A 72089-nucleotide genomic window follows, 5' to 3' on the forward strand; every position below is an offset into this window, starting at 1 on the left:
TCACACCTGTGGATGGGACCCGAGTGTTTCACCTTCTTTCAGACTGAGCACCACGTGGCTTAACTGCTGGTTTTCATAGCACTGCCTACATCATGTATCCCAGGCTTAACAGCCTGGATATACCACACAGAACCAAGGTTCCTTTTCTATCAGGATTGCCTTATTAAATAACACATTTCTATGTGCTCATGCTTAGTCTCTCAGTTGTGTCCAAGTCTTTGTGACCCCATGGACTATAACCCACCAGGCTCCTCCCTCCACAGAATGTCCCACACAAGAATACTGGAGCAGGTTGCCATTTCCTTCTCCATGGTATCTTCTCAACCCAGGGCTCAAACCCATGTCTCCTGCTTTGGCAGGTGGATTCTTTACTGCTGAGCCCCTGGAAAAGCCCCAACACTCAAACTCAAGAACAAAGCATGAGTTTAATGTTGTTTGACATCTGAATTCCAAGGTTGTTGATTTTTACTGGTCTTCAATGGGATCTGGACCTTGTTCGAGACTGAGAACAAACCAAAACTTCCAAGTCGTTTCAAGTCATTACTAAAAAATAACGCGAATAGGAGTCATTTACTACTACTTATTAGATGAGCTCTCCTACTGCTTCCTGGACAAAGCTGACAGTAACATAATGATGACATGCCCTGCGTTTGGGAATTAGCTGTGCATAGGTAGAGTGAGTTAAACCCAATTGCAATGCTTAGAGTTACTTATCAATTGCCATGAATGCCTTGACTTACTGGAACCTGCTGGCAAACCCCATGGTATTCTGCTAGAATGAGATATTTTCACCATAGTCAAGCAGAATAGTGCTGCAAGGGATGAGAACTGAATGTATCAGAAGTCTTATTTCTCATGATTGAGGCTAAGGGAACGCAGAGGACCAAATCAATTTTCTGACCTGGTAAATGACTTAATATCACTTCAGAAATTGAAGACATTATAAATGTAATCCATTTTAAACTTTTTTACACTAGGAATAAAGTAAGAAATATAATTCCTTTATTGGGAGTTCTTACAAAAGAATCATTATATTTTCAATTATCATGTTAAAAATTAGCATATTTTAAATGAAAATACTAGTTTTAACAAATAAAGGTGACTGGTTGTAATAATCCACTCTCCTATTCATAAAATCAAATTTGTTTTAATACTTAAATTTATGATGATTTTGATGAGAAATAGTGTCAAACTGTGGTGAGGAAAAGAGATCAAGATTAGTGTTTAGAATAAACACTGTTGTAAGAATTTTAGCATCTATTTAGAGAAAGACAGGTCCTAGCACTTTTACAAAAATTTAGGGTCAGAATTCAGAAGTCTGGGTTCTGACCTCTGGCTTTGAGATAATCATACAAATGTTTCTGAAAAATAGTGATGGTAACATTATCAGTAAGATTTTTTTTCATAACTTTTTGGAAGGATATTGGTGAAAATGAAAGTCGCTCAGCTGTGTCCGATTCTTTGCAACCCCATGGACTATACAGTCCATGGAATTCTCCAGGCCAGAATACTAGAGTGGGTAGCCTTTCCCTTCTCCAGAGGATCTTCCCAACCCAGGGATTGAACCCAGGTCTCCTGCATTGCAAGCAAATTCTTTACCAGCTGAGCCACAAGGGAAGCCCAAGGATATTGGTATTCTTACTTTAATTACTACTAAATTCAGGGTCATAACATTGCCTGAATACATGACAAAAAAATGTGGATGAAACTTAAATGTACATTCTATGCGTATTACTAAGTGAAAGAAGCCAATCCAAAAAGTCTACACACTTTATGAGTCCAACTTTGTGGCATTCTGGAAAAGGTAAGACTTTGGAGACAATAAAAAAAATGAATGATTGTGAGGGTCAGGGGATCGAGGAAGAGAAATGAACGGGTGGAGAGTAAAGGATTTTTAGTGCAAAGAAACTTCTCTGTATGACATTCTAATGGTGGATCTATGCCATTGGCCAATTGTCCAAACCCATAGAATCTGCAGCACCAACAGTGAACCCAGATGTCAACTGGAAATGTGGGTGATGATGGTGAGTCAGTGCAGGGTCATCAGTGACAACAAACATCCCATCTGGAGAGGATGGTGATGGGGGAGGCTGTGCACATTTGGGGAGGGGCTAAGACATGAGAACATGTCTTACTATCCATTCAATTTTGCTGTGAAACGAAAACCACTATAAAGTAAAATATGTTAAAAAATAAATACTATCAATTTATTGATTGGTCCCCTAAGAATCCGAAGTCATTAAAATACTTGCTTTTTTATTGTAAATTTTATAATGCAGAGAAGATGGTTCCAGGTAAAGCAGACTGGTTGGAGGTTCTTCTTAGGATTTCATTTTCCTATCTTATTCTCTCTGATCATAGACATTAAGTCTCCAGATAAATATGTTTCTTTTAACTTCTATCTTAGTTAAAGCATTAATTTGAGGCCCAAATGACATTTTCTGAAGTTGATTGTTTATTTTTCTTATGAAAATAGATAAAGCACATACACTTCCCTAAAGAGATCTCTTGCCTACAACAGTTACCCTTACATTAAGGATTTTTGAACCACAGTGGCAATAATTGTAGCCAAGTGTTCCATGAATAACTTTCCAAAAGCTGAACCAAAAACTTGAGAGTCATGACTTTCAAGGCAATTTGTGTCCCTGGTTTTTCAATTTAAAAGAGCTTGTCAGATTTCTTGATGTTCAGAGAAGACTCATACTGTTTCTCCTGTGAGTAAATTTTTGTTATTCTTAATTGGTGTTAAGTATGAGCACCTTCGGAGAAGGCAATGGCACCACACTCCAGTACTCTTGCCTGGAAAATCCCATGGACGGAGGAGCCTGATAGGCTGCAGTCCACGGGTTCACGAAGAGTCGGACACGACTGAGTGACTTCACTTTCACTTTTCACTTTCCTTCATTGGAGAAGGAAATGGCAACCCACTCCAGTGTTCTTGCCTGGAGAATCCCAGGGATGGCAGAGCCAAGTGGGCTGCTGTCTATGGGGCTGCACAGACTTGGACACGACTGAAGTGACTTAGCAGCAGCAGCAGCAGCAGCAGCATGAGCACCTTGCCGGGGTCCACCTGTTACTCTGAAGCTCCCGTTTAAGATTTGTTAGGTTCCTGATTATACTCTCTATAAGGAAATAGGCTAGAAAGATTAAGGTGGTGGGCTAGAAGCATTCAAAAATATTTGCATTGTGTCAAATCACCAGTCTTTACAAGCTAGCAATTTATTTTCTCCTCATAACAGTGAATGCTACAAATTTTGTGACTTACACTGCAATTTTGTTTAAAAGGCATTATAGCCTGCAATCTTTGTTCATTTGGTGCCAGTCTGGTAAACGGCCATCTTTCATATCAAACATTTCAATCTAAGTACTGACTGGCGGGCTAATATTACAGAAAGTGCACCCTAGGGGTACATAAAGAGATGGTTGGTTTTTAGGACCTGGTAAAATAGTTCTCTACTCCAAAATGGGAATAGTTTAATCACCAAAATGACTTGCAGTAAATATGCCCCTTCTTGATGTTTCTGTTTATTTCAGTGATACTTCTCCCAAATCCTACAACTTTTTCATCATGTATTTGACTTGCTTCAGATGTTAACTTTAAAAGCTATATTAATTTTCTTGGAACATAATTTGACATATACCACCCTGCCCCACAAATGAATAAAATAAAGCAAACCTAAATATTTTTGCAGCTATTTAGAAACTGTATCATCGGTTCCCTGGAGTTCACCATGAAGAAGGATATGGCTGATTTATGGTAGATTATGGTGGTCTTCATACTGTTCATGGGGTTCTCAAGGCAAGAATACTGAAGTGGTCTGCCATTCCCTTCTCCAGTGGACCACATTCTGTCAGACCTCTCCACCATGACCCACCCATCTTGGGTGGCCCCACACGGCATGGCTTAGTTTCATTGAGTTATGGGCAGGAATCCCTTAGGAGAAATGGAGTAGCCATTATGGTCAACAAAAGAGTCTGAAATGCAGTACTTGGATGCAATCTCAAAAACAACAGAATGATCTCTGTTCATTTCCAAGGCAAACCATTCAATATCACAGTAATCCAAGCCTATGCCCCAACCAGTAATGCTGAAGAATCTGAAGTTGAATGGTTCTATGAAGACATACAAGACCTTTTAGAACTAACACCCAAAAAGGATATCCTCTTCATTATAGGACACTGGAATGCAAAAGTAGGAAGTCAAGAAACACATGGAGTATCAGGCAAATTTGGCCTTGGAGTAGAGAATGAAGCAGGGCAAAGGCTAATAGAGTTTTGCCGAGAGAATGCACTGGTCATAGCAAACACCCTCTTCCAACAACACAAGAGAAGACTCTACACATGGACATCACCAGATGGTCAACACCGAAATCAGATTGATTATATTCTTTGCAGCCAAAGATGGAGAAGCTCTATACAGTCAGCAAAAACAAGACCGGGAGCTGACTGCGGCTCAGATCATGAACTCCTTATTGCCAAATTCAGACTTAAATTGAAGAAATTAAGGAAAACCACTAGACCATTCATGTATGACCTAAATCAAATCCCTTGTGATGATACAGTGGAAATGAGAAATAGATTTAAGGGACTAGATCTGAGAGACAGAGTACCTGATGAACTATGGACGGAGGTTTGTGCCATTGTACAGGAGACAGGGATTAAGACCATCCCCAAGAAAAAGAAATGCAAAAAGGAAAATGGCTGTCTGAGGAGGCCTTACAAATAGCTATGAAAAGAAGAGAAGCGAAAAGCAAAGGAGAAAAGGAAAGATATTCCCATTTAAATGCAGAGTTCCAAAGAATAGCAAGGAGAAATAAGAAAGACTTCCTCAATGATCAGTGCAAAGCAATAGAGGAAAACAATAGAATGGGAAAGACTAGAGATCTCTTCAAGAAAATCAGAGATACCAAGGGAATATTTCATGCAAAGATGGGCTCAATAAAGGACAGAAATAGTATGGACCTAATAGAAGCAGAAGATACTAAGAAGAGGTAGCAAGAATGCACAGAAGAACTGTACAAAAAAGATCTTCATGACCCAGATAATCATGATGGTGTCATCACTCATCTAGAGCCAGACATCCTGGAATGTGAAGTCGGGTGGGCCTTAGGAAGCATCATATCGAACAAAGCTAGTGGAAGTGATGGAATTCCAGTTGAGCTATTTCAAATCCTGAAAGATGATGCTCTGAAAGTGCTGCACTCAATACGTCAGCAAATTTGGAAAACTCAGCAGTGGCCACAGGACTGGAAAAGGTCAGTTTTCATCCCAATCCCAAAGAAAGGCAATCCCAAAGAATGGTCAAATCACTGCACAATTGCACTCATCTCACACGCTAGTAAAGTATTGCTCAAAATTTTCCAAGCCAGATACAGAGTGAAGTAAGCCAGAAAGATAAAGAACATTACAGTATACTAACACATATATATGGAATTTAGAAAGATGGTAATGATAACCCTATATGCAAAACAGAAAAAGAGACACAGATGTACAGAACAGACTTTTGGACTCTGTGGGAGAAGGTGAGGGTGGGATGTTTCGAGAGAACAGCATCGAAACATGTATATTATCTATGGTGAAACAGATCACCAGCCCAGGTTGGATGCATGAGACAAGTGCTCGGGCCTGGTGCAATGGGAAGATCCAGAGGGATCGGGTAGAGAGGGAGGTGGGAGGGGGGATCGGGATGGGGAATACATGTAAATCCATGGCTGATTCATGTCAATGCATGACAAAAACCACTACAATATTATAAAGTAATTAGCCTCCAACTAATAAAAATAAGTGAAAAAAAAAAAAAGTTTTCCAAGCCAGGCTTCAGCAATACGTGAACCAAGAACTTCCAGATGTTCAAGCTGGTTTTAGATAAGGCAGAGGAGTCAGAGATCAATTTGCCAACATCCACTGGATCATCGAAAAAGCAAAAGAGTTCCAGAAAAACATCTATTTTTTTTTTTTTAATTAGTTGGAGGCTAATTACTTCACAACATTTCAGTTGGTTTTGTCATACATTGATATGAATCAGCCATGGGTTTACATGTATTCCCCATCCCGATCCCTGCTCCCACCTCCCTCTCCACCCGATTCCTCTGGGTCTTCCCAGTGCACCAGGCCCGAGCACTTGTCTCATGCATCCCACCTGGGCTGGTGATCTGTTTCACCATAGATAGTATACATGCTGTTCTTTTGAAATATCCCACCCTCACCTTCTCCCACAGGGTTCAAAAGTCTGTTCTGTATTTCTGTGTCTCTTTTTCTGTTCTGCATATAGGGTTATCGTTACCATCTTTCTAAATTCCATATATATGTGTTAGTATACTGTAATGTTCTTTATCTTTCTGGCTTACTTCACTCTGTATAAGGGGCTCCAGCTTCATCCATCTCATTAGGACTGGTTCAAATGAATTCTTTTTAATGGCTGAGTAATATTCCATGGTGTATATGTACCACAGCTTCCTTATCCATTCATCTGCTGATGGGCATCTAGGTTGCTTCCATGTCCTGGCTATTATAAACAGTGCTGCGATGAACATTGGGGTGCACGTGTCTCTTTCAGATCTGGTTTCCTCAGTGTGTATGCCCAGAAGTGGTATTGCTGGGTCATATGGCAGTTCTATTTCCAGTTTTTTAAGAAATCTCCACACTGTTTTCCATAGCGGCTGTACTAGTTTGCATTCCCACCAACAGTGTAATAGGGTTCCCTTTTCTCCACACCCTCTCCAGCATTTATTGCTTGTAGTCTTTTGGATAGCAGCCATCCTGACTGGCGTGTAATGGTACCTCATTGTGGTTTTGATTTGCATTTCTCTAATAATAAGTGATGTTGAGCATCTTTTCATGTGTTTGTTACCCATCTGTATGTCTTCTTTGGAGAAATGTCTGTTTAGTTCTTTGGCCCATTTTTTGATTGGGTCATTTATTTTTCTGGAATTGAGCTGCAGGAGTTGCTTGTATATTTTTGAGATTAATCCTTTGTCTGTTTCTTCATTTGCTATTATTTTCTCCCAATCTGAGGGCTGTCTTTTCACCTTACTTATAGTTTCCTTTGTAGTGCAAAAGCTTTTAAGTTTCATTAGGTCCCATTTGTTTAGTTTTGCTTTTATTTCCAATATTCTGGGAGGTGGGTCATAGAGGATCTTGCTGTGATTTATGTCGGAGAGTGTTTTGCCTATGTTCTCCTCTAGGAGTTTTATAGTTTCTGGTCTTACATTTAGATCTTTAATCCATTTTGAGTGTATTTTTGTGTATGGTGTTAGAAAGTGTTCTAGTTTCATTCTTTTACAAGTGGTTGACCAGTTTTCCCAGCACCACTTGTTAAAGAGGTTGTCTTTTTTCCATTGTATATCCTTGCCTCCTTTGTCAAAGATAAGGTGTCCATAGGTTCTTGGATTTATCTCTGGGCTTTCTATTCTGTTCCATTGATCTATATTTCTGTCTTTGTGCCAGTACCATACTGTCTTGATGACTGTGGCTTTGTAGTAGAGTCTGAAGTCAGGCAGGTTGATTCCTCCAGTTCCATTCTTCTTTCTCAAGATTACTTTGGCTATTCGAGGTTTTTTGTATTTCCATACAAATTGTGAAATTCTTTGGTCTAGTTCTGTGAAAAATACCGTTGGTAGCTTGATAGGGATTGCATTGAATCTATAGATTGCTTTGGGTAGAATAGCAATTTTGACAATATTGATTCTTCCAATCCATGAACACGGTATGTTTCTCCATCTGTTTGTGTCCTCTTTGATTTCTTTCATCAGTGTTTTATAGTTTTCTATGTATAGGTCTTTTGTTTCTTTAGGTAGATATACTCCTAAGTATTTTATTCTTTTTGTTGCAATGGTGAATGGTATTGTTTCCTTAATTTCTCTTTCTGTTTTTTCATTGTTAGTATATAGGAATGCAAGGGATTTCTGTGTGTTAATTTTATATCATGCAACTTTACTATATTCATTGATTAACTCTAGTAATTTTCTGGTAGAGTCTTTAGGGTTTTCTATGTAGAGGATCATGTCATCTGCAAACAGTGAGAGTTTCACTTCTTCTTTTCCTATCTGGATTCCTTTTACTTCTTTTTCTGCTCTGATTGCTGTGGCCAAAACTTCCAACACTATGTTGAATAGTAGTGGTGAGAGTGGGCACCCTTGTCTTGTTCCTGATTTCAGGGGAAATGCCTTCAATTTTTCACCATTGAGGGTGATGCTTGCTGTGGGTTTGTCATATATAGCTTTTATTATGTTGAGGTATGTTCCTTCTATTCCTGCTTTTTGGAGAGTTTTAATCATAAATGAGTGTTGAATTTTGTCAAAGGCTTTCTCTGCATCTATTGAGATAATCATATGGTTTTTATCTTTCAATTTGTTAATGTGGTGTATTACATTGATTGATTTGTGGATATTAAAGAATCCTTGCATTCCTGGGATAAAGCCCACTTGGTCATGGTGTATGATTTTTTTAATATGTTGTTGGATTCTGTTTGCTAGAATTTTGTTAAGGATTTTTGCATCTATGTTCATCAGTGATATTGGCCTGTAGTTTTCTTTTTTGGTGGCATCTTTGTCTGGTTTTGGAATTAGGGTGATGGTGGCCTCATAGAATGAGTTTGGAAGCTTACCTTCATCTGCAATTTTCTGGAAGAGTTTGAGTAAGATAGGTGTTAGCTCTTCTCTAAATTTTTGGTAGAATTCAGCTGTGAAGCCATCTGGTCCTGGGCTTTTGTTTGCTGGAAGATTTTTGATGACAGTTTCGATTTCCTTGCTTGTGATGGGTCTGTTAAGATCTTCTATTTCTTCCTGGTTCAGTTTTGGAAAGTTATACCTTTCTAAGAATTTGTCCATTTCATCCAAGTTGTCCATTTTATTGCATAGAGCTGCTGGTAGTAGTCTCTTATGATCCTTTGTATTTCAGTGTTGTCTGTTGTGATCTCTCCATTTTCATTTCTAATTTTGTTAATTTGGTTCTTCTCTGTTTCTTAATGAGTCTTGCTAATGGTTTGTCAATTTTGTTTATTTTTTCAAAAAACCAGCTTTTAGCTTTGTTGATTTTTGCTATGGTCTCTTTAGTTTCTTTTGCATTTATTTCTGCCCTGATCTTTAAGATTTCTTTCGTTCTGCTAACCCTGGGGTTCTTCATTTCTTCCTTCTCTAATTGCTTTAGGTGTAGAGTTAGGTTATTTATTTGGCTTTTTTCTTGTTTCTTGATGTAAGCCTGTAATGCTATGAACCTTCCCCTTAGCACTGCTTTTACAGTGTCCCATAGGTTTTAGGTTGTTATGTTTTCATTTTCATTCATTTCTATACATATTTTGATTTCTTTTTTGATTTCTTCTATGATTTGTTGGTTATTCAGAAGCGTGTTATTTAGCCTCCATATGTTTGAAGTTTTAACAATTTTTTTCCTGTAATTGAGATCTAATCTTACTGCACTGTGGTCAGAAAAGATGACTGGAATAGCCACCCAAGTCCAAGAAACCCAGAGAGTCCCAAACAGGATAAACCCAAGGCAAAACACCCCAAGACACATATTAATCAAATTAACAAAGATCAAACACAAAGAACAAATATTAAAAGCAGCAAGGGAAAAACAACAAATAACACACAAAGGGATTCCCATAAGGATAACAGCTGATCTATCAATAGAAACCCTCCAGGCCAGAAGGGAATGGCAGGAAGTACTGAAAGTAATGAAAGAGAATAACCTACAACCTAGATTACTGTATCCAGCAAGGATCTCATTCAGATATGAAGGAGAATTCAAAAGCTTTACAGATAAGCAAAAGCTGAGAGAATTCAGCACCACCAAACCAGCTTTTCAACAAATGCTAAAGGATCTTCTCTAGACAGGAAATGCAGAAAGGTTGTATAAACGTGAACCCAAAACAACAAAGTAAATGGCAACGGGACCACACCTATCAATAATTACCCTAAATGTAAATGGGTTGAATGCCCCAACCAAAAGACAAAGATTGGCTGAATGGATACAAAAACAAGACCCCTATATATGCTGTCTACAAGAGACCCACCTCAAAGCAAGAGACACATACATACTAAAAGTGAAGGGCTGGAAAAAAATATTTCACGCAAACGGAGACCAAAAGAAAGCAGGAGTCGCAATACTCATATCAGATAAAATAGACTTTAAAATAAAGGATGTGAAAAGAGACAAAGAAGGACACTACATAATGATCAAAGGATCAATCGAAGAAGAAGATATAACAATTATAAATATATATGCACCCAACATAGGAGCACCGCAATATGTACGGCAAACACTAACGAGTATGAAAGAGGAAATTAATAGTAACACAATAATAGTGGGAGACTTTAATACCCCACTCACAACTATGGATAGATCAACTAAACAGAAAATTAAGAAGGAAACACAAACCTTAAATGACACAATGGACCAGCTAGACCTAATTGATATCTATAGGACATTTCACCCCAAAACAATCAACTTCACCTTTTTCTCAAGTGCACACGGAACCTTCTCCAGAATAGATTACATCCTGGGCCATAAATCTGGTCTTGGAAAATTCAAAAAAATTGAAATCATTCCAGTCATCTATTTCTGTTTTATTGACTATGCCAAAGCCTTTGACTGTGTGGATCACAATAAACTGTGGAAAATTCTGAAAGAGATGGGAATACCAGACCACCTGACCTGCCTCTTGAGAAACCTGTTTGCAGGTCAGGAAGCAACAGTTAGAACTGGACATGGAACAACAGACTGGTTCCAAATAGGAAAAGGAGTACGTCAAGGCTGTATATTGTCACCCTGCTTATTAAACTTATATGCAGAGTACATCATGAGAAATGCTGGGCTGGAGGAAGCACAAGCTGGAATCAAGATTTCTGGGAGAAATATCAATAACCTCAGATATGCAGACAACACCACCCTTATGGCAGAAAGTGAAGAGGAACTAAAAAGCCTCTTGATGAAAGTGAAAGAGGAGAGTGAAAAAGTTGGCTTAAAGCTCAATATTCAGAAAACTAAGATCATGGCATCTGGTCCATCACTTCATGGCAAATAGATAGGAAAACAGTGGAACCAGTGTCAGACTTTAATTTTTTGGGCTCCAAAATCAATGCAGATGGTGATTGCAGCCATGAAATTAGAAGATGCTTACTCCTTGGAAGGAAAGTTATTACCAACCTAGATAGCATATTAAAAAGCAGAGACATTACTTTGCCAACAAAGGTCGGTCTAGTCAAGACTATGGTTTTTCCAGTGGCCATGTATGGATGTGAGAGTTGGACTATAAAGAAAGCTGAGCACCAAAGAATTGATGCTTTTGAACTGTGGTGTTGGAGAAGACTCTTGAGAGTCCCTTGGACTGCAAGGGGATCCAACCAATCCATCCTAAAGGAGATCAGTCCTGGGTGTTCATTGAAGGACTGAGGCTGAAGCTGAAAGTCCAATACTTTGGTCACCTCATGCGAAGAGTTGATTCATTGGAAAGACCCTGATGCTGGGAGGGATTGGGGGTGGGAGGAGTAGGGCATGACAGAGGATGAGATGGCTGGATGGCAGCACCGACTCGATGGACATGAGTTTGGGTAAACTCCAGGATGGTGATGGACAGGGAGTCCTGGTGTGCTGGAATTCATGGGGTTGCAAAGAGTTGGACACGACTGAGTGATTGAACTGAACTGAACTGAACTGATGGTGGTCTTCTGTGCACTAACTCTTTCCTCCTGTGTGGGTTGGGGCAGCTCCTATAATGTCATTTTGGTAAGGCAGAAAACTTTTGTATTAGACGCCTCTGTGTTATTTCTCTTGTACACTGCCTTTCCTCACATGGCCATCTTTCTAAGGACCCAAGGGAGACAGTGCTGAAGCCAGGGAATGTGTTTGTGGCAGCTCCATGCCCTGTGCTGTAGATCGGCTGAGTGGTCACCCTCACAATAGCTCGGGGAGGCATTATTATCCTCAATGTTCAGTCAGATGAACTCGGGCTCAAAAGACTAAGCCATTTGCTGAGGGCTCTTAGGAGAGGCAGTGAGGCCAGCTCCACCTGGATTCGCGTTCCATTGGACCGCCCTCCTTAGCCTGCCTTCCAAGCCCTACAGGGATGCTTCTAAAGCTAGGATGTGAGGCGGGTGTCGTAGACAGAGCAGTGCAAAACAGCACAGTAAAAAAAAGTGTTCTTTGCAACAAGATCTCTGAGTGTAATGGGTGAACCATCCATTGCAGAGTTAATGAAACATTACTTTTGGCAGCTCTTTTGAAATATTCCATTTGTAATATTTTATCTATTTAATTAACATTGAAGGTCTTCCAGGTCAATACATCCAATAACACATAGATTTGGGATTGTTCTTAACAATAAGAATAATACAAAGTAAGATGAAAATGAAAATTGAAATCTTTCATCTGAGGTTAGAAATGAGTCTCAGAGAAGCTGAGCAACTCTCCCAAGATCACACAGTTCTTTGCAAATCAAAGAGCAGAAGAAGCCTGAAAGTTCTGCTCTAATATGAGTGGTTCTATCCACTTCTCTAGACTGCCAGGCTCACTCTTGCAGTTTCTGACACACTTCTTACAAATGCACTTTGGGACTGAAAAATGAGATGCATTTAGGGACTTTCTGATCCATGCTAGAATGAAAATACAGAAAAAAGCATCATGTTCTATGTGAGACTCTGATGTTTTGTTGAACAACACTTTCCCTCAACTGCAAATATAATTTAAGAGAGAAGAGCAGAAAATTTCAGAGAATTCATTAGGCTGAGGGCCTTTTTGATTAAGACTTTGTCAAATCTGTTTGAAAAATAGTTTTCTAAGTTGTGTGAGCCCTAGTAAAACCAGGGCATCTATGTGACCAAATGAGACACATTTTGTGAAAGAATGCTCAGGATACGGTCATAACTTGTACTATTCTCTTACAAATTTCTGCAAAAGTTCCTACCATCATTAACTCTTCCAGTGAGGCTGATCCATGCCATTGGAAATACTGTTCTAGTCTGTCTTAAGTCACTCAGTGCAAAATGTGCCCAGTCATGGAGGCCAGATGGGAAAGGCACCTCAGTTAGTGTTTTAAAGCCGTCCAGCAGTTATTTCAGGTTATTTCCCTATATTAACCCTGGAGACAGGAAAACACATCCTCGATTATCCATGTGTAAATTAACTCTCCAGAAGAGATCAAACGAAAGGGATGGGTAAAAGGCTGGTTGAATCAGTGGTCCTGTTCTTCCAGAAATATTCTCCTCCTGTGGCCGCTCTTTGCCCTCACATGCTGTTTTCGGTGTCTGTGGACTGGGCGGAGGGTAGTGGGTAATTCCATGTCCCAGGCATCAGTCTGCCCCCAGGTTCACCTCCGTCTGCCTGAATACTCGATTGCTTTCCTTTATTCCATGGGCTGGGCCTGGCCAGAACATTTCCCTTTCTTGCTCATTTGCAGCCAAGAGCCCCTCAGGAGGAAAGCCTTTCCCTGGAATAAAATATTGGCAGGCTGGAGGAGCGTGTGCACATTATTACCAAATTAAGTGTCTGTCTCTGCGATGCGGGGACAAGCCTCGTGCCATGCTGCATATTAAATCCCAGGGAAGCTCGAGAAGAAAGAAAAGTTCATGGAACAAATTGATTTCCCGTCACCAGGCCAAGACGCTCTCAACAGTGCTGGTCATCTTCTTATTCTCCTCTCCTCCACATCCTCTCTTGCAGCAACCTCTAGGCATGTTTAAACATGTTCATATAAACACACGATACCCCATGCATGCACAGACACACATATGTGCCTCCAGAGAAGTACAGGTTAGTATTTCAACTGCATGTTTGGTCTAATCAATCAACCTTTGATGCCAGGGTCTCTATCTTAGGAAATACTCTGTCTTAGTCAATTCCAGCTGCCATCACAGAATACCATGGGCGGGGCTGCTTATAAAGGACAGCCAGTCATTTCTCCCAGCCCTGGAGGCTGGACATCCTAGGTCAAGGTGCTGGTACCATGGCAGTGAGGCATGACTGTACCGCAGTATACGGTAAGGCTGGGATTCAGGCACAAGTTTCCTTTTCTGAATGTGAGGGAGCTGAAGCAAGCTAGAGAAACAGTGCTGTGACCTGTAGCAGGAACCACATGAACCACCATCCCACCAGGAACTCCACGTTGTGAGACAGATTGGCAGCAGCAATATGCAAAAGTCACCTTTAGAATAGAGCTGCCCTTGGCAAAACCCAACTGATCATCATCTGATTAAGAGGATTAGCGTATGAAAAGAAAGAAGGATGCATCAATAAGAATTAATGGATGTTAGCTGTGTGCATTCAAGTCGCCTGGGCTCCGCCTTTCAAGGAAACCGTGGAATCTCATCTCACCTCCAGGTGGAGGACTGGCAGCCCAGCAGAGCCTCAGGCAGTCACACTTCCCGCCGCACAGTTAACCCCTCGCTGTGACATCCTGCTGCAGGAGAAACCTTCCAAGGATCTGACGTCACATGTCCGTGTTACCCTATGGCCCTTAGAGCATTCCACACTGTAAACCAGCAAGTCACCCCATGGCTTCTCTCACAACTGAGCACACACACCTAATCTAAGTCCAGACGTGTCATTTTTGAGAGATTTAGGAAAATGATGAGAACTTGGAACTGTGTACTTACAGAGATCATGTTATATAATTTTATAAATTGGAAAGGAATTTTTTAAACATCTTTTTGGCTGTTTTTTTTTCATAACTTAGATTGAAGTCAGTAACTTAACTTGCTTGTTGGTGTCTCCTGGAGCCCTGGGGACCTTGGGAGACCTGGGCTTCACGCGTGTGAATGAGGTCTTCTGGAGAGTCCCACAAAGGCTCAGCCCCTCCCCAGAGACACCCTCCCTGTGCAGTCTGCTGCCTTCCCTCAGAATTACTGATGCCCTCCCTGACCCCCCATCCCCCACCCCCGTGCCCAGCAAACACAGTCTCCTCCTGAATTGAGGAGGGTTACGAGCAGCACAGTGCAGTCTTCCTCCCTCTCAGACAGACCACATCTATCTCTCCTCTGTCCGGGGTCCTGGTCCTCCATCACTGGAGGAAATTAAATAGACTTGTCCTCCTTTGTCCCCCACAGAGCTCATCTCACTGTCCTCCACCACCTGGTCTCTTCCAGACGACTGCAAATTTTTATTTGATAGTTTGTCTCAATTCCTTCCCAATTGCTGAAATGTTCAGCTGACCAGTTCACCATGATGAAGATAAAACTTACCTTTTAATTTCAAAAATGAGCAGTTCTGTCAGTCCTCCCTGTGACTCCAAGGACTTGAGTAATTGCCAACTTTATCACAAGCATCTGCTGATGAACCAAGAGTGGCTGTCAGGACCCTCTGGCCCAGCTCAGGTTCCCTGTGAGACCTCTCATCACTTTACCCATATTGCAGTTTACTACGATTCAGCACTTGTGTCTTGAGACTCTAGAATGCTCCCACAGAGAGATGAATCATTTGTCTGATACAAAGGGGGGGTGGCAGAATTAAAAGCTCTTATAGCTGAAATTCTTTAAGACATTGTTATGAGTATATTTATACTAGAACAGTGTATATTATCCCAGTGCTTCATAACTTCCCAGATGACTGTTCAATTGACTGCATATGTGCCTGTGCATGTTCAGGGCTCAGTCATGTCCAACCCTTTGCAACCCCATGAACTGTAACCCACCAGGCTCCTCTGTCCATAGAAGTTTCCAGGCAGGAATACTGGAGTGGGTTGACATTCTCTACTCCAGGGGAACTTCCCGACCCAGGGATCGAACCTGAGTGTCCTGCATCTCATGCATTGGCAGGATTCTTCATCACTAAGCCACCTGGGAAGTCCTGACTACATCTGTTGAGATTCAAATCACCAAATAACTATTCACATGCTATAAGAGAAAGGCTGGCCGGGTTTATATGGTCTATGGCGAGGAGGTGTGGTTTGAGTTGTGTGATGACTAAACAAGTGGGTTTCAAAGTATTTGGCCAAATATTCTCTATAAGAAATCTCCTTTAGGATATTTAATTGGGAACACATTCATCTTTCCAGTCTGTGCCATCCAGTGGCAGCAACAATAACAATCTGCTAAATGACACACTTGTGTCCTGACAGAAGTGAAGCGCAGCACACTTCACTAACCTTCCCAGGACAGGATGGGGACTGATGACAGACTCCAGACCAACAAAACGCCAAGCTATTGACCTGGTTCCCAAAGCAGCACATTACCATGAGACCAAATGACCTTCAGAATCTCCTGTCCCAGCAAAGATGGAAAATCCTGCCTGACTGGGTTCAGGGGCAAATGCCTGTATCAGCTCTGACTGACAAACAGGACGGTCCTCGAGGCCAGTGGACTTCATCTGGGTAGTCCCTTCCCGGGCTATTATGAAGAGATGCCAGAGACCTGGCTCCCTCTCCATCTCTGCTGTGTTGAATATGATGAGATGCCAGCTGTTTCCTGCCAGCCTAGAAGCAACCTCTCACTAGAACCAGATTATGTTGACACCTGACCTTGTACTGCCAGCATCCAGATCGTGAGAGATTGTTTTCTTCTGTTTATAAGCCTCCCTGTCTACGGTATTTTCTTAGAGCAGCTGGAACTAAGACAAGAGTAAACAGGCAAGTCATTAAATGAACTGACAAAAACACAGAGTGAGAAGTATTATGAAGACAAACAAAAATTAACTAAATAAATACACACAAAAAAATGCACACAGAACAAGAGGGATGGAGAATGAGAGCTAAACAGGTGCTGTGGTCAGAGACACCTCTTTGAAGGATGTTGCATTCAAAGCTAAGTAACAGTCAAATGTATGAACAGTAAGAGTGCTAAGTTGTGGAAGTGGAGACGTACCTGGAAAAGAAACCTATGGACTGGTCCTTTCAGCTGTGCTGTTTTGCCTCCCTACCAGCTCCCTTCCCTTCCACGCCCGTGGGGGCATTTGTACTCAGTGCAGTCATGTTTGTTCTGCATTGTGTGTCATCTTTCCAGGTATGCAGTGGCATCACTTTGTGGTTTTGCTTGCACCTCGACAACAACAAGCAAAGATGAGTACCAGCCTTTCAAGTGCTCCTGTTCTGCCTGCTCCTCTTTGCTGTCTGTTCAAATTATTTGCCCCCTTTTTTATTGGGTCATCCATTTCCTTTTGATTGTGTTTTGAGAGACTTTTGTGTTTTCTCTACATGAGTCCTTCCTCAGATGGGCATTGTGCAAACATTCTCTCCCAGTTTGTAACTCTTCATATGTTAAATGCATGTCTTCCTATGGTTAACTTCTCATATGATCAACTGTACTTTAAAATAAGAAAAGCTTTTCATTTTGATGAAACCTTTTTTCATGCCTAGAACACTGCCAGGTATATAGGAAACACTCAACAAACATCTATAAAAAAAAATAAATAAACAGGCCACTATTTCAAATTAACTCCTAACATTGATTTCCTCTGTTAATTTACTAATGTTTTCAGGTATAGGTCATGACCTGTCATATCATTGAAATCTTTTCCAAACTTCAGGTCACAAAAATGTTGTCTTAATTTTATTTTCAAAGTTTTAATAGTTATTTATTAGTATTTTATTATTGTTTTATGTCATGGAAGTTATGTTTCAGAAGTTTGGGGTCTTTTTGCATATGGTTGCTCGGTTCTCCCACATTGTTTTTTGAAAAGAATACTCTTTCTTCATTAAATTGCTAATGTATCTTTGTCGTAAATCCATTGTATGTTTAAACACACAGAGAAGTCATTTTTTAAAAAATTGATTTTTGTGTCTCTGCTGCTGTCAATACCCACTCTCTTGAGGACTGGCTTACACAGCAACTCTTGAAATAAGGCACCACACGTTCTACTCATTTGTTCTTGTTTTTTAAAAATTCTTGTGACTATTGTAATTCCTTTGTTTTTTGTCATATACATTTTAGCATCAGCTTCTTAACATCTACTCATCAGTCCTGCTGAGATTTTGATTGGTATTAGTTTGAACCAATAAATCAATACAGGGAGAATTAACATCTTAACAATGTTTAGTCTTCCGATCCATAGACATGGCCCATCTCTCCCTGGATTCAGTCAATTCTCAACACAGAGGCCATGTGCATACTCTGTGGAATGATTGTCCAGGTCTTAGGGGCTTTGGTGCTGTCATAAGGGGTAGTGAAAGACAGGGGATACTGGCGCTGCAGTCCATGGGGTTGCAATGAGCCAGACATGACTTGGCGACTAAACAATAACAACAGTAATATATATGACACTGCTTTTATTTTTTTTTTTTCTAATCATCTATTGATCACATACAGAAAAGATACTGGTTTCTGTGTATGTTGACCTTGTATCCTAAAACTTGATCAAATTACTTATTAGTTTTGTAAGAGCGTGTAGATCCTTTGGTAAGTACTGTGTAGTTAATTACATTGTTTGAAAATAGAAATAGTTTTGTGACTTTCTCTCCAAACTGTTTGAAGTTTATATTTTTTTCTTGCCTTATTGCCCTGACTAGGACCTCAAGCACAATATGGATTAGGAGTGAAGAGAGAAGACATCCTAGACATTTCTTTGAGGGTGTGTGTGTGTGTGTGTGTGTGTGTTTATCCAATGCAAAATATCTTTTTTTTTTTTTACGTTCCTTTATCTTTTCCTTTTTGACTCATGAGATACTTAAAATTATATTTTTAAATTTTCAAATATTTAAGGGCTGTTCAGATACCTTCTGTTTTATTTCTTCTTCTTCTTCCTTTTTTTTTTTTTTTTTTTTGGCCAGATAAATTACATTGAATTATTTCAGTTATTTTAAATTTTCCATGGCTGTTCTATAGCTCAGAATATGGCCTAACTTGGTGAATAATCCATGTGCATTCTGCTGTTTAGGGACTGGCTGTTTTACAAATGTCAAATAGGTCAAGTATGTAGACACTGTTGCTCAGGTATACTAAGTCCTAGATGATTTTTCGTCTACAATTACTTTGATTCCTGAGAGAGGAGTGTTGAGCCATTCAAGTAAAATGGTGAATTTTTCATTTCTCCTCTCAGTTGTGATAAATATTTTTATTCCTTTTAAAAATAATTTGGGAATACTAACTTGCTCTCTTTCTTCAGTTACTACACAGGAGTATTTGTACTGGTGGGGAAGCTGGCGCATAGCCAGAATTCCTTCTATGAAACCCTGGGAGTCAGATGACTTCCAAAGCTTAGAATTGGGGGGGTTAGAATGATGATACACTGCCTGAGACTGATAACATGTAAGGCCTCAGGAAGGTCTGAGTGTGCAGTGTAGAATCAAGCACATTCATATCTCCACAGGGAAACATGCAGATATTGGCACTCAGTGGGTGCAGAGAGACTTTCATAAATAGCCTCATTTAATTCAGCCCATTAATGTCCCCAGTGAATTACAAAAAAACTTCCAGTTGTCAAAGACAGTTGGGTTTGGGAATTAGAGATAAGGGAGTGTGGGCCTGTAGCAGCTCATATTTATAGCTATTAATACTATAAGTTACAATTAGATTACCATTTAAATTTACTAAGAGCACAGAAGAAAACACAAATAAAGAAGAATATTAAAATGATTATCTAAAAGTAGCTAATGAGAATCACTCATGAACTTGTCCCATACCCACATACTTATGCCCAGTCAAGAAATAAATACATGTGTTTACACATATGTGTATATCATCTTCGCATCTTTTTTTAAGTACTAATAATACTTCTTCCTCAACATCTTTCTCATTTGATAAATACATTCTTTTATTTTTTGTTATGAAAGGGCTATACTTTAACCAAATTCCTATTACTAGTCTTTTAGATTGTGTTCAAGTCTTTGGTGTGATTAACTATTAATATTATAGACTAAGTTGTGGACCTACTTTCTCTTTTTTTGTATTTTTGGTACCAGTTCTTTAAACGATTATTGGGATTCATCAGCTGTCTGGTCTTGAGCATCTCTTTCTTGGGATATTTTTGATTTCTGACTAAATATCCTTACTCACTACAGAGCTGCTCAGATTTTCTATTTCTTCATGATCACCCTTTTCATCCATGAATTAGAATATTAATAATTGTCTCTCTACTTTCAGATTTGTTGTTTTATCTTGGAAGATGCCTTAGCTTGAAAAGTTCTATAAACTGTATCTCAGAACCTCCTGGAATCACAAATGGACTCTGTTCCAGTTCTGTAACAAGGCTCTGTCTGTTCTGGGTTCTGTAATAAGGCTTGTCTGCTCTGCCTGGCATGGTGATGAGGCAGGTGGTTGATGTTTCAGGATGGAGTGATCCAGAGCACAGCTGTCTCTTTTTTGTTTCTATAGTGATGTTGTTGGTAGCATAAGAAAAAGAGGGGGAAGAAATCAAGAGTGAGAGGGTGGAAGGAATAGGAGAATCTGGGAGGGAAGGGGGAGGAATTAAGGGAAGAAGGAAGAAAGTGAGGGAAGGGAAGAAGGAAAGAAGGGAGAGACAGAGGTAAGTCTGGTCCACAACTGGTGTTTATTCCAAGATGCTGACAAGGATAGGAGTCCCCAGGGAGCTATGAGGTAAGTAAATGTAAAAAGTAAACTCCTACAGATAAAATCTGACTAACAAAATTAGCTCAGAGCAAAATGTTTCTTTAGAGAAACCAAAACAGATGCATAATTAGAGATGGAAAAGTACGGGAAAGGCAAGAAGAGAAAATCACCTTAGAATAGCATTATCTTTAATGGGTTGTGTTGATATTTAAAAATTGGATGCAAGCTATTTTTTCTTTTAAAGCACATACACGCATTTTTTGTCTGAGAGTATCTAAGTGCCCTAAGGAACTGAGCACACAAATGAGAACTGCTAACATATGAAATACCAAACACAAAACGCCAGTTACTTCACATTTATAATAGGCATGTTTTAAACAAATTGTTCAACAGCTTATAAACTTGGCACATCTAACTAATTGTGTGTTGTGTGAAGTTAGTTACAGAGAGCACTTTACAATTTATGGAATAATTGTTTGGTTCAAGGCACTTAACTACTCTCTCCTTAGTTTTTCTGTTTGTTAAATAATGGGGGAAAAGTCCAGTCTTACATGTCACAGGGTTTTATTACCTCATATAACTGATAATCTCATTTATTTCCTCTTGTCTGCCTTTTCCATAATTTTTTCTGCTCAGTGTTACTATGTATATTTGGAGGAATCCTCCCAAAACATTGATTATGAAAGTTTAATTGCCACATCAAGAATTTGAGGATAAAGGCAACTGCCTTCTTCTGTTATTCAGGAACCTCAGACCATGATTCCCCTTTACTTATCCAAATTATTTCCTGATTTAAACAAGACTTTCTATTTACTTCTTCAGTGCCATGATTACCACAAATGACATGTGCTTGTTCATTGCAACCTCTCTGGAATAACTGATGTCTAATCTTCCAGGCACAGCCTTCACAAAACCTCGCTAGAGCATTTAAGCCCCTACTGATTTCTGAACAAGTGTTAGAAAGATGAAGAGACCGTAAAAGGAGATGCCACCTTCCATAAGTGTAGAATATATTTTGGCAGCTAGAATATATACACGTAAATGGAAAGTGAATGGTAAGGAATGAATGATGAAAATATTTAAGAGCTATGGAATTTCAGATATAAGCACAGTGTGCACACACACTTCCTAAACAAATTTTAAAGTTGTCATCCAAATAATGCACCATATTTTACTAAGTGAAAGTAAATACTGGAAGAATTTTAACCCATTGATCCAAAAGGCATCTTACTTGTTAGGATTCTAAACACATGCCCTTATCAATGAAGCTCACACTTCAGAATGATGGTGTGTGTGTGTTGGTTGCTCAGTCATGTCTGGCCCTTTGTGACACCATGGACTATAGTTCACCAGGCTCCACTGTCCATGGGATTCTCCAAGCAAGAATATTGGAGTAGGTTGCCATTCCCATCTCCAGGGGATCTTCTTGATCCAGGAATCGAACCCAGGTCTCCCTCATTGCAGGTGGATTCTTTGCCATCTGAGCCACCAGGGAAGCCCTGGAATAATGGTAATCATACTGTTATAAATCCACCTGGACACTGGTATTTCTAGCTAAGAAGACTCAACACAGAAAAATGTCAATTATGATCACTTATTTCTATGAAGTGGGAATCAGATAAAAGGAACAATAGATGGGTGATTGAAGGCTTTCACACTTTCTTTTAGTTCTTTTTCATTTCAACTCAAACCTTTCCCTTTCCCCCATAACGATGAAAAAAGAGCAAGCGATGAGGTCTCAGACACTGTTATCAGTTTAGCATCTAAGTCCATCACTCTTGCTCTGAGCAGCAGTAATCCCCCGTGGAGGTTGTCAGAAACTGCTGACGCTTCTGTTTAATTAAATTTAGGGAATTTTAGCAGCTAATTTCTTTAGCTTACAGTACAGAGAAGACAACTGTATATTTACTTTCTTGGTGAAACAGGAAAACTGTAAATGGAATCTCTTTACAAATTCAAATATGCACTGTGGAAAATGAAATTAGTACACCCTCTGTGATGAGTAAGGCTCTTTGAGGGTTAGGGGACTGCTAATAGCACACATCCTGGAGGAAAGGACCTGCTTTCAGCACCTACACGCACGCACACACACACACACACACACACACACACACACACGTTTTTAGAAGACTGAAAAGACAGTACAGAAACTTCTAAGCAAATATCCAAAAAGTTACACCTAATACAATAACCTGAGATATGCAGATAACTCACCCTGATGGCAGAAAGTGAAGAGGAACTAAAAAGCCTCTTGATGAAAGTGAAAGAGGAGAATGAAAAAGTTGGCTTAAAGCTCAACATTCAGAAAACTAGGATCATGACATCTGGTCCCATAACTTCATGGCAAATAGATGGGGAAATAGTGGAAACAGTGTCAGACTTTATCTTTTTAGGCTCCAAAATCAATGCAGATGGTGATTGCAGCCATGAAATTAAAAGATGCTTACTCCTTGGAAGGAAAGTTATGACCAATCTAAGAAGCATATTAAAAAGCAGAGACATTACTTTGCCAACAAAGGTCCAACTAGTCAAGGCTATGGCTTTTCCAGTGGTCATGTATGGACATGAGAGTTGGACTATAAAGAAAGCTGAGCGCCGAAATATTGATGCTTTTGAACTGTGGTGTTGGAGAAGACTCTTGAGAGTCCCTTGGACTGCAAGGAGATCCAACCAGTCCATCCTAAAGGAGATCAGTCCTGGGTGTTCATTGGAAGGACTGATGCTGAAGCTGAAACTCCAGTACTTTGGCCACCTCATGCGAAGAGTTGACTCATTGGAAAAGACCCTGATGCTGGGAGGGATTGGGGGTGGGGGGAGAAGGGCATGACAGAGGATGAGATGGCTGGATGGCATCACCGACTCAATGGGCATGAGTTTGAGTAAACTCTGGGAGTTGGTGATGGACAGGGAGGCCTGGCGTGCTGCAATTCATGGGGTCACAGAGAGTCAGACACAACTGAGCGACTGAACTGAACTGAATACTCCTCCACACATCATCCATTGTTTTATTTTCCCTCGTCACTCCCCAGGCTCTGACTGCTGTACTCTGTTTTATCACTGAGCTGCACAGCACAAAATGTCCTGTGATTTCCAGGGGCCGGTTTTCACCAGAGGTGCTGAGGAACAGAAGTGTGTCCTTCCCGCACTGGCTGGTTCACTGGAACCTGGTTTACGGCCGTGATGATCTTCTCTGCTTTCCTCACCTGGTTTGCTCAGATTAACATATTTTCAACTGCATTTCTTGCAAAGACGTTTGTGGACTTGTGTGCGGGGGGCACACCAGTGCTTTGGGGCAGGTACCTGTTTCTTCCAGGTAGTGGCTAATATAGTCAGACACACTGCTATCCATGGGTATTTACTGTCTCCTTGTTAGCTGATTAACACCTGTGGGGTGGTGGGGAATTCACTGCAGCGGGCTTAGGTGTGTCAGTCGCTTCAGTCATATCCAACTCTTTGCAACCCCATGAACTGTAGCCTACCAGGCTCCTCTGTCCATGGGATTTCCCAGGCAAGAAGACAGGAGTGGGTTGCCATTCCCTTCTCCAAAGGATCTTCCTAACCCAGGGATCCAACCCCAGTTTACCACATTGCAGGCGGCTTCTTCTTCTGTTTGAGCCACCAGGGAAGCTTAAGAAGCAGATAAACTGACTGAAAGTTGGACAACTTTTTATTACCACAAACTGTCAGCAATTCTCAACAAGACCAGTGATAGAGACCTCCTGCTACTGGCAGTGGGGACACCCCCACCTCTGATAGGCCGGATTTGTCCCTGGAATCAGAGCAGGATGAGAGTCCAAATCCCCAGTCCTCACGTCTAAGCGATCTGACCGCAGGGAAGGAAGTCCAACGTACTTGGACCAACGTACATGCAGTTTTGAGTAGATATTGCTAGAATGTCCACAGGCACGGATTCAAATTTTCTACCATCAAGGCCCTGAAGCACACATTTCCAATGATAGAAATTGTTGAGCTTTAAAATTTGGGCCAAATGGGCAAAAAGTCACACGGAAATTTTTTAAGCATGTAACTACCCACAACTCAATTTGAATATGCTTTCATATATTTCATGGCCACTTGAACTTGCTTCCTGTTGTTTTGTTGTTGTTATTAGATGTCATTAAATTTACTTTTAAAATTTTTATTAGATTAGTGATTAACAGCTTTATTGACATGTAAGAAAGTGAAGTGAAAGTGTTAGTCCCTCAGTCGTGTCCAACTCTTTATAACCCCATGGACTGTAGCCCACCAGGCTCCTCTGTCCAAGGAATTTTCCAGGCAAAATTACTGGCAAGAATACTGGAGTGCTGCACATTTTTAATGTATACAACCTGATGAGTTAGGACATATGTATTAATACATCTGTGAAAGCATGAGCTAAATCAAGGTAATTATTTTACCTTGATTATTATTAACACTTAATTATTAACACTCCAATCACTCCAAAAATTTTCCTCCTTCCCTCAGGTTTCATGTATGTGTGTGCATGCATGTGTACATGCATGTAGTAAGAACTCAATATGAATTCTACCCTCTTAACAAAATTTTAACTGCACAATACATGCTGCTAACTTTAGGCACCAGTTCAATTCATCACAATTTCAATCAACAGTTTTTCTCGCGGGATGAAGGTGCTCTCTGGATACTTGGACCTGTACATACTGGGGACTTGTCTATACCACAGGCTGAGGGACTCAGCCAGGGTTCATCTCAGCACTTTTCTCTCCCCAGCCTTCTCCCTTCACTGAAGCATCACCATTGCATCACATACATCATCAAGATTTAGGAAAACTATCCACACTCAGTCTATGACGAAAATTGCTTCAACTGTGCATCTGAGAAGGCCTGCAAGTCTGACCAATGCACTTTGAATTCTCTGAGAAGCCAGAAAAAAGCATTTGCTGTGTATTATTTAACGAAAAAATAATGACCCTTCTTAACACTTCTGGTTCCTAAAAAAATTGAGATTTTCTCAGTTCAGTAATAAGGACTTACAATCTATGTAATGAAATCTGCTAATAGAGTGTGTGTTGTACCCAGTTTTTTTCCTTAAGCGAACAAGCAGGTTAATTAGTTTTCTGATCAACAAAATTATCCCAGATGAGGTCTTTGCAGACACTAATGTATTATTTCGAATGGGATAGTCAGTTTTCCCCCTATCTTTTAATTTAAAACTACATAATTAATCATAATTGTGTACTCTCAATATATTGCCACTTCTTTCATATATCCCCATGTCATTAAAACACCCTTTCCAACAAGAGTATATTTCCATATCTTACCAATGTGACAAAAAGTTACTTTTTAAGAATAGAGGAAATGAGAATTCGGCAGTCATATGTTACTGCTACTTCTTGTGTGTTCCAACGTCTTGTATAAAAACACAAGAAGAAACATTTAAAACTTAATAAGTGTAGTTTGTATGTACGTCTTGATAATTTGCAAATTAAAGCAATTTTAAAATTAAAAATTAGAGACCAAAAATTAAATTTTAAAATATAGCTCAGGGATTTCCCTGGTGGTCCAGTAGCCAAAAGACTCCATGCTCCCAATGTAGAGGGCCCATGTTTGATCTCTGATCAGGGAACTAGATTCCAAATGGCGCAACTAGGAGTTTGCATGCTGCAACTAAAAAAAATAAAGATCCTGCATGCCCCAAGGAAGACTGAAGATCCTCTAAGCCACAACTAAGACTTGACACAGCCAAAGAAATAAAAATAAATATTATAAAAATAAAATAGAATTGAATGCATTTCATAATTTTTCATAAGTAATTTATTCATATGCACATGTTAATACACATAATGTATTTTCATATATTACTAAAAAATCAGAAGACTTGATTGCTGATTCAGTCCCTCTGAGTGGCCTTCACTCTTCAGTTATTCTACATAGACTCCTCTCCTTTCTTCCCCAGATAGAAAAATGTTGCTTGTACTCAATTTATTTCATGTCTCCTAAAAATGACCCTGGAGAAAGAGGGAAAAATAAACCAGAAAGTCTGAGATGAGAATGTGCAGTATAAAGGTTTTGGAGGTGTAGTCTTTCAGGAAAAAACAAGTTTTCAAGAGAACTTTGGAAAATTGGTAGGGCAGCCTCAGAGGCCTGGAAGGGTGTCTATGACAGACTTATGGTTTCTTTTTCTCTTTTTCAAAAGATGATAAAAACAAGCATCTAAAGGCTATTAATATAAGAAAGATGCATATGTGGTCAGTTGCTAAGTCCTGTCCGACTGTTTGCAGCCCTACCAGGCTCCTCTGTCCATGGAATTTCCCAGGCAAGAACACTGGAGTGGGTTCTCATTTACTTCTCCAGGAAATCTTCCCAACCCAGGGATTGAACCTGCATCTCCTGCAGGTGGGTTCTTTCCCACTGCATCACCTGGGAAGCTGAAATATGTGTGTGTGTGTGTATATATATATATATATATATATATATATATACACACTCAATCTATCTAATTTTTTCTTGTCTTTTATTCCACAAAAAAAATGAAGTGGTATCACTTGTGTCAGGCACTGTTCGAAGAACTGCAAATAGTGCTGATGAGATAAGCTGCCCTGCCATCATGTAAATTTAAGCAACACACTGTCATCCTAATTATTCTACTGGTTGTTATATTTTTTTTGCTCCTTGGAAGAAAAGCTATGATAAACCTAGACAGCGTATTAAAAAACAAAGACATCACTTTGCCAACAAAGGTCTGTCTAGTTTAAGCTATGGTTTTTCCAGTAGTCATGTATGGATGTGAGAGCTGGACCATAAAGAAAACTGAGCACTGAAGAAGTGATGCTTTTGAATTGTGGTGTTGGAGAAGACTCTTGAGAGTCTCTTGAACTGCAAGGAAATCAAACCAGTAGATCCTAAAGGAAATCAGTCCTGAATATTCATTGGAAGGACTGATGCTGAAGCTGAAACTCCACTACTTTGGCCACCTGATGCGGACAGCCTGACTCATTGGAAAAGACCCTGATGCTGGGACAGAGTGAAGGTGAGAGGAGAAGGGGACGACAGAGGATGAGATGGTTGGATGGCATCACCGACTCAAGGGACACAAATCAGAGCAAACTCCAGGAGACGGTGAAGGACAGGGAGGCCTGGCATGCTGCAGTCCGTGAGGTCACAAAGAGTCAGACATGACATGACTTAGAGACTGATCAACAACAGCATCATGTTTTTATGTCATTTAAGGAAACATGGAGGTTCTCTCTCTGTGGTCTGATAGACAGGTGTAGCCATGTGATATCTGTCATCCAGGAAAATATGAGCAGAGCTGGGAAACTTGAGAACCATCCCTCTGCCCTCTTGGCTCCAGGTCACAGATGTGGAAAGTAAGTGAGAAATACACCTGTACATTGAGGCTGAACTTAGGTTTCACCTAAATCCAGCATTGGGCTGCAACCCCAAACCCCTTAGATGTGAGTGCTGTGTATACAAGCTGGTAGTAAATGCATCAGACTCTTCTTCACAAGGTCACAGTGCACGGGTGTGGACCACGTATGGAGACCTGAACAGCACACTTCATGAGGAACCATTGATGAGAAGTGAGCATGTTTTATGATCTTTTACAGACCCTTAGTTGAAAGAAAATCTGTTTTTGTTTTTGTTTTTTTGGCTTTCTAATTGCTTTGAGCCCAACTTGACATATTCTACTTCCAAATGTTTTCCTTACATTTTTACTAACACACAATTTACAAGTATTGTTTCAATTCAAAATAATAAGAGATAATAATTTTAACACATTGTGCTGTTTAACTCCACGCCTGTGGCATGGTACCATGCAATTTATTCTGGTTTCACAAATCAGTATTTACCTTCTGTTATATTTGCAGATACACATTTGGTAGTAAATGCTAATTGAAAATGTCAGGATTTTTCAATCTAATTAGTATAATTGCTGAGACAAGAGAAGCAGAAGTATTTATTTTTTAATATAAATTTATTTTCCACAATTGCCCAAAAAGGCCAGGGTTGACTATGTTTCCTTGGTTACCAGGAGAGAAGCGGTCATCAAGCCTCTGGGTGTCTTGACATAAGAAAGCACCTGTGAATAGGAAACTCCGAGAATAATGCCAGGTTCTTGTCAAAGACCCTTTGTTTTCCTTCTTATCATTTGCTCCAAGAAATTTTATAAAGTTGGAATTAGATTTTTCTGCTCTAATCATGAATCCAGTTATTCTTTGGTCAATTCCTGTTTAAACTGTTTTGACTCTGGTAAGTTTTCAGTTTGACTTTCAGAAAGAAAGAGCTCAGGGTCCATTGACCTCCACAAAGTGCAGGTAGAAAAACTGCACATCACCTGGATGTTTTATTTCAAGGGAGATGCACAAAACTCAAGTGCAAAGCTGGACAGTATAAAAGCCAAGCTATCTTTTGAGAATTGCTAATAACCTGACTGAAATTCACTAGGAAAATTTTTCTGCAAATCATGTAGTTTTAAAAGCAAATTTAAAGAACAATGTTCCACTGCATGTTTTCTTATGATGGCTGTGGCCTGGAACTGCGGATGGACAAAAAGCGCGCAGTAAATATTAGCCTCTTCGAACCCTATTTTATTGACCTAACCAAGGAAGGCATCAGTTGAAAGTAAATCGGAAGACGGGTGTTCCCTGTATCTCAGGCTGGAGGAAGTTGGTTGGTGTGACTGTTGCTCCCGACCCATCCCTTGAGAGGACCCCCACATCCCAGCACGTCCTCACCTCCTGGACGTGGACAGGCCCTCCCCACCTGGCAGTGTGACTCGTGAATCCTCCAGAAGCTGGTGCTGTGACTGCTGTGAGCCCGCCGGCGCGGCGTTTGCCATTCCTGAGCAGGAAGGAACTCAAAACACGATCATCTGGTTTGTCTTGACATTTGTTTCTGCCCTTGGCCGTGAGAACACTGCGTTCTGGAAGAAGGGTGCTTCCCCTGGGTCTGGAATGAGAGGGTCTGGCACAGAGGGGCAGCCTGGGAGGGCCGCAGAGCCACCGTCCTCGTGAGCCCAGAGGCTGGGGGTGCGCGGAGCCCGTGGGACCTGGGTGGTCTGTGGACTTGGACAGAGCGGACTGACTGCCTGAGGCCTGCGGGGCTCCTCCCCACACCGCGGGGCTCCTCCTTATTCCGCCCCGCCTGGCGGGGCTCCTACCCCTGGCAGGGCTCCTCCTCCCCCCTCCACAGGGCTCCTCCCCTATCCGCAGGGCTCTCCCCCTTGGCGGGGCTCTTCCTTCCTCCCTCCCCCCTCGGTGGGGCTCCTCCCGCCTAGACAGTTGTCCTCCTTCCTCCGCTGCTGAGGACCTGCGAACCAGGTTCCATCTCCCCTTGCTCTCAGCACTTGCTTTTGGTGTTTTTTGTTTGTTTGTTTTTTTGGGTTTTTTTTTTTGGTTTTGAATGATGTTCTAATCTTCCACTTTGAACCCTTCCCGGGACGAAATCTTAGCTCAGATCTCATTTTTCTAAGCCAGCTTTCTGTTGTTTATGGGTAAGAAGAACTTGGTTAAGATCAGAGCCCTGGATGAGGGTGCAGGTCTGCAGTCCTGTGACCACCTCAGTAGCCTCAAGGTCCTCATCTGCAAACTGCAAGAGTAGCCTGGACCCCCTTGGAAGTTCTCCAACCCTTAGGAATCCCCTTTCTCCGGCTGGTTCAGTGGGCCTCACATTTAACACCAGCACCATCCACTCAACAGACATGAGTTTGAACAAACTCCAGGAGACAGTGAAGGGCAGGGAAGCCTGGCATGCTGCAGTTCGTGGGGTCACAAACAGTAGGACACGACTGAGCAACTGAAGGAGAAGACAACAATCAGAGAAATGCAAACTTTAATGAGACAATTCTGCTATTATTTCCACTGCATTAGGCTATTCATCCAAGAGAGAAGTAAATTCCTTAACCATGGAATGTTTCCCTAATTACTTCCCTCCCTTTGCAATTACACTACACCTACTGGGTGTGCCGTTGTTGCTGGATTAATTGATTGATGAGAAGGGTGAGCATAAGTACCCTATGAAGACATTAACTGGGACAGGCTTCTCTGATTACTTGTCTACCACTCCCGGCTACGTGGCTGTTCTCAAAAGCTGTAAGTTTTCTCTGGAGGCAGAGTGGGGACAAACGCTGCCCAAAGGCTGGAGGCACCTCCTAGCCGCAGACTTCCCACTGAATATGTGAAAGGAGAGAAGAAATTGAAGAATCTCGTGTTGGGTAAGAGTTGGCCACGGTTTCATTAACCTATCTTAACCACAGTTACACAACTGGTCAACTTATCTGAAGGGGCTTAAGTCTAGCAATGTTTTAAAACTTTTCAACTTGGCTTCCAGAAATGTTTATATTGCCACTTCCTGACAAGGAGCTCAAATAACAGGACGTTCAATGCACAGAGTATGTTAATCGAGTGATTCTTTTACCTGAAGTTTCTGCAACTTTGAAAATCAAGTTAATGATGCGACTGAAGCAAACCTTAAGTGGTTAATATTCCGGGGTCCGTGAAGTGCCTGGGTGCTTCCAGAATAAAGGCTGTAAATAAAGAGTGTCCTAGGAAAGAGAAGATACAGTGAAGGGGAGGGAAGGAATGTGTGCTTTTAGGAAGCGAGTAGGTAACCACCAAAGGTGTTTTTGGTGATAGGGCAAGGTTTTGTTCTCTGCCCAGAAATCTACACACAGGACAGATTTATGATGAAGTAGGTGTCTTGAAGGCTAAGTGTGAAATGCCAGCTTTATACTAATTGTCACCACAAGTCACGGCACCTTCTAGACACACAATTGGCAAATGTGCTTTACAGTAAAGACCTTTGACCAAGAGCTATGTGTTGGTCTACAAATTAGCATTTATTTTCTTCCAAAGAAGTAGGGAGACATGTTTGACAGGAAAAAAATAACTGGGCGAATGCACTGGAAAAACACCCCTCTTCTAAAATATAGAGATTTTTTGATGACTTTCTAAGACCATGAGAATGAATTTGTAAGACAGTCTCATCTCAATTATTGATTTACACTGTTATATTTGTATTTTTAAATACAATTACCTTTAAAAATAAAGGGGGAAAGTCATCCTGGAAAAAATAACCGTTCGGCCATGCTCTGGGCGGAGTTCAGCGCATCCAAGCATGAGAATACACTCTGTCTTCCTTGCGTATCTGCAGAACTACACGATGGCCTCTGACTGTTTAAAGATCCGTTCTGAAAGTCTTTCTCTACCTTCCTTTTTAAAGAGTGTTTTGGCAGCTTCAGTTTCCAGCTGAGTGGTTCTGCTACCGTGGTTCCCATTCAGGATTTGTTATCGAATTCTGCTGTCTTGCTCGTCAGAACCAGGATATTTTATGAGACTTGTATTTGTCACTTTATGTTTTAGAAGTTCAGAAATGGTAGCAGGTGAATAAATCTTTTCTAAAAGGAAAGGAATATTAGATATTTTTTTTGTCTCACCAACTGATAAGACAAACTACCTCCAAGCTTCAAAAAAAAAAAAAAAAGGAGTTGAAGATCAATTTCTCCTGTCATTTACCTGAAATACCGTATAGAGTTACATGATAACAAGTGTCTGTCAAAATTTGATGCATATGTAAATATAAGGAAATTTGGGTTGAGAAGTATCTGCTTTGCATTTCCTCAAAATGTCTGGCCTTGTGCTAAGCATACAGCTTAACCTGTGCTTCCTGATTTTATTCGAGCCCTGTCCAAGTCACAGCTCCTCACACCACTGAGAAATAAAATTCCATTTCATGTTTCAGTGTCCATCATTCCATCAAGTAAAGCAAATACCATGGCCTTTGTAAGAACTTATTGCACAGACTTTTATGAACCTGGGTCACCTCGTGTTTCCTGCAGTTGCTGTCAGTGACCTGCTGTCTGGTGATTAGGTTATAATATGTATTTAATCCTGCTCCCAGGACCCTTGCACAGGCAAGAGAAACCCTGCAGGATTTTAGCTTTCTCAGGAAGAACATAAAAATTCGAAACCAAGTGAACAGTTATTATTTAAAAAGATATTTCAGGGCTTTAAAACTCCTCATTACAGAATAGTAGTACTATTAAAAAGTAAGAAATGCTCAAGTCTTAGTATAAAGCTATAGTCATCAAAGAAGTAAGGAGTTGGCAGAGAATAGACAGACCTAATGTTGGAATGGAATGGAGATCCCAGAGACAGACCCATGTAAATACAGTCAACAGATTTCTGACAAAGGATAAAAGCATTGCCAAGGAGAACTCAGTCTCCTCCACAAACAGTGCTGGAAAAACTGGACCAAGCAAAGAAAATGAATCTAGACACAGACCTCACACACATCACAAAAATGGATTCAAAATGGACCATAAACATAAAGGTAAAAGATGAAACTATAAAACTCCTAGAAGGTAACACAGGAGAAAACCTCGATGACTTTGGGCTTGGCAATGACATTTTAGATATAACATCAAAGACACAATGCATATGAACCCATGATCCACATAATTGATACGTTGTACTTCATTAAAATTAAAATCCTGAAATACACTATCTAGAGAATGAGAAGGCAAGCATAGACTTGGAGAAAACATTTTCAAAAGACACATCTGATAAAGGACAGTTATCCAAAATCTTCAAAGAACTCTTAGAACTGTGAAGTGATGACAGCATACCAAATGATAGAGTCATTAAGTATGTTTCATTAAGGCATGGCTGGTATATTTCATGGTACATCTGTCCAAACCATAGACTGTATGACACAGTGACCCTAATGTCAGCTGTGGACTCTGAGTGACGATGATGTGTCAGTGTATGTTCCTCAGTGGTAACAAATGTACCGTCTGGTGGGGATGTTGATGGGGGAGGCTGTACATGAGTGGGAACCCAGGATACATGGGAAATCTCTGCTCCTTTCCCTCACTTTGGCAGTAAACCTTGAACTACTCTAAAACTAGTTTCCTTTTAAAGCCATAAACATTAGGTTTATTTTCTACTTGCTTATTAACTATGGCTTTGTCTAGGCTTTCATTGGAAGGTGCATCTCCATGCCATGTGGGTAGGGTTAACTCTCTAGAGACCATGGTTTTAACTTTCAGGTCATTCCAATGTGATGAGTCAGATTTTGGAACCACCCTGATTATACCTAATGGTGGAAGGAAAAAAAAAAAACAAACAAACAGAGAAACCCATTCTCCTGGTAGAATTTATCCTGATCACTGCTGCTAGTTAGAGGTGCCCAGAACCTTTCTTTCTTTCCCTAAATTCTCAGAAGCATGTTTGTCTGAGGTTAGAGGCTGGACGGATGAAAGCATGTGGGTGTAGTTGGTTGGGAGCTACATTCTCAAACTTCCTTCAGTTAACACACAAAATGCTAAGATGCAAGGTTTATCACTTTGGATACGGTATGTGTTGTTTTACTACCAAAAATAGCAGGAGGACATATTTTTCTAACCTTATAACCATTTTCAGCAATGACATTGAGGACAACACAGCAGGTGAAGGTTAAGCCAGTGTATCTGCCTCTTCACAATTTAGAATAGTAAAGATTTTTACAGAAGCTGTGAACACAATAAAGGTCAGAGTTTGCAAGTGTATTTGTCAGAAAAATCAGGGATTGAAACACAGAATATGTAGAGATTATGGGTGATTTTAGTATTTATTATTATTCTTTTATATGTAGTGCATTATGTATTTTATGCTTTATATATTTCCTAAAATGACATGCTTTTTTAAAATCAGAAAAAATAATAACACATTATATTTATATATTAATATTATTTAGTAATTAATGTTTATATATTAGTGATCTTTGTATTTATAATTATATACATAAAATATTTTATACATAAAATCTTTATATAAAAATCTTATACATATATAAACTCTTGAAAGATAAAATATTCTTTTATTTTGATAAAATGTCCAAATAAACATTTTATAGATAACATTTGGTATGAACATCAACAAATATACTGATAGAAAAGTATATAAATAAAAGTGTATATATGTACTTTTATTCTTCTACATATAAATATAGAAATTGTTGGTGTAAGTAGAACCTCAAGTGCTGCTAGTATACATCATTTCTCTATAAATATAGTCATCCTAAAATGTACGTAATTCCAAGACAATTTAAATTGTTAGAATTTTAATATATTGTATTAATAAGTTCTTTGTCAAAATATTCTTTATACAAGGCTCATTTCTTATATATGCCTTTCTTTAGACTCTATATTAATTTTTTGTTGTAGATACTTTCTAAAGTATTTCTTGTATCAGGCTGGTTTTATCATTTTGGGACTCTGGGTATAAAATGGTGAACTGGGATTATAAGCTTGGATATGCTTATTATATTACTTATTATTACTTGCCTGCATTTATTATTGAAATCTGACATCTACTGATAAAAATAAGCCTCTATAAATCAAAGATATTTGTTGGAAAGGTCATAATTGGATAAGATAAACATAACTGTTTTACATGTAGTATTCAGCTAAGTGGAGCTCACTATATGACCTTCAAGATTTCAGATTTGTAAAAAGAAATTGACATAAAAGTTAGTAGGAGCACAAGCCATAGAAGCTCATAGGGGTGAGGTCTGTGAGTGAAGCTTGAACCCCAAGGCTAGCACGGGCTGCTACAGATGCATCTCCTATGAGGCTGGAGAGAAATCACATTCATCCTGTGACTCAGGAAAGTTCGGGGAAGACATAAAGACATCAGTGTAATCAATTCATTAGGAAATAGCTGACCTCACATAACATTTATGATCCACGCCACCTTAACTCCTAATGATTGTCGATAAACGTGGGATGTGGGAGGAACGACCAACTGTCCAGGTGGGGAGCATGGCTCGGAGTGGATGCCAGGGGCTGCTTTTCAGCCCCTTAGGGAGGTGTGGTCGTGTGACCAGGGGTTTGTTCACAGAGGGACAGAGGGACAGATGGACAAAGCCCTGGACTGCCCACCCTGTGGGCTGAGTGTGATGGAGAACAGGGGGCATCAGAACTATGGAGCAAGGACCTCTCATCCAAAACCACCACCATAACTCCAGTAATAAGTCACATATCAGGGCGTATTTGCTAGAGCAGCTAGAATCATCTTGGTAGTGGTGGCTCAGTCGCTAAGTCACATATGACTCTTGTGACCCCGTGGACTGTAGCCTGCCAGGATCTTCTGTCCGTGAGATTTTCCAGGCAAGAATACTGGAGTGGGTTGCCATTTCTTCCTCCAGGGGATCTTCCCAACCCAGGAATCGAACCCAGGTCTCCTGCATTGCAGGCAGATACTTTACCGACTGAGCTATGAGGGAAGCCCTAACTCATATAAACATCGGTACTTGAAGCAGGGGCTGCCATCAAAGAGCCCTAAGAAACACGGTGTTGGTTTAAGCTGAGGTCAAGGCATGGTTTTGGGCTCATGCTGCCCAGTGGCATGAGTGTTTGGTGAATCTGTACACTAGAGCCAGCCAGCCCCAGGCTCCCAGGAAAGGACTGGGAGAACAGAACTGTATTTGCCAGTGCTAGCTGGTGTCAGAAAGAAGACATTAATTTGGACATGAGTCAGCTGCTTTTGATCCAAAGGGAAAGGAACAGGGACACTGGAAATGGAGGGCCTTGGGGGTTAGGGAGCCTGATGCCTTGAGACCCGGCAGAGCAGAGATGGCACTGAGAAGGTGCTAAGTGAGCCCTTACCAGCCCAGTCCAACCACGGGGATCAGAAGGAAGAGGCTACCGCTCACTTGCAGGACTTCAGCTCCCAGATCCTGGGCAATGAGGGGGGCCCTGCTCATGGGAGGGGCACAGGTGACCCCAGTACCTCCATGCCTGGGCCATCAGGTGTCCACACCCCCTCACCACACCTCCCCCCAACCCCGCTGACAGAAGATCCACACCCCGTGTGGCTGGAGGGGCAGTGGTTGAAGCTGGAGCCTCTGGACTGACCTGGATCCTTGAATGTCTGTGTGGAGCAGAGACCACACCCAAGCCATCAACTGGACTTCTGTTCACGTGAAGTTCACTCTGATTATCTCAAGTCACTAAATTAACTGACAGTAACATCAATAGTGCACATAGATTTGTACAAGACTTGTTTAACAACACTGAGTTTTTTAAACAAATATTTTAAATTATAAAAATGGGTTAAAATGTATAATGTAGTTAATCCATATGTTATTCAAATATACAATATGTCCAGAGGATTGCTGAAAGCTACATGCCAGCATGCTAATGTAATTTATTTGTAATTGTTGGGACTGATGGTTTTCATTTTCTTCTCTTTGCTCTTCCAAATGTTCTACATTTTTGTTAATAAACAAGTTGCAGAATAATTTGCACAATGACAGCTTGGACTCAGTAAAGAAAATACAATATGTTATTTTAAAAAAATCTTCCTGGAATAAAATAAAATCCCATATGTATATACCTCTTATACTTCTTTCTTCTTTCTTCTGCCTTTGGATTAAATCTTGCTTCAAACTAAAGTAATATTCCGCAAATACACACAGACACGCATGCACAAGAGGTGTGAGACCAATAGATAATCAGAACTTTTCCTGTAATCCATCAAGAATGAACCTAAGCACACAACACATACAAGCACATGAGGTATGAGACCCTACAGATAATCAGAACTTGGATAACAGCTGTCCAACACCAAGTCTTCGGGGTGGGGGAGGACTGGAGGGGCCAACTTAGTCTTTCAACCAAACCTCAGGCTCCTCCCAGTTTTCACTAGGAGGTTCTTTGTTGGATTTAATGTCTCCAGAGGAGAAACTGACTTTTAAGAACATGGAAATCAGTTCTAACACCAGATCCTCCTCTCATCTTTCATGGGTCGGTTTAGCATGATGATTCCTTCAAACCCTGGGGTAGATTCTCGACAGCATGGTACCTCAGTGGCCATCTGTGGGCATGGCCACGGGGAAGGAGAAGAGTCAGTGGAGGAGAGAGGGCATTCATACTCTGTAGACAGCTTCCGAAGAGAAAGAACAAGGGCTGTTGTGAATTCATCAATTGCAGCTGTTGGTGAAGATGCCTGGTCCTGCTGAGGACAGTGGGTAAATCCAAGCCCCTGCATTTCATGCTCCAGGGTGGTGGCATCTTCTGGTGGCCAACGTACATTTTTTAAAAGGAGAAGAATAAACTTGGGGATTTGGATTCTCTCTGACTTTGGGAATGTGGGGTAGGGGCTGCAAACTTGGCCCCTGGGGATGAGGCATCTGTTTCATGGGATTCAGGGAGCCCCCCTCTGACTGTGAGAACACAGCCTCTTTGGTGCAACTGTCACATTCTGACAGGGTCTGCACCCCCATTCCTTCCACAGATGGTGCTGCGTCATCACGGTTTCCTTCGCTGCTCATTTGAGCTGACCAGAAGCACTGCAAAGAGCAGGGCATGGAGCATGAGAAATGTCTGCAAATGGAAAACAAAGAAAAGGGTAGAGTCGGTTTTCTGAAGTCATGATCCATAGTCAGGCTGGGAGGCAGGAGGGTTAGACGTAGACGTGGTCAAAGTCACGTCCTGGACACAATCTCAGGGCCAGGGTTTCTCTGTGTTCTTCACTCCCCATCCCCTCCGGCTCACAGATCACAGGGCAATCTGCATCTCTGGCCCCTTGCTGACAGCATCACCCTTCTTGACTCTCTGGCCCATCTGTCAGCTCTGCTCTGCTCCATCTCAACGAATGGGAACACCAGCCATTTGGCTCTGTGGTCCAGATGTTTTGAGAAGTCCAGCTATTTTCTTTTTTGTTTCCATGTGCAGACCCAAAATATCAGCAGAGTGGTGCTCAGTCACTTCAGTCGTATCCGACTCTGCAACTCCAGGACTGTAGCCTGCCAGACTCCTCTGTCCACGGGATTCTCCAGGCAAGAATACTGGAGTGGGTTGCCATTTCCTTCTCCAGAGTGGATATCTCCTTTAAAACAGACGATGCCCTGAACAGTTTTAAACTTGATGTGAGTCTAAGCCACCATCATGTCTGTTCTTCATCATGGTCTATAAGCACTATACGGTGTAGACACCCACCACCTCTTCCCTCTCATCTGCCATTTCTCACTCCATTTTAGCCCAAACCTGGCTTCATCTTCGTACCTTAACCAAACAGCCCTCACAATGGTTACCTGTTCCTTCTGTCTCTCAGATACCGTGAGCCCCATGCACCTTTAAGGCTGTGTCATATGCATTATCAGAAAAACTGCTGGACGTGTAAGTTAAGGTCACCACCCAACTCCCACCTTCCAGTGTGGTCCACATTGTGCTTTATTTCCCTGACACGTAATGTACAGATGGTCTACGTGTTGATTAACCACCAAACTCAACTAAAACTACATTCCTATGAGTGCATTTATTTTATTAACTACTGTATTCTGTATTAAAATATGTCTGGCAAATGGTTAAGAGTTAATAATCATTTGTCAAAAATTATAAAGTGACTATTGAGAACTTCTAATGATGTAGATACAACTGTGAATTTTTTATAAAGGATTTAATTTGCTTATCTGGCCAGCAGAAAGATAAGTGGCTCTGGTGAATCACAGTATCAGGTGAAAAATTTATACTGCATCCCTTAAGGAAAACTAGGCTGTAAGCTATCTAGGAAGATGGACCTTTCTGGAGCTTACTCAGTCCGCTCTCAGCAGCGAAGTCCTCCACTCTGTGCGGGAGAAAGCGCCTGGGACTGTGACTGAGGGTTGAGGGTCCCTGCTTCTGGAATGGGCTCTGTCATCCAGCTGTTCACCAAGACTCAAAGCACTCTTTAACTGGGAACTTCATGAAAATCCCAACCAGTGGGGAAATGTCCCAGACTTGGAAAAGGCACCCACCTCATAAGGTTGCAGGATGGAAAGGGGACTGTGCTAACCCACAAAATACTTGAACAGGTAATAGTAATCAAAGCAATCAGTATTCAGTGCTTTTTAATGGGGTTCTCAGTGACTAAGATAGGTAGATAATGGGTAAAGTAGATAAATGGATGGATGGATAGATCTAGAAATGACAGATGCATGGGGTGACTAATCAATAGTAAATTGATAGTAATAAATTTATTGAAATAAAATAAATTTACTAATCAATAGTAAATCAATAGACAGTAGATGGGTGAATAGAGAAGATAGATGCGTGGATGGATATTCTTTAACCTGGGATATTTCCTCCATCTTTCTGTGTTTTCCTCAATGCAGACTTTTTTAGGTATAAGATGTACACAGTGAAATGCACAGACCTTCAGTATACAATTAAATGAGTTTGGGAAAATGCACACACCCTGTCAGTCTGTCACAGAGATTCCCTGACACTAGTTCCTCTGAGCCCCTTTCTCTGATCCCCACCCCCTGTCACAGGCAATCCAGATTTCCATCATCACAGATTTGTTTTTTCTGTTCTTGAGCTTCATGGAAGAGGAATCAGACATCCATGCACTCCTGTATCTGACTTCTTTGACTCGGCAAAGGTTGTTTCGGAATCCATCCATGTGGTTGTGCTTGCTGGCAACTCCTTCAGATATCCTGCTGAGAAGCATTTCTTTTTATGAATAAACTATGGTTGGTTTATTCATGCTCCCTCTCAATAGACATTTGTTTTTATTATCTTGAAAAAAGTTATTATAAACTTTTAAAGTTGTGTGTATTTGTATATTCTCATGTTTTTATTTCTGTGAGATAAATATCCAGGGATTAAGCTGTCAGCTTATATAGCAGGTCAATACTAAACCTCTTAAGAAACTAAATTTCCAGTAGTCATGTATGGATGTGAGAGTTGGACTACAAAGGACACTGAGCACCGAAGAATTGATGCTTTTGAACTGTGGTGTTGGAGAAGACTCTTAAGAGTCCCTTGGACTGCAAGGAGATCCAACCAGTCCATCCTAAAGGAAATCAGTCCTGAACATTCATTGGAAGGACTGATGCTGAAGCTGAAACTCCAATACTCTGGCTATATGAAGAACTGACTCATTTGAAAAGACCTTGATGCTGGGAAAGATTGAAAGCAGGAGGAGAAGGGGATGACAGAAAATGAGATGGTTAGATGGCATCACTGACTCAATGGACATGAGTTTAAGTAAACTCTGGGAGTTGGTGATGGACAGGGAGGCCTGGAATGCTACAGTCCATGGGGGTCACAAAGAGTTGGACATGACTGAGTGACTGAACTGAACTGAGCTGAACTGAAGAAACTAAAAGTTTTCCAAAGTGGTGACTGCTCCTTCCTTCCAGTTAAGGATTTGGTGGCAATACTTAACGCCGACTCTTTGCCTTAAAGTGACTGAGAAGGAAGTTCTGTCCAGCCGGGCAGTCTCCAGCCCTTGTTCTGCATGGACATATCCACATCCAAGTCTAGGTGCTTATCTTGGATTCGGCATAATAGTCTGAACCCTCCTGCCGGTCTCTGAGTGTGGGCCACGAAGCAGTGGTGGAGAAACCATGTCACCTCTGGTCGTGAACTCCTCTTTATCAATTCAAAACTATAAGATGTCCCTCATTTTCACCCTATTCTGATAGTTCCTCTGAAAGAACAAACAATATCTCCCAGGCCTTAGTTATGTCAAGATAACATAACATAGGATAGAAGAATTACTAGGGAAGAAAATGAGAAGAAAAGACATCAACAGGTTATCTGTGACTGAAAGAACTTATTTTCTATTTTAAAATGTTCCAAACTGTAAACTAGTAAGTGACCATGCACTAACTTCTACAGAAACAGTTGTTTCCCAAACCATGATACACAAGCACATGCTGTGTTCTGGGTGGTGCATATCATGTCACTGGATGAAGAGGCTCCTCACTGACCCACTTCCCTCTGACACCTGCAGAGATTCACGAGGAGAGGGCTGTCTGTGTGCATCTGAAACTACAAATACAAAAATCCATCCTGTGTCCACCTCAGTCCACCAGGCTTCCCACCAATCTCCCACATGGACTTTCAAAAGAAGATGAGAACTGGCCACTCACTCAAGCACAGGACATGAATCTGGGCATGAATGAATCTACGGTTTGCCTCCACTGTGTCACCCACGATGTCTCTCATCTGTACAGACCGACTGGGGGTTTCCTGGAAGTTGGGTTCCTGAGTTATCTCCCCAGCAGGCGATTCAGCTGACTGGTTTGTGGAATAACTCTTCTCTGTAGTCTCCTCTTTTAAACTTGGACCTACTTTCCAAGAGCTTTTCCCTTCACTTATATGATGTCCAACTATGAGTCTATAAGGGTTGTTTATACTACAGGTGACCTTCTCCCTAGAAAAAAAAAACGTGTTGTATTCAGGGTTTTTTGTTTTGTTTTGTTTTTCTTTTTTCTTTTTAGTCACCAAGCAACTACTTGAAGGCAACAAATCCTGTCAGATAATTAGAGTGTCTGTTTATTGCATTGGTAGTGTCTGTTCTTTGTCAGATCTTGTTAGAGTTGAGATCTTCTGTTTCTTAGTGTTCAGCTGATTTCCTCTTGCATCCTGGACATTCCATGTGTTGTGCTCTGAGACTTTGCTTCACATTTAAATCTTCTTTGTTAGCAGGCAGCCATCAACTTAGGTCTAGCATTCTGGTCCTGGTTACTCTATGGACTGTGGCTTGAAATTTGATTGGCAAAAAGCCTTTGCAATTCTCTCTGGCCACCCTGCTGGAAACTACACCATGGCTGATCTGTGGTCTGACTGGGGCTTGCCAACTCAGTCCTCAGACCTTTGGGCTCCACTCAGTTACCCACCAGACACAGAGTCCCCTGAGGAAGGAGCAGGTGTGGTCCTCTGCTGGGGCTCAGTGCTTCCTGTTTCTCAAGGAAGACTCTATCTTGCTGGACAAACAGGGTCCTCCATGGGCCTTTTTTTATCTTCACCCACTCCTTTCAGGGTCAAGGGCTTCTCCAGACAGGATGCATTGGAGGTAGTGCTTCCTGTATACATGGGATAAAGCAAAAGGACACATCTCTGTGTGTTTTCTCACAGCTCTCTCAGTCTGACTTTATCCAACTCTGTTTTGTGATACTTGCTTTTTACAGACTGTCCAAGGTTTTTAACTCTAACTACTTGGAAGAATAGAATGAAGAGCATTGACTTCATCTTAACTATAACTAGAAGTCAAGAGGCCATCCTTTTTGAAATTCTTTTTTTTTTTTTTTTTCATTTGCACATACAAACAGATCTTAAGACAAAAGGGACTGACTCCCAAAGGGAAAGAAGAGATGAGAGGTCCCCATTTACCCATAATGTTTGAGGTAAGGGCCTTTATATCAGCCTTATGCCTTTCAATTTGCTGAAAGAAGGTAACAGGAAAGACACTGTACAAAAAAGAGAGTTATTTTTGACCGTTGCCAGTGTCTTCACTGGTACCAAGGCAGATCAGAGAAGTGAAGGACATCACCAAGATGGGGGGGGGGGGGTCATAGTAGAAGCTCTTGGCACAAAAGTTCAGTTTCACCTTTCAGGGCATGAAAGGCAGAGAGTCCAAAATGCAAGACAGGAGATCAGCGTCTGAGTTGAGAGATCCCCCAGTGGTTTCTGAGTCCTCTGTAGTTTCTTCAGCTACATAGCAATTTGCATATTAGAGAATCAGAGGTCAGCATTAGCCCTGAGGAGGACCCACCACTAACATGCAGAAGCATGAACAGTGCTTCTGTGTCAGGACAGGAGGCTGACGTGGGCTCCACACCCTATTCTGAACACCACAGATCTTACCCTGAACACCATATGCTAATATGGCTATCACTCTAGATAACTGACATCTGTTTTCTACTAACTTCATGCTACCCTTCCTGGCTTCTGACTTCTTCCTAAAACCACTTTGTTTCTGCCAAAGAACTTATATAAATTAGTTCAGATTTTCTTTGCTTAAAAATATCTGTATTTGCTTCTGATTTTCTAAACTCTGTTTTCACTGATTATAGCACTTTACTTTCATAGTTTTTTGGTTGTGATTTTCAGTTTAAAGAAACCATCCCATTGTCTTTAGCCTTCCATTACTTCTGTTTTTGTTCAGTCGCTCAGTCATGTACCACTCTTTGCAACCCCATGGACTGCAGCACACTAGGCTTCCCTGTCCTTCTCTCTCTCCCAGAGTTTGCTCAAACTCATGTCCATATTTCTGCTATAGTCTCTTTAAAATAATACCTGGTCTGGATGATTTTTAACAGTAATACCCCTGCATGATTTTAGGATGTTTTTCTCCTATTTTTGCTGTGTGGAATTTAACCATTGTGCCTTGCCTCAAGGCATGACTATTATTATATTTATTTGGCTTGCAGATGGATCTGTGATTTCTTGAACTCGTGAATTGATAGTTTTTGTCAAATTTTTAAATATCTTGAACTGCCTCTCTTCATATATTGCTTCTGTCTTCTCTTTCTCTCCCCTACATCTTTTTTTTTTTTTTTCATTTATTTTTATTAGTGGAAGGCTAATTACTTTACAATATTGTAGTGGGTTTTGTCATACATTGACATGAACCAGCCATGGATTTACATGTGTTCCCCATCCTGAACCCCCCTTCCACCTCCCTCCCCACCCCATCCCTGTGGGTCATCATGCATCCAACCTGGACTGGCGATCTGTTTCACATTTGATAAAAACATGTTTTGATGCTATTCTCTCAGATCATCCCACCCTCGCCTTCTCCCATAGAGTCCAAAAGTCTGTTCTATACATCTATGTCTCTTTTTCTGTCTTGCAAATAGAGTTATCATACATCTTTAAGATCCTAGGGATCAAATTAAATGTATGCTATACCTTTTCACCAAGGCCCATATAGATCTTGTAACCTCTCTTCTGATATTTTCCATTCTTTTTTCTCTTTGTGCTTTATTCTGTATATTTTCTCCTGACTTACACTTCAGTTTACTAATTCTCTCTTCTACTGTTTCAAATATGCTATTACACAGCTCAATTGGATTGTTAGTATTTAATAATAGACATGATAACAGTTAATTACAGATATATAGTTTCCTTTTGGTTCTATTTTGTAAAATTTTAGTGCTATGGTGAAGTCTTCCATCTTGTATAATTTTTAAAACTTATTCACCCTTTTTAAGAGTTTAAGATAGATAAACACTGCTTGTCTTACCTGGGATGTCAGGTTTTTGTTGGAGGCTGGAGGTGAGAAGAGTAGATTTTTCATGGGTTGCTATCTTCCTGCAGACCATATCTGAGTTTCTCCAGTGCACAGTTAACAGGGCAGAAGCTCGCTGTGATGCTCTCAGGGCACAAGAGGCGTGAGGGTCTCCTTGTTTTCAGCATCACTGCCTCCTCTCCAGGTCCAGCCCTTTAGAGGTGTCCACAGAAGCTCCTGGTTCTCAGCAAAGCCCTGCTCTTTCAGGTAAGGGTTCAGCTTCTTAGTCGCTATTTTCCTTTACATTCCTCAGTCCTTCATCCCTCAGCAGCTTAAAATCTGGTAAAATGCTTAGAGAGGAAACTCTGCAAGAACGCCAGTCTCAGTCATTTAATTTCCTTTTCTCTAGGTCTTTCCTCCTCAAGTTCTAGCTGCAGACTGCATTCTGGTGCCTTTAAGGAGTCGGGGCTTTGGTGCATTTTATATGTTTATGGTGCATGTTCTTGATGAGAAAATAGATCTGATTTGAACTACTTCAATATAGGGGGAAGAAGAGAGGTTTACTTGCTTTATTTGTGTTAGACATTGATTTCTATATGGCCAGTAACCAGCTGCACTGTTTGTAGTTACAGCACCTGCTACTGCTCTGGGCCACACACCCTTCCCTCCAAGCCCAGGCTGGCTCACTGCACACACTCTGCCCACACATCAGTTCAGTATTCTTTCTTGCAGGGGCTTTGCTGCATTTGCTCACATGACATATGTAGATACATTTAAAAGCAACATTTAGTTAAAATCTTAGGATGAAGAAAAGAAGTTATCTTCTCCACTCATTCTTAGACCTCCACACCACCCCCAAAACCCAACATTAGTTTCTTTTTCAAGGAGAGCCCCTTCATTTTTTGATAGTGTTTATTGTTATTTATCCTCATGTTTCTAAGTAATGTACTCCTGCCACTTGAACAAATATAACAATTAGCCAACAGAGAGTTATGATCTAAATGTGGATAAACGTCAATATATTTGTGTTTGTATGTGGTTATCCAAGATGCTTTCCAGCTGAACATACTCTGGGAAACTTTAATCCTTCCCTCAATCTGAGAGATTAATAGGAAGAAACCCAGAGTGACTGCAGCATAAAGTTATTATGCCAAAACAAATTTGATCTCAGCACAATAAGTCTCTCCATGTATGCAGCTTGATCTTTTCAAAGCGTCTGAAATTCATGGGGATATTACACAGAATCATGACCCTAATCTTCCGTCGTCTCAACTGTTCTAATCCCTGTCCACCCCCAGGTTCTCTCCACCCTCTCCCTGCTGCCTGAGCAACCTGTGCTCTTACCGAAACTCTGACCATTGGCAGTATTTATTTGCTCATACCACCTGCAAGTCAGGGATTGAAGGTGGACTTAGAATTGTCCATGATGCAATCAATTCATCATCAGCTCGCCATTTCTCCCTTGCTTTGCAGAAATTCCCAAACCAAAACAAAAAAGAAAAAACAACAGCTGTTTTCTGCTTCTTGAACTCTTTTGGGCGCTGACCCCAACTCATGAACAATTCCACCAGGAAGACCCAAATGTCTCCTGTCTACCCCAGTTACTCTCAGAGTTTTTAAAGATACAATGTAAACTCTAGAAAAACAAGTACCTCTTTTCACCACTGACTGTAGTATCTGTATCCCCAACATTGACTGTAGTATCTTTCAGAGAATGGGACTAGATAAATATTGCTCATTTAGTGAATGGATAAATTGGTATAAATAAATCACTCACCACCAGCAGCCTAAAGGCTCCCCATGTCCACACCTACTGTACTTCTATACCTTCTCTTCTCCTTCTGCTTCTTTATCTAAATCAATCCTCTGCATATTTTCTCTGGATTCTTATGATCCTATTACAATTACACTTATTTCACAAGTTAGCAAGGTAATGCTCAAGATCTTTTAAGCTAGGCTTCAATAATATGTGAACTGAGAACTTCCAGATGTACAAGCTGGATTTAGAAAAGGCAGAGGAACCAGAGATCAAATTGTCAATGTTCACTGGATCATGGAGAAAGCAAAGGGATTCAAAAAAAAAAAAAAAAAAAAAACCATCTGCCTCATTGACTATGCTAAAACCTTTGACTGTGTGGATTACAACAAACTGTGAAAAATTCTTAAAGAGATAGGAACACAAGACCACCTTACCTGTCTCCTGAGAAACATGTATGCAGGTCAAGAAACAACAGTTAGAACTGGACATGGAACAATGGACTGGTTCAAAATTGGGAAAGGAGTATGACAAGGCTGTATATTGTCACTCTGCTTATTTAACTTATATGCAGAGTAGATCATGCAAAATGCTGGGCTGGATGAATCACAAGCTGGAATCAAGACTATTGGGAGAAATATCAACAACCTCAGATATGCAGATGATATCACTCTAATGGCAGAAAGTAAAGAGGAACAAAAAGGTCTCTTGATGAAGGTGAAAGAAGAGAATGAAAAGGCTTAAAATGCAACATTCAAAAAACTAAGATCATGGCATCTGGTCCCATCACTTAATAGAGGAGGAAAAGTGGAAGCACCGACAGATTTTATTTTCTTGGACTCCAAAATCACTGCAGATGGTGACTGCAGCCATGAAATTAAAAGATGCTTGCTCCTTGGAAGGAAAGCCATGACCAACCTAGACAACATATTAAAAGGCAGAGACATCACTTTGCCGACAAAGGTCTGTGGAGTCGAACGGTTTAGAGATGACGGTTTATCCAGCAGTCAAGTACAAATGTGAGACTTGGACCATAAAGAAGGCTGAGTGCCAAAGAATTGATGCTTTTGAATTGTGGTGCTGGAGAAGATTCTTAAAAGTCCCTTGAACTGCAAGGAGACTGAACCAGTCAATCCTAAAGGAAATCAACCTTGAATATTCATTGGAAGGACTGTTGCTGAAGCTCCAATACTTGGCCATCTGATTCGAGAAGCCAGCTCATTGGAAAAGACTGATGCTGGGAAATATTGAGGGCAAGAGGAGAAGAGGGTGGCAGAAGATGAGATTGTTGGATGGCATAATTGACTCAGTGGACATGAATCTGAGCAAACTCTAGGGGATAGTGAAGGACAGGGAAGCCTGGCATGCTGCAGTCCAGTACAGGGTAGCAAAGAGTCAGACATAACTGAGCAACTGAACAACAACAATAACACAACATATTTTTTAAAAATGCAGCCATTAAAGAGGAATATCCAGCATTCCAAGTATCATTGCACACAGACTTTAAAATAAACTAATGCTTGGAAAAGAATATGGGCCCAGAGCTGCCATGTTTATCTTACTGACCTGTTAAACAATAGTTTGACAGTAAACTAAAAGTGAAAACTGTAGTCTTTTTAAAACAAAAATAAATAAAATAATATAGTCCTGTAGAAACTGACCAGTGTCATCAAGTCTTTAAAAAGGCAGATCTGATACTTTTGTTGCACACACATTTAACTAACCAGCTTGGCATGTGTTATAAAATAGCTGAATCAATTTGCTACTTCAATTGCATTTGATGTTCCAATTTTACTTTGTTTACTGAAGCCCTGACATGTGGTAAGCAGCTGTTGATACTGCCAATACTTTTGTGTTGTTTTTCCTGTTCCAATGAGCATGGAACCCCGAGGTGTTACATCAGATGTCTGGCTCTGTGTTGTAATTAATTCCAAAGGGACTTCAATGAGTCTACAATTGCGGGGGGCATACTGGCGATTGCCTACGTTGCTAACATCGTGCTGACACTACCTGGAACCCTACAAGCGGTGGGTTTCTCAGATACCATCAGTAAGATCCCTCTAAAGCTCTTAGTAGGCAGGGTCCTGGGGCCCTGAGTAGAGCAGATAAAGTCCCTATCGTGACTTCTGCCACTGCTCCATAGTACAGAGCTGCCACCAGCCTGTATAAAGGCAATTCCATCATTTATATTCACCCCTCAAGTCCCAGGTAACCAAATGTAACATACTTTTCCACACGGGGCAGAGCGGCCCGATTTTTCTCACTGAGGTCTGAGGACGCCTTCTCATCAGTTCCAGCCGTCTCAGCACGGTTGCCTGGATACTCAGTCTCCTCGCCTATTATTCTGATTAAAGGGCAATTTAGAGGATTTAAAAAAAAAAAAAAAAAAACACTGATCTGGCATGTAAAAATGTCATCAACCCTCCCTTACACTGATGTGCCAAGTGGTGGACCAAGCACTGCGGTTTAGAGACAGCTTTTTAAGAGGGCAAAATAAGAGAGCGATCCCCTACTTCCTCATCCCCATTATATGTTTAATACTAAATTCAGGGCAGTGTCTGTGGGTGGATTTGAGAGGGGTTGTAGTGGGTGGGGAATGTTGCAGGTATAAACTAAGACTTTTTATTTCACAATTTAAAGATAACCAGTCCTTACTGTGAATAAATGGTCATCAGAATGATTATGGGGAGAAAAAAGGACAAAAACGCCTCCAAACCCAAAATTCCTGGTGACTTTTCGACGAACAAACAACGTTTGTATTGTTTTGAAAAGCCACAGCCCTATTACTCTGATTCAGAGCAAATTCAAGTTATAAAAATTCACACCTGCTGTCTACCCATCTGAATAACTCATTTTTATTGAGATATAATTTGCATACCATAAACTGCATGTCCTTCAAGTGCACAGTCTGTTAATCTGAGACACAAGCACATGTCTGTAAAACCATCACCTCAGTCCAGAGGGTAAATGCACAGAAGCACCCAGAGTTCCCTCGGGTGAGCACTGTTTGCTTTCCTTCTCTATAGATGAGTTCGCTTTTTGGGGAGAGTTCTATAAATGGGAACACAGAGTATGTATGCGCTCTGACTTTTCTGATTTCTTTCACTCCAGGTCAATGTAGGGATGTGCCGACTTTTGTTTATTCTCCACCTGATAGTAAGCCTTTGGGTTATTTTCAGTTTTTCACTCTTACAAATAAAGCTTCTGTGGACACCATGTTCACTCTAAGGACATAAGGCTAGAGCACATGGTGAGTGTGTGTTTACATGTTAAAGAAATTGCCAAGTCATTTCTCAACGTGGTTGGACAATATTGCATCCCCCCCAGTAACATCAAAGAGCACCAGCTTCTCCATATCCATACCAACATCTGTTCTGTTCAGACTTTTCACATTTTAGCCATTCTAATAGGCATGGGCATTGTGGTTTTAGTGCACATTTTCTGAATGACTAATCAATTTGAGCACTTTTTTCATGTATATTTGACATCTCTATCTTTGATGACGTTTCTGTTAAAATCCTTTGCATATTTATTAATTGTATTGTCTGTTTTTTATTACTGAGGTTTGAGAGTTCTTTATAGATTGTTATTCAATGGACATGAGTTTTAGCAAACTCCAGGAGACAGTGAAGGACAAGCCCGGCATGCTGTAGTCCATAGGGTTGCAAAGTGTCGGACACGACTGAGGGACTGAACAACAACAATAACACATCCTGGAAACAAATTCTCTATTAGTTGTATGCTTTGCAAAGGCATTTCCAGGTCTTGTGTTTTTATTCTCTCAACTTTTTTTTTCCCCAGAGATTGTGTCTTAATATTGGTGGTGCCAAAAGATTTTTTTTTTTAGTTTTATGGAATATGTTTTTGATATCAGGTTTAAAAAAATCTTTAAATGTTATCTTCTAGAAATTTTATAGTGTTAGGTTTTAAAATGAGATGTTTTTCCATTTTGACTTAATTTTTGTTGAGTCATTGTGGCTCAGCTGGTAAAGAATTCACCTGTAATGCGGGAGACCTGGGTTCGATCCCTGGCTTTGGAAGATCCCTGGAGAAGGGAATGGCTACCCACTCCAGTATTCTGGTCTTGAGAATTCCATGGACTTGCAAAGAGTCGGACATGACTGACAGACTTTCACTTTCATTTTATTCTTGTCTTCCATGTCTCTAAATTTTAAATACATGAATTGCAGTTTTAACATTTACTTCAATGTCTTTGCTAATTTTGACTCCTGTGTCTGTTCTAGTTCAGTGTTGGCTGACTGATTTTTATCCTAATCATGGGCCTCTTTTGTATATATATATTATATATATGTATGTATATATATATATTTTTAGGCCTAGTTACCTTTGACTGTCTGACATCATGAGTTTTCTCTTGTTGGGTACTGAATAATTTTGATTTCTTATAAATGTCCATGTGCTTTGTTCCAGAACATGGTTAAGTTACTGGGAAGTAGATTGATTCCTTTGAATCTTGCTTTAAAAACCTTCAGGCAAGACCAGAGGACATTACTAGTCTAGTCTGGTCACTCCACATGATGGAAACACACCTCCCCCTGAGGACCCTACCCAATGCCCCATGAATGACAGGTCATCCCGTCTCTCTGGTAGGAACAGCTGTCATTTCTAAAGTCCAGTGTTGGCTCTGTTCTCTCTGATCATCTCAGATGGCCCCCTTCCCAGTCTCGGGTACTCTCTTCAGACATGTGTGGCGACGGCATACTCAGACCCCTTCTGCTGACGTCAGAGCTCTCCCTGTGCCCCTCTCTCTCCCTGCCCTCCTGTGGACTCCAGCTGCCCTGGTTTCCCCTCCATCTCAGGTCATCTCCTCATCCCGGGGAACCTGCTGGTCCTTGCCTGAGGCCCGCGCCCCAGCCAGAAAATTCTCTGAAGGCTGTAATCTTGGAGAATCGTAGGCCTCCTCTGTTTATTTCCTGTCTTTGAGGCATTATTATCCTTTATTGCCAATATCCAGTACCTTTGAGACACACACACACGCACACACTTTTCCTGTTTGTATATATTTATTGGTTTAGGCAAGACCACAGAGCCAGTCCCTGTTACTCCATCTTGACTAAAAGTCTAAGTCCTTCACATTTCTGATTTCTGCTAAGAGGAAATTGCTGTAATCAAAGAGTAATTATTAAATAACTCTCCACATTATAATCAGCTAAAACCACCATAAATGTTGCTCTCTGCAAATCACTACTCTTTTCATGCCAGATCACTTCATTCGTCACCTCATGTTGAGTGATAGGAGTTCCAAAGTAGGTCAGTCCTGAAAGAAGCATGCTGTTTCTCTGCCTTCGGAGCAGACACGTCACATCAGAGGAAATATTTAGCAGAAAAAGGCACGAGCTGAAGCAAAGGTTCTGGTTCAGGGCCAAGGTCTAATGAGAGAGAAAAAACAGAGACAGAAGGAAACAAATAAAAATAAAAGGAAGACAGAGACACAGAGGAAAAAGAGACAAAGAGGTAATCTCTTCACTTTGCTGCTCTTAATAAGAACACAACTCAAACCATAGAACATCTGACTGATCACAGCCATTGTGTAATTCCAGTATTTTAAGTGTACACATTACTTTCCCATTTCAATCATTTCTTGAAAACAATGTGTAGTAGAGGGAATAAAACTGACAAGCAGTGGGGGGAGTGGCTGGATTTAGACAAATCCCAGTGAAAAGCTTTCTAAATCAATCTCATGTATTTTGGTAACAAGTCCCTAATACACATGTTCAGAAAAGTGGATGGGGATTTTACATCTAGCCAGTTTAAATATAATTTATACTCTCTGCCTGCCTTATATTGTATTAGGTATAAATTTGGTGCTTCCCAGTTGGCATTCAAAAGCCAGTTGAAGACAAATACTTAAGTTTATTTATAAAACAAAATAAAAAAACATTCCCTTAGAAGCTTTGGGCAGATTCAGAATTCAATAAATCATAAAAATACTTGTTTACTATAATTATTTTTCCAAGATCCCATTTGCTATAAAATTGACTAGTTTTAGTGTTCCCAGATTCGTGCAGTTCCCATGTGAATTATTTTATGCAATAACACTCAATTAGAAGGCCTTTAAGATATTATTCACTTGACCTCAACATTCAATTATTGTAAGTTGCAGTAGCATAGTCAAAATAATTATAATTTTGAAATGAGCTGAATTTAATTAAGCAACCATGGGACTGGATAGCTGAATTTCAGAACGGACAGTAGGAAGATAAGGATGATAAAGATAATTGGATAAGGTTAGCTAAGGGAGGCACTCCTCTTGGCCTCTATCACACCTGAATTGAAAGGGTTTCTTGCTATTAAAGGAGAAGTTTAGGGACTGAATCTAAGAGAGATAAGTATCTGCCATTCCACAGAATTCCCACATCAAGGTCCCTCAGCTCTGCTTCTGGAGAAATTCAATTTCCATTCCAAGAGATGTAATTCATCATCATATTATATAATTAAATAAAGACACTGTACATCAATAATGTGTTCATTGACTTTTTAAAAAAATTTGGTGATAGGTCCACTAATTTTAGACTTTTAAGATATTAGGAATATAGTATGGGGGAGGAACCCATGTAATAGTGACTCTAAGATGTGGTGACGTGGGTTGATGATTTCTAATATCACAAAGAGATTATGTTTGACAATATTTTTTTTTTTTTGCTGGGGGCGGAATTCAGCACATACTCCATTTAGTATAAAATAGAAAATCCCTTTCAACATCAGCTCAAGAGATAAAGACAGAGCAGCTGTCCAAGAGACTCAATATTTTTTTTGAATGAAGGCAGAACATTTCAGGACACCAAAATAAGTCACCCTGGGGTTTAATCAGCCATACACATTCAGGGTTTTAGGAGAAAATAATTCTAATTATGAAAACTACTGATAGACACTGCTACCTTAACTACAAATGGAGGTATGACATAATTACATTTGATATCCATGAGAAGAAAGTCACTGGGGTAATCTGGGTGAGGGAGAGTAGGTGGGTAAGAGGTCATGATTTGCGCAGCTGAAAACCAAACAAAACCAGCATTGAGGGGGAGAGAAAAGCAAGATGAAACGAAGAGACTATCATCATGTTATTTCAGGCCTCTGCCATGTTTTGAACAGTACCAATTTACAAAACAAAAGACCCAAGACCAGGTATTCAGAAGGTCTCCCAGGATGCTGCATTGCAGGAGTTCCCTATATATTTTGGATATGAATGTGGCTTGCACAGGTTTTCTGCCATTGCTGCTCTGATGAAGCACATAGTAGAAGGCACTTGGGAGGCACGTTCATTGGTTGTGCTCCTTCATCCCTAAGACTTTGACCCTTTCTACTCCATCAGATTCCCAGTTTGTCCCCTGTTTTTGAAACACTGGGCAGTGAACAATAATACACAGGAAAACATGTTTTCTCACAGTCCACTTCCCAAAAGTATGCCTGTAATCAATGAGCCAACCAGCAGAACTTAAAGCTGGCATCTGTAAGACTCCAGTGCTTGAGAAAGGTCCCTGGCCTTGTGTCCATGTGTGGCCAGGAGGTGCTTTATGGACCACTTCTCACAAGCCACAGACCCCAGACCGCCAACACTTAAGTAGAACTCCATCCCTTTGTCTCATTTTCCAGTGGAAAAGAGGATACAGTCTCTTTCTTTTTTTTTGTAAATATCCTTTTAAACTCTTGGATCATGCTATTTCTCCTCACTTTAAGGGTCTTTTTATTTTGTTTACTTGTCACTTGAGACTAGTTCTCCAAGTTGATTTTAGAAATGCAACTCTGATTTATACTGTGGGAAAAATACACCAGCAGGCAAAGTGCCTTCTCTACTACTATTAGCCTTGCTCTAAGGAAACATTTTACTATCTTATTACCTGTGAGCTCTCTTCTCAGTTACAATGGAACATATTTAATATTTTATATAAGTGAGTAGCTGCTGGGAGGTGGTGAGTTACACATAATATGTGTGTTTCCACATGCAGATATACCCATATGTATAACATTTTACCTTTTACAATTGTGCATATGTATAATTTTAATTTAATAATCTTGAAGGTTAGAAAATGTTTTAAGCATCTAATGCTTGGTGTCAACATGACCTGAAAAGGAAACTCCCTGAAGAATTTTTTATAAAGAAAATTCCTGGGGAAATTCAGTGCATAAAAATGATAAACAGTGAAAGACAATAGCAAAGTTTTCTCAGAATACTAGGCTTTCACAAAAGATGAATCAACTGACAGTGACTGAAAGCTTATCATGGCAGTGATGCCAGTTAGATACACACACACACACACACACACACACACATAAATTAAATTAAATAAAGCTGTTGTATCATCACAAACATTTTTAATAAATACAATTTTCTTTGTCAGTTATGTATCAACAAAGTTAGAAAAAAGTACATGCTTAGCAATTTGATTTTTTTAGAAACTTTCAAAAGTTAGAGCAAATAAAATTTTATTTTATACAGCATTTGCATACCAGGTTAAATCATTTTGTTTTGTTATTGCAATTCAAGAGGCTGGGCACAAAATAAGATAAATTTCATATTTTTTATTAAAACTTTTTGTGATGATATATTACCATTATGAAATATTTACCACAATAAAGTTTTTAACACATCTACAAAAAATAAAATAAAATAAAATAAATATAGGTGTTAAAAATAAATATACATTTAAAATAATTAATTTAAAGTGCTTTATCATCAAAATATAGGCACATAATTGAAAACCACATGAGATTAAAACTTTCTCTCTCTCTAAAGCATCTTTTTATTTTCATTTGTGACTTCAGTAGAAAACGCTCAAACCCTGTAATTGTTTCTGAGTTTAAATCACCTTGTCCTTAAATAATAGTTTTTTGCTATTCAATGTTAAACATTATAAATAATATCCCTAGGTATTGAGGATTCACCTGCTTCTCATTTCCCCAAATTTTTCTCCCAAATAGAAGTACATTACTCTTTTTTAGTATTTTCAACTTTCAGTATTAATCACATAGTTTATTTCTTATTCTAGGAGCTATAGGTACCGTCAGATAGAAAGTTACTGATTTCTAGTTTGTGGGATGATGGCATTGACACCCTTTGCCTGCTAGGACGGTCTATGAGAACGGCACACCCATGAGACCCTGTCATAGCGGCCTGCCTGGTTCTACATACATATACATGAAAGCCCTGTATGATACTTTCCTAAGAGGAAATAACAGTATATTAAAAGATGGAATGAAAAGACCACTTTTTAAATAGGATGAGTTTTCAAATATTGCCATATCTAAGTCACAAACAAAAATTCTTGTTGGTTTTGGAAACATATTTGCAAAACCATCATGGCCCCATGGCTATTGTAATGGTGAAGCATTTTAGCTCCCGAGCTGCATCAGGACAATAAACAGGATTTAAATAGAGAGCAGCTCCCGGAATCTCCTATTTTCTGTCTGTGTTTCCATGTTTCTGAACAGTTCTGCTGAACAGTTCTTTGTATATTAAAAACTAGGCTATCAAAATATAATGCCAATTTAAAGTACAACAATTATTTATATTAGTGTTACTGGGAGGAAAAAAATATGATGTGGTAAATTAATCTTTGTGCAGCAAAGTACTTCTTAAAATAGGTTTTCAGCATGCATGGTAATGAACTATTGCTATCTCTACTGAACAGACATCTTGAAATAACTACGTCCAAAGTTGTTTAAAATCCGTTCCCGAAAATTTCAGTTTCAGCAATGCAAGGAAGACTGATTCCTCACTTATAACACCGAACAACACAAGCCTCGTTTTTTTTTTTTTTTTTCAAATCCTTTGCTCAGTGTAGGAACTCATGAATCAGCTGTGACTTTTACATACTCCCTTTGACCTTCCCACTGATAATCATAATAATGCCTGGCTGCGGAGGATCAATCAGCTTTATAAAGCAGCCGCCTTCAGATTAATCTCATATTATTAATTTTACAAGTTAAAAAGACAAGAGGGACAGGCAGGATGGCCCTCGCTGCTATTTGCTCCCCTAAAATTATTTCCTGTGGACAATAAACAAATTTCCAATCTGGTGAGGCTATAAATGTGTAGGCTTCATAAAAATTAATTTAAATGGATGTGACTGTGGGTTTGGGATTGTAAAGATTAGGGAAGACGCCTGTCGCTATAATTGCCTGCTCAGTTCCTCTGTCACTCAAGAGTGCCACAGCTGCATTAGAAACGCTCATCATAATCTAATTCTCAGATCAAATTCCCATCTTCAATATATCCTTTAATAAGGCTTCCATTCTCCATCTTTTAGCCTTAATTACTGCTCCCTGTCTCCCTTGACAACCAAATTAAAAGGTACATGCTACAACTCCATAATGATGATCATCATCATAATAATACTTTAAAAATCACAAACGACTCTACCGCAAATGCAGACTAACCTTGTCAAGGTGGATGTCTTCTGATAACTAGATTTTCTAGGGATAGCTTCAGCACTGGAAGATAAGAAATACAATTATATAATCTTTTATTGATTTTTTTCCCCTTTTTCCTCCTTACTATTATGTACAATTACCCAAGCAGTTTTCAGATTGCTGAAGATGGAAGTGGAAAATTTACCAAGATTCACTTGGAGCAAGATGTTTTAACTCTTGGTTGAATACAGGTAGTTTCTATTGAAAAACAAAGCCAAGGCAGTGTGTGCAGTGAAGAGACTTTTGATTTCAAGATGGAGCCAGCCACGTTGGTCTGTGTATGAACTTCCACTTGGGTGACTTTGTGAAGGTCACAGAATCCACCAGCCTGAGCACCTTTTTCTGTGAATACGAGCAGTTCAACTTTTGACTCTACTGCTTTTGGGTGTATCACAGCAAAATCTGACAGCTTGTGTTTTTAACTTGCATTTTTCCACCAGGGCTACAAACTTTCCATTATGCTGTTTCTAATATTTTTTGGTCTCTGTCCTCATTAGCCCTGGACTGACCCCAGGCTGTTAGAATTAGGCCATCCCTCAGCTGTCTGACGTCAGCCTTCTACTGCCCATGACTCTCCCCTGACCAGCACCATCTTCCGTTAACTCCTACGTGTGATGGTGGCTGGAGGTAGTGGGTAGTGATGGTTACAATGGTTGCTGGTTGTGTCATTAATGCTGATGGTGGTAGTAATGGTGGTTGGTAACAGGTGATAGTGGTGATGGTTGATGGTATGGGTTGGTAGTTGTCATAGTTGGTTGTAATAGTGATGGTTGATAGATACTGTTGGAGGTAGTGGTTGGTTATTAGTGGTGGTCGTTGGTGGTTATGTTTGGTTGGTAGTTGTCATGGTTGATGGTGACAGTGGAGGTTGGTGGATATTGTTAGAGGTGGCAGTGGGTGATAGTGATGGTTGGTGGAGGTGGAACAATTGTTGGCAATGCCGATACTAAGCCATATTTGAGGGCTTTGTATCCTCACATGACAGTCTTGACTAAATCTACACATTTCCTTTACCACCTCATTGCTTTTCTGGTTTCATTTCTCTCCATTTGCTCCTCAACTTCCTCTCCCCAACTTATCATGCTCGTGGACCCTTAGACATTATACAGAAGAGGAATCTGGGCTTCTGTAAGATTCAGACACATTACTGCCAGTTTGCATGATTTATAGCAGAGCTTCCAGCCTCAGTGGGCGGAGGGGGTCTATGGAGACATATCTTGCATATTTTTCAGCTTCTCCTTATTACCTAAGTATAACTACAGAGTTGGCTTTCTTGACCAGATGTAAAGTAAGGCTGTTTATTTTCACAATGCTTGGGATATATGTAATATCACATATTCCTATGCTTGCAGACATGCCTGTGCTTGACTGAATTTTCCATTTTTAGTGAAGATATTGATCCCCAGAAAGGTGGAATTAGAGCAGAAGCTTCTGAAACTGTGACAGGTCTTTTCCAGAGTCATTCATCAGAAAGCTAACAGGTAGGTAAGCATAATTCAATGGGAATGTATTTATTTATCCCGAAAAGATAGTGAGTGAAAGCGAATTCAGTTCAGTACTAAGATAAGAAATGCAAACCAAATGGCACTGTCAGATATTATTAAGGTGGGCCACAGTAATGATTGTATGAGCAAAAACCATTTAAACAGCCCACCCGACAGAGCAGTCGATTTGGGATACAAAACAGCCATGCAATTGTTGATCATGGCCGTAGAAGTCAAGGACAGTTGAAGCAAACGTGTCCGGCAGTGTTTCTGAAGATAAGGGGGTCCTGAAGGAAGGCCTGCACTCTAAACCCAGGAGCCTTTAATTACTGAGATACCAGTATTGATTGGGATAACAGCCGTGCAGAAATGAAGGCCAGGAAGCAGATCGTAAGGGAAGGGCAGGGTTGTTTTTTTAAGCAGTTTATTGAACTGTCTACATGGTCTCAGGCGATTCCAGCTCTAATCCTAGGAAATTGGAGGAACCATAGGGAGTGAAAATGCAATGAGACCTTGACTGGTGAGAAGCTCCCCTTAGAGAAGGATGATTTATGGTGAGAAAACACAAACATAGGCTGGGTCAAAAAGTGTCAGAAAAGATTAAAAGTTAAGGCATGCTCACAACGGAGAAGGCAATGGCAACCCACTCCAGTATTCTTGCCTGGAAAATCCCATGGATGGAGGAGCCTGGTAGGCTGCAGTCCATGGGGTCACTAAGAGTCGTACACGACTGAGTGACTTCACTTTCACTTTCCACTTTCATGCATTGGAGAAGGAAATGGCAACCCACTTCAGTGTTCTTGCCTGGAGAATCCCAGGGACAGGGGAGCCTGGTGGGTTGCCATCTATGGGGTCCTACAGAGTCGGACACAACTGAAGCGACTTAGCAGCAGCAACAGCATGCTCACAAATTACTGACTGAGAAACAATGGGAGAGTGATGGGGCCTGTGAGAACTGGAGACACCTGAGCTCAATCCCATGATGGGCCCAGGGGGTACACAGTGAACACCGGCAACAGCCGCCGGGTTCTGGCTGTCATCCCCCAGACCTGGCCATTTCTATTCAATCTTCTTATCTGCTGGTCAATTCTGTTCTCTTGTCCACATACACTGGTGATGAAGTGAACTGAGGTTCAGCGGGAATATGAAGTCCCCACTGACATGGGTAACAGCCTGTGCTGAGTTTTGGAGCGTGAATGGGCACCACATATAGGAAGGAGATGGTATGAGGCCCATCACTTCTCCTATGAAATAGCTTAGATTCTGAGACGTCACGGTTATCAGAGACTCCAAGCAACCCAGGCCAGGTCTACACAGTCCGTGTGATGGAAGCGGTGGTGCTACCTCCTCTGCGCGCGTGGGTCTGTGTGCATGAGCACATTACTGACATAGGGTGTTGGGAGCAGGAAACCTGGAACCAGGTGCCCTGGTGCATGTCCAAGGCTGTCTCTACTCTAGCCGGCGGCTTCAGGAAGCTACCTAAGTGCGTCGTCCTTCAGCCTCTGTGTCTATACAAGGATCCTGGCTGTGCTCACCTCACAGCGGTGTAGCAAGGAGAGGCGCTGATGGTCAGGGAGTGCTCGGAGAGCCAGGAGGGCACAGAAGGGTCCAGGACGTGTCTGACAACGAAATAAAAATCACCAGCCGCATAGATGGCCAGGTTATCGTCCCCATCCACATACAGGCTCCTCTTCCGAGAAGGTCATGCTTTGAGTCTATTGTTTTAAAGTTTTAAAATAAGTTTGTGTGCTAAGTCCCTTCAGTCGTGTCCGACTCTTTGCAACCCCATGGACTGTAGCCCGCCAGGCTCCTCTGTCCATGGGATTCTCCAGGCAAGAATACTGAAGTGGGTTGCCATTTCCTCCTCCAAAATCAGTTTAAATTAACATTTTAAGTTAAATAACCGTGTTTCATGTGTTATACTTTAGATTAAAAAAAAAATCAAATACACACAGGAGCACATATTTAAGGCAAGTAAGTTGACTTCATAATAAACATTGCTATTTTTCCTTCCATCTCTACCTTATATCCTGAGATTCCTGTCAGCTTTAAGGCAATTAGTCTCATTCAAGCCTTACCATATTGAAATTCCTTCCTGTGATTTCTAATCCATGGTTTTAATTCAATAAAACATTTTATAGATTAAAATGGACTTCAGAGTTTTAAAATCAAAGACACAGAGTCAAACAATTCATCTCAGGTTTCAATACTGAATCAAATATACATTTTAAACTTTTTTTTAAACATTTTTATTGATCTGGATCATTTTTAAAGTCTTTATTGAATTTGTGTCCATATTCCTTCTGTTCTGTGTTGGTTTTTTTGGCCACGAAGCACAGGGGATCTCTACTCCCTGAACAGCAACTGAACCTACACTCACTGCATAGGAAGGAAAGTCTTCACCGCTGGAGCACCACAGGAGTTTTCATTTTAAAATATCCAAACATTTCTAACTCTTAAAATTTCCAACTAAATCCCCTAACTGTTCAGTAGGAATAGATCTAAAGTAGAGAGTAATTTTCGTGGAGAAAGCGCATTGCAAGCATCGGACCACAGACACACATCCAGTTGTTCCGAAGGTAATTGGTCTTTATTGCCCTTGAAAACAGAGAAAAAACTACACCAAACCTGTGCTTCTAATTACTCTCTGGCTTAACTTTCTTTGCATCCAAAGTTCTCTCCTCTGACAGAGGCACTTTCACACTTGATCGACAACGCAGTGAAGCCATAATTGGAATGTGGCAGAGACCTGCCGTAAAGAGGTGAAGCACACAGATGAGGAAGCCAAGTCCTTCCCTCTCTCCTTTGGAGGTCTGGGGAAATGAAAGCAGGATTCTCCCAGAGCCTGCCCCCCTACCCCCACCCTCGCAGAACAAAGCACGTTCTGCTGGCAGATGCCACATAGAACCGCACACAGGTTTCCACCCGGGAATGGGGACAACGGTTCTCTGGAGCTTCAGTCACCACCCTCTCTGTGTGACACTAGCCCATTAACATCTCAACTACATCAATTACCTGAAGGATGGTGGGGCCTTAGAAAAAGAAAGAGCTCTGTTTAAAGAACAGCCACCATTTAAGCTCCCGAGAGTCACTGGAGAGACCTGTGTCCTGACCAACGTGCACCGTCCCCCGGACGTGCCTGGTGTGGCGTTCCTGCTCCTGCCCTGGGGCTCTCCTGGGAAGAGCTGGAAACAGGACACATCCCAAGACAGCACGAGGATCCAGAGACCAAGAACATGACATTTCTCCACCGAGAATTTAACTTCTCACAACATGTGGGATTTAAGTCCTGTGGATCTGACTCTAAACGATTACTGGAGATGGGGACTCTCATTTTCTTGTTGCTGTTGTTCAGTCGCTCAGTCGTGTCCGACTCTTTGCGACCCCATGGACTGCAGCACACCAGGCTTCCCTGTCCTTCACCCACTCTGGGAACATACTCAAACTCATGTCCATCAAGTCAGTGATGCCATCCAATCACTTCATCCACTGTCATCCCGCCTTCAATCTTTCCCAACATCAGGGTCTTTTCCAAGGAGTCAGTTCTTCGAATCAGGTGGCCAGAGTACTGGAGCTTCAGTTTCAGCATCAGTCCTTCCAATCAATATTCAGGACTGATTTCCTTTAAGATTGACTGGTTGGATCTCCTTGCAGTCCAAGGGACTCTCAAGAGTCTTCTCCAACACCACAGTTCAAAAGCATCAATTCTTTGGCACTTAGCCTTCTTTATGGTCCAACTTTCACATCCATACATGACTGCTGGAAAAACCATACCTTTGACTAGACGGAACTTGGTTGGCAAAGTAATGTCTCTGCTTTTTATTATGCTGTCTAGGTTTATCATAGCTTTTCTTCCAAGGAGCAAGCATCTTTTAATTTCATGGCTACAGTCACCATCTGCAGTGATTTTGGAGCCCATAAAAATAAAGTCTCTCACTGTTTCCATTTTTTCCCCATCTATTTGCCATGATGTGATGGGACCAGGTGCCATGAACTTAGTTTTCTGAATATTGAGTTTTAAGCTAACTTTTTACTCTCCTCTCTAACTTTTATCAAGAGGATCTTTAGTTCTTCTTCACTTTCTGTCATTAGGGTGGTATCATCTGCATATCTGAGGTTATTGATATTTCTCCCCGCAATCTTGACTCCAGCTGTGCTTCATCCAGCCTGGCATTTCACATGATGTACTCTGCATATAAGTTAAAGAAGCAAGGTCACAATATACAAACTTGACGTACTCCTTTCCTGATTTAGAACCAGTCTGTTGTTCCATGTCCGGTTCTAACTGTTGCTTCTTGACCTGCATACAGGTTTCTCAGGAGACAGGTAAGGTGTATTCCCATCTCTTGAAGAATTTTCCACATTTTGTTGTGATCCACACAGTCAAAGGCTTTAGTGTAGTCAATGAAACAGAAGTAGATGTATTTCTGGAATTCTCTTGTTTTTTCTGTGATCCAACAGATGGAAATTTGATCTCCGGTTCCTCTGCCTTTTATAAATCCATCTTGAACATCTGTGAGTTCTAGGTTCACATACTGTTGAAGCCTCACTTGGAGAATTTTGAGCATTACTCATAAGAATTGTGAGATGCTCATACACATGCAAATTGAATCATCAATATAGTGATGAGCCAGTACACAAATGAGATCACACAGGATGGTGTAAAACCTCAAGTGAGGGGGAAAGTGAGCAGGTGAAAAACCCAAGTTTGTAAGAAACAGGGTGCCTGGTATTTCTGTAAAGATCTGTTTTGGAGTGACGGTAGTGACGAAAGTGAAAGTGTTAGTTGCTCAGTTGTATCCGACTCTTTGCTACCCCACAGACTATAGCCTGCTATGGAATTCTCCAGGCAAAAATACTGGAGTGCGCTGCCATTCCCTTCCCCAGGGGATCTTCCTGACCCAGGAATTGAATCTGGGTCTCCTGCATTACAGGCAGATTCTTTACCATCTGAGCCACCAGGAAACCCCTATCATATAGTAATCCTTCTATGCCAAAGCACATTCTCAGGACCCACCCCTTCCTGCCCCAGGTCAGGCTCCTTTGCAACAGCTCAGCCCTGATCCAGGGACTGGTGCCCTCCTGGCTTTGCTCAAGGGCACCCCGGCCTCCAGCTTCTTATTCTGCTGTTTTCCTGACTCTTCAAATTTATTCCCCTGAAACAGCCTTCATCCTCCCAGTTACCCCGTTTCTATAACTGGAGCATAAATTTCAAAATCCATACGAAATTCACACACTGGCCTGTATTTATCTTCTAAAAATATTGACAATTAGGTAAAAAGTAAATGGAAGTGCATTAATGAGGCAATTACAAGTGCAGAGCATTTAGGAAACTTTATATTGACATGTAACTGTTGGCTTTTAAAATAAATGGCAGACAATGTTTGACAATAATCACAAAAATACATGCAGAGAGTATCTTTAGATGCCATTTTAAGTAACAGTAAAACTGAAATCCTTTTTAAGTTCAAATGAATTAAGCCAGCACTTCTATAGTGGCGGCAATATTGCTTTTTCCCCAAGTTTTGTATTTTTTTCCTCTTTTGATTGACCCGAGTGCTCAAGTCTTCTTATCTCTAAGAGCTGCCTTGGACCCTGAGGCAGCTAAAACATTGATTAGCCATTGCCAAAGTTTTAGTATTACTACATCTTAAAACACAAACTGAGGTATATTAAAAAATTTAAGAGTTTATTTGAGCAAAAACTGATTGGAATCCGGCAGCACCAAACTGGAAGTGGGCAGGAGCACTTTGCTATCAGGAACCAGAGGCGAGATTTTAACAGAAAAAGTATAGAAATGAAGCCAGGAAGTGACTGTCTGTGGCTTACAGCCTGGAGACTGGCTGTCCTCAGCACCTGGTTTCATAATCCAAGACACTAACAGGGGAAAGGGATAGTTGGAGAGCTTGGGATGGTCATGTACACACTGCTATATTTAAAATGAGTAACCAACAAGGACCTACTATACAGCACAGGAAACTGTCCAGTGTTAGGTGGCAGGCTGGAAGGGAGGGGATCTTGGGGGAGACTGGACACATATATATGTATGGCTGACTGGCTTCCCTGGTGGCTTGGCAGTAAAGAACTCACCTGCAATGCAGGAGACACAGGTTCAAACCCTGGGTTGGGAAGGCTACAGTCCATGGGGTCGCAAAGAGTCTGACATGACCGAGCACACACATACACACGTATATGGCTGAGCCCCTTTGCTTTTCACCTAAGACTATAACACTATTGTTAATTGGCAATACCCCAATACAAAATAAAAAGTTTAAAGAAAAATGCAAAAATAAGAATTAAAGTATCATTATAAAAAGATTCTGGCTAATACACGAGGCTGTGGTGGTGGTAGACGAGGTGGCTCTGACAGCTTCCTTGTGTAATTAGCTCAACAACATAATCGTATTTCCACATGAAGCCCCATTGCAGCCCAATGAGCACCACATCTTACACTGTACAGGATCCAGAGAATATTAGCTTTTGAAAAAAAATAAATAAGATAGAAGTTTGGTCAGAAACAAAATATGAGGCCTGCTTCCTTCCTGTGTGCTAACGTTGATTATGCTACCAGTTGCCGGTTCTCAGGCGCCAGCTCTGCATTAACGTAAGTCAGGGAGCAGATGTACGCCCTTACGTCAGCATTGACACTGAAGTCCTGCCAACTGTGGTGGCAAGGTCTGACTCATTGCCTGCTGTGCATCAGGAACCCCAGTGCTTTCCTCTACCCGACCATTTAGAGATGCCCACAACTTCATAAATAAGGAAAGTGAACACAGGATAACTTAAGATCATATATCTAAGTATACAAAAGTAGAAAATAGCAGATAATTTTTTAAAAAAATATTTAAATGGTAATTCAAATTTGTGTGGGTGCATGCTCAGTTGTTCAGTCATGTCCGTTTCTTTGGGACCCCATGGATTATAGCCCCCAGGCTCCTCTGTCCATAGTATTTCTTCAGGCAAGAATACAGGAATGGGCAGCCATTCCCTTCTCTAGGGGATCTTTCCTACTCAGGGATCAAACCTGAGTCTCCCATATTGCAGGCAGATTCCTTACTATCTGAGTCACCAGGGAAGCCCTGAAAAACATATGATCTGGACCCCTTAGTCAACTACATTCAAATGACCTAATTTCTACTCATTGGACTAATTTTCAGTTGCTTAGGGTATTATTCCAATCTGGTTGCTATAACAGAGTCCCACACGCTGGGGGCTTAAGAACAATAGACACCGACAACTCTTGGTTCCAGAGGCTGGAATTCTAGAATCAAGGTGTCAGTAGATTCAGTGTCTGGTGAGACCACGCTGCCTGGTTCAGAGACGGCGTCCCTGTCACTGGGTCATCACATGGCAGGAGGGGGAGAGAGCATCTCTAGCTTGTCTTATAAGGATACTAACCCAGTCCTGAGGGATCCACCCTCCTGACCCAATCATGTTCCAATACCATCACTTTGCAGGGTAAGAATTTCAATGTATAAATTTCAGAGGGTTTAGGGCCTTCTTCCTTCCCTAATGATCTAATGATTGAATTGACATAAGATAGATCAACAGGAGATAGACAAAGCTCACACACATGGGAGCCTCATATAGGTACCAGATTCACAGGCTAGTCTATACCATCTGGAGTTAAGAGGGGTGGGAGGGGCTGAGAGCTCAAAGAGGACGAGGGGACTATTTTCAGAGGATGAACAGATTTTTGGTAAATATCTGGCCTGGCATGCAGATATGTCTTTCAGATATAAAGGGTAACTCTCTTCCTGATATAGGCCCCCATCCAAGTTCTTCTGGATGACGAAAGGTGAGCTAAGACCCAAGTCTGCTGGGTCTCAACTGCCTTCAGCTCAGAAGAATCCACATTTTGGGGTGGCATGTTCTGATAACCCCTGTTCCCATCTTTGAAGTTTCCCAAAGGTAAAGGTGAAAGACTGACTTAGTAGATTCCTCCATCTCCTTGAACCACCCTCCTTCTCCTGACAAGAGGTCAGGTTAGTTGAACTCATTACAGGAGATGGTGATGCACAGGCTGATTCTATGCAAGCAAGTAGGCATTTCTGTAGAAACAACCACCAGAAGCCAAATAATAACTGAAGTAGACTGTAATCCCAGTTTCATAGTTCTGCATCCAACTAGTCTAGGAAAGTCCTAAATGTTGGCTAGAAGCATCTTCAGATGGAGTGAAGGGAGGAGAGGCAATCTGACAGATGCTGTGGTTTGCAGTCGGGATGTCTGTGATGACCTTACAGGCTTCACAGCAGCAGACAGAAGTCTGTCCATATGTAAGATGCCATAGTGGTTTATCTTCAGGGGACAGCAAGTTTATTTTGCAGGGTTTTAGGAAGAGGGCAGTCTTGGTTCTCCCTGATTTCAAATCAAAGTGGTGGGAAAAAATTGGAAATGTTAGTTTGGAGAGTTATAGTCAAATACTGGAGAAACTAAGGATTCAAGATTCAGTTAGTTTACAGACAGAAAACAAAACAAAAAAAAATTAATAGCACTAGAATCTGATGTCCATAAAGATATCATGGAAAAAAATTCTCTATAATCAACCTCAGTTTTATAAAAGATAAGACTACTTTGTTTGCAAATTAAGCCAAGGTTCAGTAACCTTAATCTGGTTATTCACATGAGTTTGGCAAGAATAGTAACTGACCACATTGGCCCTTGGCACTGCTTCACTGAGGAATTACAGGTGGGCAAGAATTTGAAGAATTTGGCAAGAACAGTAAAGCATGACCATACTCACTGCAGGTGAGAAAAAATAGCCAGCTGGAATTCTTAAATCTACTAGTAAAGAAGTTGACAACACTCTGGACAATAACTTAGAGGCATTTCAAACTTGAACACCCACACATGTTCTCCAGCAATGCAGTCCCCTGCCACCTCCCCAGTGAAAGGTCACACACAAGCACAGCAAAATGTGCTCAGGAGCACTGCAGCTGATAACAGTCAGAGACTGTACATGATGGAGACGTCTATTAACTGGAAATGGATAAATAAAATACGGTGTGCTCACATGATAGAATATTACATAGCAGTGGGAGTAAATGAACCACAGCTATACAGAGAAGGGGGGATAAATCACAGAAGAATGACATGGAGTGGAAAATAAAAATGTAAGACTGCACACAGCATAATGCTATTTATATAAGGTCAAAAGTGCAAAACTATGGTGCAAAAGTGCAAAACATGGTGTTTAGGGATACATACTTTGATAAAACTAAAAAACAAAGGAAAGAAGCAACCCAGGAGAGTGACTCCCCTCAGGCCTGGCAGGAGTACACAGTAGCCTATATGGCAAAGTTAACAGGTTACTTCGCAAGTTGCATGTTAAGTTCACGAACATTAATTCTATCATGCTTCAGAACTTAGTTTGTGTCCTCTAAATACATAAAGCATTACATGCTCTTCATCTACAAAAATAAATCCTGATGTATTGATGATAAAATTATAAGTAATTATCTTTTACCATCTGAGTGTAAAAACTAATGAGAAAAATAAGTCACCAGAAGTGTTTTTGAGCATAAATAAAAGTAATCCCAACTGTACATTCATTAAAAGAAATTTCTGATGTATCAGCCTTGAGATGAGTGATCTGAAAGGTCAAGATGCTAAGAAATGCTCTCATTATGAAAAGAAAGTCTTCAGAGTGAACTAATCAAGGCTTCTCAAATCATGACAGGGATTAAAACCTTGACACAAATGTGTTTTGACAGTCGTCAAGGGGTTCAGAGTAAGAGTCTACAATCAACAGACTCCAAAAAAGGAGTCACTGCCAGAAATGCTCCACACAAGAAACACAAGCAAGGTGGCCTCAAAGCGAGGCAGGCGGGAACAAGAAGCCTCACCAGGTATCTCAACCTGACTCAGAGACGGGAAACCTGAGGTTAACAAGTTAACACACAAAAGAAGGAAATTCCGTGTGTTCTGGCATGGAGTCTTACATCTTAAGGTCCCACAGCCCATGAAAAGGCTTAACCACAGGAAGATGTATACAGTCTACCGGGCCAGTACTCAAAATCACAAATGCAGAATGCTTAACAATCACCAACTCTACAACAGCTATATTTCAAACAAACCACAAACCCACAGAACCAGAGGACATATGGCTATCAATATTATACTTAGGCTAAAGCCTTTTCTTGACTAACAAGATACCTTGTGGTTTGTTGAGATAGAGTGAGACACTTGAGTAGATATTTAAGGGAATGTGTGATGATTCACATAAGAACTGAAGGATTATAGTACATCCTGAGACTTACCTATTCAAACTGAAAAGACCCAAAGTTCTTTCTTAACAGGATTTTTAAAAATTCATGACTATTCAAACATACTTCTACAGCATTTCAGCCTTCAAAGGGAATAAAGGCAAAAATACCTACCAACTGACGTACAGGGATAATATTAAGTATATATATTCAGACATATTAATATTCATATATGGATGTGGGCACACACAATTCAAATGTATTTGTGTTAATGAATGTTCACACATATGTGAAATTCTATTAGTCAAATATCTATTGAGCATGCTCTGCACAGATATTATTACAAGTTATGTACTTAGTATTTTGAATAAGCAACTTACTGTATTTTATTAAGTAAAGAACAATTCTAGGTTAAGACAGTGGAAACAGATTCATGGCGTCTAGAAATCCTCTTCCCAAATCCGCAGTCCTAAAGCCATTTAAAATAAAGATTATAAATCTTCCCAGATGAGACAGGAGGGCCGAAAGCTTTAGAGTAATATGAAATCCAGAAAGTAGATGACAAAGAGCAGCTCACTTAGCAGACCCTACCAGGCACTGATAAGCCTGGGGTGAGGAGAGCACAACCAACTCGATTTAAATGCACAATTCCTGAATAGTTCAGGAGCAGCACATACACGGCTGGAGTCAGGAATGAAGGGCTAAAGCAAAGAGATGGACGAGGGTGGTTGATTCTGCATGTCACTCTGACTGGCCACAGGGTCCCAGAACACCTGGTGAAGGAAGATTGAGACGAGCCTGTGAGAGTGTTCCTGGATGAAGTGAACGAACATCCTCCATAATGGGTGATGCTCCCCCACTAGGTGAGGGTCTGGGTAGAACAAGACTGTCCCCTGAGTCAGGGAGCTCCTGCTTCCCTGGCTGCCTCTGAACTGAGATTTGGGCTCCTCTCCTGTCCAGGATAAAAACTTAATCCCCAGGCATTTTCCATGAAAAGGTACCTGAGCATGTGCTTCACCGAAACAAGGGCATAAACCAAGAAAGAAACATACAAGATTCACAGAAAACAGGAAATACAGGAAGTAGCCAAAGAGGAATCCAAGATGATGGTGAAGCAAATTCTGATGACTACCACAGGCGAACTGCAGAGGGTAATTACTCTAAATCGGAATGAGGTTGAAAATCTCTGACCGGGAAGATGGCAGTGACTGGCATCCATAACTATGTTTCCTTCCAATGACAACTGGAAATTACAAAATCATTACTCTGATCAGAGATCTTTGATTGGACTGTGCCTGACACTGAATTTCAGTGGTTACCCTGAAACTTGGTGTTATTTTGTTAATCACCTTGTTGGTAAGAGCATTCTGATCTCAGTGGAATACAGAAGAATATGCAAATATACCCAAATAAGATTAAACTCTGCTCTCTATAGACAATATCTCTGAAAGGATATAATAACCTGATATCAATTATCTCTAGAGAGAAAACTGAGTGATGCTGAAATAGGTTAAGAAGCAGAATTATATTTTTATGCCTTTCTTATTTCTTTTGAATTTTCATCATAAACATGATTTATTTGAATTGAATAAAATATATTATCTAAAGACATTAGCAGCAAATGCAAATACAATTTGAGCCAGCAATTTTACTTGTAGGATTCAATGATCTATTTAAAGATATTTTCACTGCAATACTAAGCTAGAAAATTATCAGAAATGATTCAAATGCTGGTTTTCAAGAGACTAGTAAAGAAGTGATGGTTGGTAGATAAAACGCTTCAGAAATACCAAAGTGTGAATAAACTGGTTAGGTATTGATAGAGAACACTTTCCAATATTCTTTATTAAGGAAAAGAAAGGCAAAGTTAAGAATGTATAATATGCTACCATTTGTGTAAAGAGAAAAGATTAAGTTTTATGTATCTATTGCTCAGATGTGCATAAAATGTAAGTGAAAGGATAGGAGAAAACTGCTGCTGAGAACATCGTTTCATATAAAGAAGAGCAATTCTGCTAGGGGACATGAATGGTAAGGGTTCTGCTGCATTTCTTCCTGTATCTTTTACATTTTGAACCCATAATGTATAACCCCAAAGTTTACTTTATAGGGTCAAGTAGAGTAAATGAAATAATTTGAGAAGTAAATGAGAAATAAGTGAGAAATAAAAAATTAAGATCAAATGAAAATGACTGAGCTAAGGAAGAGCGAACTGTACACAGAATTTATGTTTTCAAAGAAAAATTGTTAAAGATGGTCTTAAAGGAGGTATGTTGCCCTGGAGAGTCTTTGTCTCTATTTGAATGAAAAAGACAAACTGGTTAGTCCACAGCTAACCTCACACTCAGTGAAATGTTTATAGCTGATCAGGAGCAAGACAAGAATGCCCATTCTCTCCAGTCTTATTAGACTTAGTATTGAAAGTCCTAGCCAGTACAATTAAGAAAAACAGACATTAAAATTGGGGGCGGGGGGTGGGGGAGGAAGCAAAACTGTCACTGTTTGCAGATGTATTAAAAAGCAGACATCACTTTGCCAACAAAGGTCCATCTAGTGAAAGTTATGGTTTTTCCACTAGTCATGTATAATCATGAGAGTTGGTCCATAAAGAAGGCTGAGCACTGAAGAATTAATGCTTTCTGACTGTGCTTCTGGAGAAAACTCTTGAGAGTACCTCAGAGAGCAAGGAGATTAAGCCAGTCAATCCTAAAAGAAATTAACCCTGAATATTCATTGGGAGGACTGATACTAAAGCTGAAGCTCCAACACTTTTGGCCATCTGATGCGAAGAACCAACTCACTGGAAAAGACCTTGATGCTGGGAAAGACTTAAGGCAAGAGAAAGGGACAGTAGAGAATGAAATGTTTAGATAGCATCACCAACTCAACGGACATGAATTTGAGCAAACTCCGGGAGATACTGGAGGACAGAGGAGCCTGGAGTGCTGCAGTCCATGGGATCACAGAATCAGTCATGACTTAGTGACTGAACAACAAAAATACAGAAACCCCTAAAGACCTCCAAAAGCTATTAGAATAAAATTTAGTAAAGCTGCAGAATACAAAAATCAATATGCGAAAACCTGTTGCTTTTCTAGGTACTAGTAATGAACCATTGGAACAAAATTAAGAAACAATCCCTGTTACAATTGCATCAAGAAAAGTATCTTGAACAAATTTAACCAAGGAGGTGAAAGACTTGTACACTTGAAAACCACAAGACATTAATGAAAGAAACTGAATACACAAACTGGACCAGTATCTTATACCATATACAAAAGTTAAGGTATGAGGCACATAAGTGGAGAAACAGCCTGAAAAAATGAAGGTGAATTGAAAACTGGTCATTGATGACCTGGGGAAACACAGCCCCGATAGCTTCCCAGTGAGGATAGTGGGATCCACAGCTGTGCTGGGGATGGAGTGGCCTTACATTTTGCTCTGTGTTGTTTTTTCAGACTTAGCTTATTTTAGCACAAAGCCTAATCTCTATGTGCCAGCAAAATGCAACAATAATTCGAGAATTACTGTCATAAAATGGATCATTGTTGCTTCTAATTGTAGCACCAATTCAGAAAATCATGTCTTATTCAAAGTGTAAAATTACCCTTAATATGTAATAAATGAATATTTGCAAAATAATTTGTTACTTAAAACAAGGTCTTGGTAATTTGCAATTATCTAAGTAAATTCATATTGAACAGTGGAAAGTCATACCATAAGAATTCACAGGGATCTTAGAAAATAAGATTTCTCCTAAGTGTTTGAAGTATTTGCGATGGTTCTATTACTTATAATTCTGAAAGTATGAAAGCAAAAATCTTAAAGATCAATGAAAA

The sequence above is a fragment of the Dama dama genome, chromosome 23 (genome assembly GCF_033118175.1).
Source record: "Dama dama isolate Ldn47 chromosome 23, ASM3311817v1, whole genome shotgun sequence".
NCBI classification, from domain to species: Eukaryota; Metazoa; Chordata; class Mammalia; order Artiodactyla; family Cervidae; genus Dama; species Dama dama.